This window comes from Chroicocephalus ridibundus, chromosome 5 (assembly GCF_963924245.1).
Source record: "Chroicocephalus ridibundus chromosome 5, bChrRid1.1, whole genome shotgun sequence".
In the NCBI taxonomy this organism is placed as follows: Eukaryota; Metazoa; Chordata; class Aves; order Charadriiformes; family Laridae; genus Chroicocephalus; species Chroicocephalus ridibundus.
This window is the reverse complement of record NC_086288.1, coordinates 72,240,828-72,311,874: the sequence shown is the minus strand read 5'-3', so window position 1 is coordinate 72,311,874 and position 71,047 is coordinate 72,240,828. Positions and strand designations below refer to the sequence as shown.

At 46.0% G+C, this 71,047-nt stretch overlaps 1 protein-coding gene across 2 annotated transcripts; it reads left to right on the top strand.

Annotated features, from left to right (window-relative positions):
• Positions 1–25,386: 25,386 nt before the first annotated feature.
• KDR (kinase insert domain receptor) lies at positions 25,387–58,520 on the top strand. 2 transcript variants are annotated; one of them, XM_063336192.1, is made up of 30 exons: positions 25,387–25,584; positions 27,152–27,242; positions 27,754–27,950; positions 29,121–29,245; positions 29,564–29,732; positions 30,975–31,114; positions 31,310–31,478; positions 32,868–32,979; positions 33,073–33,236; positions 34,079–34,235; positions 35,330–35,450; positions 36,044–36,152; positions 36,882–37,226; positions 38,134–38,280; positions 38,437–38,568; positions 40,223–40,329; positions 40,742–40,877; positions 41,150–41,254; positions 42,480–42,593; positions 43,833–43,921; positions 45,931–46,087; positions 47,571–47,671; positions 49,015–49,137; positions 49,280–49,391; positions 49,789–49,888; positions 50,005–50,110; positions 51,967–52,118; positions 55,577–55,673; positions 55,786–55,874; positions 56,742–58,520. In XM_063336192.1, exons 1-30 carry the CDS (start codon positions 25,533–25,535, stop codon positions 56,959–56,961), a joined length of 4,038 nt encoding a protein of 1,345 aa, XP_063192262.1. In that variant the 5' UTR covers positions 25,387–25,532; the 3' UTR covers positions 56,962–58,520. The 2 variants fall into 2 exon arrangements, with proteins under 2 accessions (XP_063192262.1, XP_063192261.1); XM_063336191.1 differs by having other exon boundaries at positions 25,387–25,617.
• Positions 58,521–71,047: the final 12,527 nt, after the last annotated feature.

The following is a 71,047-nucleotide window of genomic DNA, read 5'->3' as shown; positions in this document are numbered from 1 at the left end:
TCGCTGGTGAATTTAAAAGGGTAGCAAGGCAAAAGGCTGCTCTTCTGTTGGGGCCAAGCATTTCGTCTTCCTTCCGTTGCTCTTCTTTCTTAACCAGAGTGTAACTCTATGGACGCTGCACAACGCCGTGGGAGACAACAGACTCGCACTTGCATTGCGAAGTCCAGAATGTGTATTTCCCCTTCTCCCCTCCCCCCTCTATCTCTAAAAATTGCCCTTCCCTAATTAACAGCAGCAGAAAAATCCGCCAACCAACCCCAATGAGACATTACCCCTGTTTAACTTTTCTATTCAGCTACTTTCTTGCTGGCACGACCCCGCCAGGTAAGCACCTTGCTCTTTGCGAATGCCTGTGCCGTACTCTCCAACCTGCCTCCCGATGCTACAAGCGCAGAACGCGCAAATTCAAACAGCCGCAATATCAACCGCGTGGCCACTTTTTGGTATTAAACGCAAATTACTTAATGACAGACTGCTTTAAAGTATGTCTGCTCGGTGCTGGGGAGAGGTGGAGTGGTTCACTGCTGCTGTATATAGGGAGGATAGAGCATCTGATCCGATCTCACGGGTGAGCCTGACGTCTTAATTCTCATGAAAAGCGCCACGGGCCCTCCAGCAGGGGCGTGAGGCCAAGACCTGGGTGCTGTGGCTCGGCTGAGCGTGTGTGCAAACTTCTCACGAGTGCGAGAGTTAAGATCATCTGTCAACAGCTCCGTCCCATAATGTGCTGAGAAGCCTGGCCCAGCTCCAGGGCTAATTTTAAGCATACGAGTAGCTTCTCTCAAATCGGTGAGAGCGGCAGGGTGAGCTGCTGGCTCCGGGAGAAGGATGCTTGGGCAGTGGTACGGCTGGACCCCGAGGAGAAAGGGACACCCCGAAGTATAAGCTCAAGGGTCGGCAACCCAAGCTCAGCCGTCCCCTTTCCTACATGCACGCAGGGTTGCTGAGCTGCTTATATTGCATAGGATTTCCTGTACTGCATGATCAAATCCCATGTGACATGAGACAAGCGTATGGGATATGTCTTTTCCGGTATTTTTGCAGCAAGCAGCCATTCTTCCGGATGGTTGGGAGTCCAGGCTGGCGGGAAAAATGGCTATTGCACACCTACAGATAAACAGCACGGTACGTACCACACTTACCGTGCCTGTGCTGTGCTGTGCTGTTAAACTGGCTGTGCACGGGGCTAGACAGATGCTAGTGTGTCTGTCTAAGGGGAAAATACAGCCAGAACCATCACCAGGGTCTCTAAAAGCCTTAATATAGTGAACTTGGGCAATAGTAACGTCTTCACTTCTGCTGGGAGCTCCTAACTCTTACCAATGAAAAGACCCAAAGCGATGCCCAAATGTTTTACAACGTTATTGCCTCTTTTTGCTTGGCCTGAACGCATATGAGCCTGTAATTTTATGTAGATGCCACATAGATCACATTTTTAGCAGCCAAAGATTTTAACAGCTTTCAGCTATTGAAAGGTTTCTGGGCGATGTGCAATTATTAGAAGAGCAATTTAGTTTCAGTTTGCAGAATTTTCTAATGAAGATCATATCTTCAAAGTTGATACAGTGTGCCCGTCTTTTATCCAAATCACTCACTATCTCAGCGAAGGGCATGTCTATTAGAGAGCAGCACTTACGTGCAAAGCGCTTGTTATCTGAGCACGTTTAACTAGTTAAGTTCCATGTCTCCAATGTCAGCCAGATAAAGGCGGCTACTGTATATTTAGGAAACAGCCTGCAGAAAAATTCTTACCAAAATACAGAATCATATGGGACTCTGCTTTATTAAAAATGACTTGTTCTTTCCCAGCCTTTTCAGATTCCTATCTAATTTAGTGATGTTTTTTTGAGTTTGAGAGTGATGCCTTGCCAGATTTCTATCTATCCTTTGTTCTTCTTCTTCCTAACTCATTTCCAGAAGATGTAGCCTTTTTCCCTTTCTAGCTGAACAGCAATATGAGCGTTATAAATCAGTCCAATGTACCAGAAGGGTATTGACAAAGGACTGAATGATTTGTGCCCCATATTATGTTGAACCCGGCAACCATTGTGCTTATCAACTTGTTTAATTGAGATGACCCATTTTTACTCACGTTCCTTTCCCATGAACTAACCTGGCAAATGTGTTGGCTACATTGCAAATACCCCTTAAGAAGCACCTTGCTTTCTTCTTCCAAACACTGATATGGGGCTGGGCATCTCGCAGAACCGAAGGGTCCTCTGAGTGGCTGCATGGGTTGTGTTGGTTGCTTTTGGTTTGGTGGTTTTCTTCTTCTGAAGCGCACCCCAACCATGCCCAAAGAGGTTCGCTCGAACTCCTCTTGCTGCTTCAGATGCTATGAGTTAAAAAATCAAACCATTCCATACGGATTACAGTCAGAGAACATTGGCAGTTAAGAATCAGAACCAAATGCTTTCTTCAGAAGTGTTTTTTCTTTAATTTACAACAAGTAGAAATTCAGGAACTTCTGTTATCGACGAGGAAGCCCAGGAACAATAGCTCTTTCCTGTAAGTATCAGTAAAGTGATGACTAAACAGGCACTCAGTAGCCAGACAGTAAGCAAGGCGACACGCTTCACTGGGCATGCACTGAGGTTAAGGATGGCTGCTGAGGAAGATGGTGAAATTGGACCTTATTTATTAAAATTTTCTGCCATCTTCCAAGAAGGGGAAAATGATGACAAGGCCGACAAGACACACTGACTGCTGGTAAAGTGCAGCGAGGTTATTTGATAATGCATTATACCCTCACACGGTCCAAGCTTCTCGTGCAGCTGTATCACAGCTGCGTTTCAAATTATGGTCGGGAAAAACAACCAATGCTTTCTGCACCAGTCCTGTTCTGCACTGTCTGGAGACACTGGTTTTCTGGTTCACCCAGACCCTTTCACTGTGAGGGTGGTGAGACACTGGAACAGGTTGCCCAGAGAAGCTGTGGATGCCCCATCCCTGGAGGTGTTCAAGGCCAGGCTGGATGGGACTTTGGGAACCTGATCTAGTGGGAGGTGTCCCTGCCCAGGGCAGGGGGATGGACTAGATGATCTTTAAGGTCCCTTCCAACCTAAGCCATTCTATGATTCTATGATTCCTTGGCCTACCAGCTCACCTCCTCATCAGCCATCCCCTCAGCCCAGGCTTCAGGGATGCGGTGCCGGTTGCTCTACCAGAGGTGACCCGCACCATGAGTGCAAAAACATCAGTTGCTTTCACTTAGTAAAATGAATCCAAGATTACGAGGACTGTGCCTGGAGAATATCATCTTGCTAAGTGCTTAATGGGCCCATGCCAACTCTTGAAGGCCCCTTTCTCTCCAGGCGGGAGCAGATACGGGCTGTTACCGTGGGATGGAGACAGCACCATCCTGTCTCTTGCGAGGAAGGCAAGTCTCAAGGCCATGGGAGCTGCTCAGTGGGGATCCAGCTGGCACAAGCGGGAAAGCAGGACCTCCGGGCTGTGGTGTGGGTGGTGTTTTTCAGAAGTGACAGGAGATGAATTTGGGCAAGTCTGTGTTCATGCATGACTGGGGAATATTTTAATAGAATATGCGCTAGGGTAAGATCCTAATTAGTGTAAGTACAATTACTTCAGTCAAGATCAGCTGACTAAAATACTGTTTTGGTGTCACAAAGGATGGAATAGTTAAAATAAGAAAACCCCAAGTTTATTTCATCCCTCCAAGACTTGCATTCTCATCATGACTTTTCTCAGTTTCTGGTGATTTCAATGATGATTAAATCTCTTCTCAGATTCTGATGATCTCCTTCTGGCCCAGCCCATGCTTCTGGTTATACCCCATCCTGTGTGCACATGCGTGTGCCGGCTCCGGGCACTGCTCTGATGTTCCCAGCATGACAGCAAGCAGCTTTTGCTTAGAAAAGAAGGTAGATGAATTTGTTCAAAAGACTTGTTGAACTTGGCCCCTTATTTCCCAGAGAAATGAGTTGTAAAGGATTTATTTGTCATAAATTTTTAGCTGAGTTATTTCTGCAGATAACTTTTGGCTGCAGACCATTTGCAGAGTTTGCAATTAATATGGGAGATGCGAGATGATTTGCTGTAGGTTGCATGTGAAATTTCTGCTCCCTTGGCTGGATGAATATAACTCCTAGAATCAGGTTTCTTGCAGAAATTCTTGTGTGTATAAAATCCGTATTTACTTTCTGCAGGTTCTTTGTAGTGTATGGTTGATCCTGCCAGGGGCTTAGCATACTGTCCCTGCTCCAAAAAAACACTTATACCTGTGCTTAAATTTAAGGGAAAGATTAATTCCCCAGAAGTCAAGCCGAAGTTATTTTGAGCATGTGTAAGAGAAAAAGCAGTAAAGTTGGTTTAGGGTTATATGATCATGAAAAAATGTGTGTGCCTTCCTTGTCCTCAAAATGATGCTGCAGTGCTAGTCCTGTTCCTGCCCTGGCCCCGTGCTTGTGGCATCTCCACTCCTGCCCAGCCACACCCTGCCCCACTATTCTGCTCAACACCAAAGCCGTGGTGGCTCTGGGAGGGCTGTCCTCCCCACCTCCCGAGGCCTCTTCACCTTCTTCATCACTCCTAAAAAACTGTGCCCCAGATCCACCCCCAGTCAGCATGAGACAAGCATCCTCCTGCTTGTGTCCAAGTGGAGCAGTTTCGAGATGTTTGAGACACAACTTGATTCTCATACCAAGTTAAAGGAATCATAGAATCATAGAATGGTTTGGGTTGGAAGGGACCTTAAAGATCACCTAGTTCCAGCCCCCTGCCATGGGCAGGGACACCTCCCACTAGACCAGGCTGCTCAAAGCCCCATCCAGCCTGGCCTGGAACACCTCCAGGGATGGGGCAGCCACAGCTTCTCTGGGCAACCTGTTCCAGTGCCTCACCACTGGAAAGGGCACACCATGGTGGAAAAAGTCCTCTATTTCAGTAGCTTTTTCCAGAATTTCTTCTAATCTCGGTGCAGGATGCCACCACACAGCAGCTATTTTTTCATAGCATGAAACATGACTTTAGTTTTTCTGGAGCTGGTAGAAAAAGTTACCAAAGCAACAACCTGTTCTGAAGGTGGACATTGTTTGTCTTAAGGACAGTGATATTATAAAATGCCTAAGGGCCAAGGCACTCAAAGAGGCGAGGTTATCAATATGAAATGCCAAATGTTTACAAAACCTCAATGAGAGCTTCTGCAGCTCTCTAGAAAGAACAAGCCATACCTTTCAGAAATGCTTCTTGCTTTACAAAAGTCCTGTAGCAGAAAGGAGCCTGTGCAGATGGCAGCACTCTCCAGGGACTTGCTTCGCATCGCAAACACCGGCCTTTGCTTCCCCTTCTCTCCGTGTTATAGCATAGCTAAGGCCAAGGATAATGTTTGTCGACACTGTTGCCTTATTATATGTTTCTCATTAATGTTTGAGAATTATGGAAGAATTTTATACAAAAGGCCATCCCATAAACAGCTAACTAATCTGCCTTCTACTTGTCAGCTCTTCTAATTGAGTTGCCCACTGGCTAACCTCTTCTCTTATCCCTCAAAGGCCAAATCGGTTGGTATAAATGGAGATGATTTCAGTGACTTTGAAGAAATTACACCAGTTTATACCAGCTTCAGCTTTCTCCCACAACACTTCTCTTCAGGAAAAGAGAAAACTTGCCCCTTTCTAAAAGTGATTATGTCAAGAAGGCATCTGATGGTGGACATCATGAAACCATATAGGAACACGCTGTGCTTTAGACCCCAGTACAGAAATACCCAGGCTAGGTGTGACCAACCTGGGGATGAGGATGCCTCTGCAATCCATCTAGAAGCCCTATTCTACAGCAGCGCACACAGACCTGCTCATTGGGAAGTAGTCTAGGGCATTTTGCATCCTACTCCATCCATCGCACAGCCCCAAGTCCCTAACTGCCTCCTGCGGCTCCTAATTTCCAGAGCTGGAGGCTGAACACCTGCACAAATTTCCAGAAATCTAACTTTCTACTCCTGGGCAAAACTCCCTGCTCCAGTGATTCATCATTGAGCCATTCTTTGTGGGATTTATGGTCACACGTGGTGATGCTGTGCATTCATGGATCTGCACCCTCTTCCAGCAGGGCAGATGGCCGCAAGTCCTGCTACGACGGCTGGTGTAGGAAGAGACCATGTTGGCCCATTTTGGCTGAGTCTGGGAGACCAGAGGTCCTGTGTTGGTGTAGATAGTCCTGATGTGCAGGAACTTTCCCAACCCCTCAACAAAAGGCTTTCCATTCCTCTCTTGTCTTCATGATTCACAGGCATGCAGGGTTCTGCTGGTCTCTCCCTTTGGAGCCGCAGCCCTGGGAACTCATTATTCATCACGCTGCCACAGGGAGGTGGGAATCGGGGGCTGCCCTGCGATGGTGCGGTGGGGTGGAACGGCCCAGTAGGGGCACGGCTTCGTGCAGGCGAGATCCCCCTTTCCTGTTTGTCCCCTTTTCAAAAGAAACCTAATCCAACAGCAAATAAAACCCCTCTTGCGAAGGTCTTTAGACTTAGGACCCTGTTTAACCCTGAAGCAGAACTTTATCTTCCTTTTCCAAACGTGGTCACCTGGATGATGACTGAAAATGCTGGTGTTGCAATAGAGAAAGGCTGCCCTCGTCTTTTCTCTGTCAGCAGTCAGAGGGCTTCGGACTTCAAACTTCCAGAGTGTCAGCCTATCACCTTCTGCAAAAGCTATTTCTATTAATAAATACACAAAATTAATGACGGGGCTCCCACCATTCCACCTCCGCGTGCAACAACAGTTGTGGGTAAGCCCCATGTGAGAAATAAGTCCTCACAGCTGCTATCCTGTTAGCTTTAGCTATTTTGTTATTTTGGCTAAGTTGTCAAAACGTTCATTTCCTGATGTCTGGGAAACTGGCTGAGCAGCCCCTCCAGCGCTGGGCTCGGCTGCTTGCTGGTGAGATAGAGAGAGGCTGGATACCAGAGCGAGCCCTAATGCAAAGAAAGGACTGCTCTTTTCGTTCCTCGGCAGCAATTTTATCTTATCTGCGCACATTGCTCTTTCCAAATCAAGACCAGCCTTTTCATTATTATAAACAACTGGAGAGTGGGAAAATATTCCCCGAGGCAAGAAGCAGCACTTGGAGTAAAGCGCTGTAATGGAAGCTGCAGCACGCAGCAAAATTAATCACTCCTTAAGACATGTTCCTGCTCTCAGTGCAAAAGTGACTATCGCACCCCGTGGTACACAGGCAAATGTCAACTCTGTGAGTCCAACAAGACCCAGGACAACATGTTGAGTCGCAGCTTTTAATCGTGCAGGGTTCAGTCTCACGAGGTGCGGCAGGCGAGTGTCCCAGCCACGGTCCCATAGTGCGTGTCACCGGATGCTTCAGCCTCAAAACACTCTTCCCACCCATGGAAGGCACAGGAGAGACGTATATGCTTAAAACTGAGCACATATGCTCCAATCTCTTCAGGAGCAGCAAGGGCAGGACCTTGCCAGACCGAGCTGAAGCAAACCGTTAGTAACTGGACCTGCGTGGGGTCAGAGCACAGTTCTTGTGAGAGCTGATGTCCAAACTCAGTTCCCTCCTTTGGGGAATAAAGTTGCTTACTGAAAAACACAAGGTTTTGTCAACGAACCCTATTATGTTGCATGATCTCTCCCATCTCTTCTTCCTGCACTGTGGTGCTGCTGCTTTTTTATTAGTTGTTATGATCATCCCCATTATTATTGCTCTTACTGTGGATGGGCTTGATGCTAACCGTTACACGCGGAGTGCCTGGGTGTTTTGCAGTGCCGGCGTGTCCCTTCACGCAGTATTTTCTCCAGCGAAGCGACCGAGCCTGGCTGTGATCGGAAGAGGGTGTTTGTGAGAGCGTGGTCAAAGTGCACGGCACAGCACAGGATGACAGCCTGAGAGTCAGCCCTGCAGCTGGTGTGCTGCTTTGGAAAAGGTCTCCGTCAGCTCTTACAAATTTGCTGATGTTATTTCATTTCCATCAAACAGGCCAGGAGCCCCAGAGCTGTCTCTTTGCCCATCTGCACCTCGCCCGCCCTGCACACCTTGCTGAGAGCTTGCTGAGAAGGTTCCCTCTTCCTTTCAAAGCCTGAGGCCACTCTGAACCTATGACGAGGTGCTTGCAAGTCAGTCAAAACTCACCAAGTTCTTGAAATGTGATTGCCTCAGAGCAGGACTCTGCTTTTTAGGGGTCTGTGAACTTATTTTGATCAACAGCTTGCAAAGGGAGACAGAAAAGCAAAACTTCTTGTATGAAGTCAAGGCTGGTGGAAGCTGTTTGCAGAGCCGTCCTCCAGACTCTGTGCCCTCAGGAAGGGAAAGGCTAGCACAAAGAGGGAATTGTGAACGTGATTCAGTGACACTGCCACTTATGCCAGTTCTGGAGATGAGTTTTTTTGAAAACGGGAAGCTTTGCAGGGAACACGAAGCACTAGGCTCAGTTGAGACAGCAGCGTTACGGTGCCATTACTTGATTTACCAACTCCGACCTAACTGCTCACTGCCAACAAGGGGCTAATCTCTGCTTCCCAGTTTTTATCATGCATTCCCTACCCTCGAGCAGTTGCACGATTATGGGCTGTGTTGGTCCGTTGAGCTGATCTGATGGAAAACTGTTTCTTGGAAGTGGGTTTGGTTTCTGCCAGATGAGCTCAATGGACCAACTCTAACAGTGTCATTATGGCCGTAAAGAGAAGCAATGACAACTTATGCCTTGGGGTGTAGGAAGGGATTCTTCCCTTTCAGTGCAGCCCGGATCGTGCTGGAATAGGTGAAATATTCAGCTTCATTTTCAGAGGCCACATCTGAGCCATCAGCTGGACCAGCAGTGCTCAGATTAGCCCTAAAACCGGGACTTGGGATACCGGTGTTGAGGGTGGGAGGGATCTGTGTTTCCTCCAGGGCTGTAGCACTAATGCTGGCCCTAAGGAAGCCACAGGGATGCACGGCTGAGGCTGGGGGAGAGGCTGGGACCTTCTTTCTTTGAAGCAGTCTCAGCTCACCCGACTTGTGAAGCCACAACGTCAGGACCTAAATCTGCCACGGTCTGTGGATAAAGGAGGTGAAAGCTGCTGTGTCCAGTTCAGGTGAGTACTACTTGTAAAACACAAGTCCTAAACCAATGTTTTTCCATTAATGTCAGCACATGAATGTCGCGGTGAGTGATTCAAGCACAAGATTTTGAAAGCTGACCATCTAGAAGATTTGGCTATTACTACAGCTACATGGTCAAAAATCTGTTTACCTGCCAAAAGATGTAATTTCATACTCATTTGCAGTTCCCTTTCCATGGCAGGGGTCACGGTGGCACTTATTACATACAAGGAAGATGAGAGACCAAGCCATGGCATCAACAGCACACCTCTGAGTGGACGCAGAGGTCTTGTGCCCGTGTTGGCCGTGACTGATAGTTGAGCATTTTTTGTTAGAAACTGATGAGCATGCCTTGGTATCAGCGACATATAAGGAAGTGGAAGGGGGAGCTCCAAAACCACTTCTGTGTTCAGTGATGCTTCATCTTCCTCTAGAGGTGTCTATCACATGGCTGGAAGGTCTCTGGCTAAGTCCATGTTGTGAAAAACCTTAGGAGAAGATATATATACCTGGTGAGACGTGATGGATTTAGGTGTCCAGGTCCCTATCTATTCAGTCTTCTCCTTTCCCAAAGGCTCTTGCCCTTACCGAACCATTGCAGTTTATAGTCTTTTCACTAAATAGGCACTCATTCTGAGCTATTTTATTTTGCTGGATTGTAAACCACAAGGATTCAAAAGCTATCTCAGGAGCCAGTGAGATGTCTTAAAGCAAAAGGAGCAGCTTCTGAGAAATGGGTGACAGAAATCATGAACTTTTCCACCCATGAATCAGACCTTCATTCAAACAAAACCCACCATTTCCCTATTTTCTTAACCGTTCACATTTCTTTTAAAACCAGAGACCATGCAAAAAATTTTGGATATCTGGATATTTATTTCTGCCAAGTAAAGGTACTGAAAGAAACTTGTTAAAAAGGAATGAGATGTTTAGACATATACAGCTGCCTCTAATGTGTTTTTTGTTTTTTTTCTCAGATAGGGAGTACTTGGGCAGTAGACAAAATGAAGGAAGGATTAACTTCAAAATGTGGGGGAAAAATACCAAAGCTTTGCGCATAGTTTCTACCTGGACTGAGCATTCGGAATGTGTAGAACCCTTGAAATGAAAGGCAAGATTTCAGCTTGCTTCACCACCAAAAGAACCAAACATCAAATGAATGTAACTGGTCCAGGAAATTTAGCCGGTGCAGTTGTGTGGTGTGCTGGATTATCCGTGAAGAGCCTGATAGTTTCTGTAAGTCTAGTTCCACTTCAGAGTCTTGAGACGCTTTCACTTACATTGTGCCTTACTAATTAATTGCTCTCTGATGACTAGAAACGCAATAGACTGGCAACTCCTAATGAAAAACCAGCTGAAGGAAAATTATATGAGTCTTCCTGGGTTTCTCTTTCTTTACTTTTACTCAGAGTTGATAAGTTCAGAAATTTCACCGTAAATTATGTTTTCACTTTCCCCTTACTTTAATCTTTAGTCTTGAAAGCGCAGCGTGCTTTAGACGATAATGGAGAAATGTAATCTTCCTTGGGCTGGGATATTGAGCAGCCCCTTCTTTAAAATGCACTATAGGAAGTGGGAAGGGGTGGGACTCGGCATACAAAATAAGGGCTCTGCTTCCTGGCAGTTTATTTTCCGTCAATTTATTTTATCTAGGTCTGGGTGTGCTTGCCACTTTCACTGGAAATCCATGTTCGGCTCTGAGTTTCAGGAAAGGATGCAAGAAGTAAAAATCAAATGGAAATATCCCCCGTAATGAAGGGGGCTATCACAGCCTTTTGCTACAAGATCCCTTTTATGTGTGAAATATTTATTAGTCCTTGCCTGTTCATTATTTGAAGGGATATCTGAGCTGGTGTATCCTTAGGGAATCATGAAGGGAGCAGAGGGAATGTTTACAGTGAAAATGGTGCTTAATCTCCACGAATGACAGGAAAAGATTAAGCAAACTACAGATAAACCATCTTATCATTCAAAAGTATACACGCTGAATGCGTTGTAAAACAAATACACAGCTGCTCTTTAAATCCTTTGTGCATCAAAGGACCAGAAGCACAAAAAAGGACTTATTCACCTCAAACAGGATTTAAGTGGACTCTCCATAAGAAGCTGACATTTAAAAAAAAACTTCCACTGAACAACCACCTCAGTCTAGCATCTGAGCTGGTTTGGAAGTCCCTGTTGGACCTGGAAATCAGAGTGGCTTGTTGTGCTGCCTCCACAGCAGAGCGATGTTGGCGTCGGCACCTCCGTACCCCTCCGAAACTGTTCCTGTGCTGGCTTCACTGGGCTATTAGAGCCTTTATTTTAGGAAAGGCTGCCCACGGTAGCCCGTTTTATATATAACGCAGTAGTCAACTCACATATCCAAGAAGTGGGTGGCTTGGGTTTTATGCCCTTTCTGGTTAATGGTAATTCAAAACTGTGGTTGCCAACATTGGGTGATGACTGTCAGGCTCCAGCAGAACCTACGAAAAACCTAAATATTTAGAGAATACATCCGCTTGATTGACTAATGGCATTTTGAGAAGAGTTTCATAGATGGAAAATTTTCTGTGCCTGTAAGACTTTTGTCAATAATGTGGGGGCTCATGAGATACTTTTCTCACTAACGTGTTCAGAAGATATCTAACTGTTCAAATACTGTGTCATTTTCCCACCATAACATTCTCTCTCACAACTACAGCATTTTCCTACCTGTTAATGTAACAAACCCAGAGATTTCCAGCCTTCATAAAAGTTCATTTTGTAGAGCCTTTCCTGGCGTCCGACCCTGAGATGAAAGCTCTCCCTCACGCAGTCCATTACAATTCCTCCTTGGCTTAAAGGCTGCATTTCCAAAGTGCCATATGGCTCCCACTAAAGATGATCACGGTGACTGAGCTAAAGACAGAGGCAATTTCATCTACCCCTGGCAGAGGACAGTGTACAAAACCTTCAGTGGGGTGGGTAAAATGTGGAGTACCTGACTTGCTGTTGCGCCATGTCATCTCCCAAAATAAATCTCTTCCAGGTTAAGATTGTCCCCAAATATCATCTCCAAAATTTGAGGCAAGGATTTTCCTGTATCAGAAACTCACCTGTCTGTCACTGAGTGTTGATGTTCACTTGCGGGGAAATGAGCTCTCTGTTCCTACTGCGTAAAAAGCCCTGCCACACACTCACGGTGGAGAATTAAATCTTTCTCTACTCCCATTGATAAAAATAATGACTTCAGGTAGATGAAAGCCAAACATCAAGTGTGAAGTCTAACCTGTTCAGGAGGAGAGGCTGAGGGAGTTGGGCATGTTTAGCTTGGAGAAGAGGAGGCTGAGGGGAGACCTCATTGCCCTCTACAACTGCCTGAAAGGAGGTTGGAGAGAGGTGGGTGTTGGCCTCTTCTCCCAGGTGAATAATGACAGGACCAGAGGAAATGGTCTGAAGTTGCGGCAGGGGAGGTTCAGATTAGATATTAGGAAGAATTACTTTACTGCAAGAGTGGTCAGGCACTGGAACAGCCTGCCCAGGGAGGTGGTTGAGTCACCATCCCTGGAGGTATTTAAGAAACGTGTAGACATGGCTCTTCAGGGCATGCTTCAGTGGCAGAGATTGTAGGGTTGGTTTTTGTGTGTGTGTGTGTATGGTTGGACTCGATGATCTCAAAGGTCCTTTCCAACCATGAAGATTCTATGATTCTATGATTCATACTGGAGAAATCTAAACTCCACTGGTGGAGATAACCTCCCCATGTATTTGAACCAATAGTAAGGGAATTCCTGTCCCGAGAACCCAACTTTAAATCTTCTTCTAATAAACACAACGGATTTCTACAGACTGTGGAAACGCTTCGTGATAGATGAAAGTCAGATGAAAGTGTCCTTCTTTGCATGGGTCCTTTCTATCGTGTACCACTGACTGTTGTTTGTTAAGGAAATAAGTCTGATATCAGCTCAAGGGTGAAACTCTGCTTATTTGCTGGTGGAAGTGTCCATGTGAGGACTCCAGACACTGCAACCAGAAGATCATATCTCAGACAAAGAATTACTTGGCATTTCTTTTTTCATCACACTGAGCCAAATTCATTATCGACTTCAGAGAAATTAAGGGTTGCTCATTTGGGTAACTGTCAAAAGGATTATACAGCAGAATAAGGCTATCAGAAGTGTTGGGGATTTTTTTCTGTGTCTTTTGGCACTCTCAGGGAGAGTTAGTTTTAAGTGGCATTTTAGACATGCTAACGTTAATCAATGGAGGATGTCCATGCAGAGTTTCCCAGTCTGTATCAGTGCCAAGGAGAGCAGAACAGGACTGACAGAAGCCTAGTTCCTTTGGAAGCACAGTGGTTTCTTTTTGGAAGGCACTGGCCTTTCAGTTGGCCATGCTGTGCGATAAATAAATCCAAGAAGCTTTGGCATTTGGCACCTGCAGTACATCTGAATGAAGTAACGCTTTAACACATCGGGTTTTTGCGCAGCAGAACCAGCAGAGCTTAGTTTCCCCATGGACTTGTGTCCTCTCGGCAGTCCCTGCAGCTTGACCCCGGCTCCAATGCCTATTTCTATGCCCATGGGGGCACCTGTGCTGTGGGCAGTCGGGAGCTAGGAACAAGGTGGCTGGCAGGCTGATAGGTGTATGCCCTTTTGCTGCCTGGCTGCTGTCAGAGAGGTTACCCGTCCCCTAGAGGGACAGCAAACTGAGTCTTTCTTCTCGTCTAGCTGCCAGTTTCCACAAACATAATTATCTGTGCCATTTCTAACCCCCTTTCAACTTTAACAGCAATTGGCCAATTAATTCAAAAGCTCGTGAGAAGAGTGGGACTTACAGATGGACAAACAATGGGATGGCACAGTTTATTTCCTTAGGACAACAGGCTAAAGGTCCATAAGTATGGAAATTTCTCCCAAGAGGTTGAGCTATTTAGTTTGTTCCCCCATTTCAACTGGACATGGAAGATACAGCAAGTCAGCACCTATCAGACCACTTCCAGTCCTGCCTAGGGGACAGATCCAGCTGTGAGCAGTAGGATTCCTCAGTCAGGTTTGGTTAGAAGTTCCCCATTCCCACCTGGCCCAGAAGAGACACAGGATGATCTTTGATTTGAGAACATTCTCGATGCTCAGTTTGAATTCCTTCTGAGTTCAGTTGCTTAATTTCTAAAACCCCTTTTGTCCCCATGTAGCCGCAGGCACACAGAAGATGCTCTGAGCATCAAGAGACAGTCCTAGTCCTAGTGTCTTGGTGATAAGAGTTGGAAGGGCTGGAATTTGTAACTATTTCTACGTAAATAGCATTTTGTGGTGAAGCCCTCATTAATATGTTCTGGGGTCCCATGGCTTTCCAAAGTCACCGTGCAGCCAGTGGGTGTTGTGCTACCCCTTGGTCTTTCTTGTCCTCTTGGGGAACACAGTACCAGGGACTCACCTGGGAGGGCCTATCTCCTCTGCTCAGTCACCCTCCTGCAATGGTACAGCCTGAACGAGAGCAAACAGGCAGTAATTTCATTTGTTGTAGCACCAGACTAGCAGCCATCCCATGAGTTGGGTCAATAAACGTAAGAAAAAGTTCACGTTGAACTCTAATGGGACTGTAGAGACTTTTTTTTTCTTCCATGATGATGGCTCCTGAACACCCTCCAACTGCAGCTGTTCTCTTCTGTTTTCTCAGAAGTATCTCATAAGAGAGATGCTTATCCTGAAAAACTTACCGGGGGGAAAAAAATGGGAAAAGAGAATGTAATTTAGAATAAAGTGCAAATGACTCTTTTTTTCTGGGACTCACAGCATCATGTTCCTTGAAAGGAGAGGACAGAAGCACGTTGCAGTGGAAACGCTGCTTTGTTTTCCAATATTAAGGACGGTTTGAACCCAAGTACATTCCTGTCACACAGCTATCATACGGAGCGGTGAAAATAGTGAACCCTGGACAGGGGGAAGGTACAGGACGCGGTTGTGCTGGCAGGGCCGGTGCGGAGGTGGCAATCCCTCTCAGCAGAGGAGCCAAGGGTCAGGAAACATGTGGAGCTAAAGGGGCGGAAGAGAAAGTGGTGAGCCCGGACTCGGTTTTCCTGATGACAGGCATATCCAAGAGGAAGGCTGGAGGCTACGGAAAGCGACTTTCGCTGACTGCACCAGGCGAGCGTGGTGAACCTCCCTACTTATCTCTGCTCTCCTGGCTGGCCGGGGCCATGCTCAGAAGGTCAAATGGATTAAGGAAGGGAAGCAGAATGCAAAGTCCTTTAACAGCTTTTAATCAGGGCCCGTCATTTTTTTCCCCCCCTGCTAGCTAGAAACCATACACCTATATTTTCCCACTTGCTTCCTTTAATAACTGGATAATGTTATTATATATCAGTAGGTGTGTTATTCTCCCAGCATATTTTGACATCCATACTTTGGGTTTCCCTGAAATATTTTTGCACCGGTTCAATCAAAATATTTTCACAGCTTCACATGAAAAAAAAAATTTAAAAAATATCTAGTGACTGAAATGACGGCAAGAGGGTGGCAAACCTACAGTTAAACTGCGCGAATAAAGTAAATGCATTACAGATGAGTCAGAGGGAAAGGAAGGGGAAGACAGAGAGGATTATTAAACATAGTGAATTTTCATACATCTGTGGATGTTAGAGAGATTCATTCTTCCCTGACTCCAGTTGCTACGTTTTCTGGGTTAAAAAAAAAAAATTATTGTGATTTTTAAAAATTTAGAAGTGATGACTCCATCCTCAGATTCTCACCCTTTATAAAACAAATATTCCTGTATTTCCAAGTCATTTAAAATAAAATAAGTCTTGTTGGCAGGTACCCGTGACCCCGAGCTCGATGTCTTCCTTCCTTGAAGCGCTCAGTTACCTTTTTCTTGGCACACGGCAGTCAGCAGATGTCAAAGAATAAGGAGGCGTATAGTGCCAACGCTTTGGTGCTGGCACAGTATTTCGTGCAATAAGGGGTCTAATTTCAGGCTTATGGAGAATTCCTGCTGACTCTCGTCCTGTGGCATTTTATGGACAACAGTCCAAACCCAGATAATCTGAGATCTCTGAGATTCCTACAAGGTTTTCACCCTAAACAGCCGCTTGCTCCGCTTGTTTCTGAGTGGCGATAGCTGTGGCTTCGGGAGAAAATCCTTCCAACCAGTTTAATCCTGGAGATTCGGCATCCCTGTCGCCTTTTGCACCTGTGCAGCTTGCACCTTCTGCGTCTACCTGTAATTCCTGGACTCACAACTCCCCGCCTCACCTCTTCTCCATTGCCCAGCAGTACTCTGCTGGTCTCTGCTGGAAATGCCACCGCTGAAGCACAACCCCTGCGGAGAAAGCAACACCCCAGGGGACAGCCTGGCCGCGCTCCATTGCCTGGCCTCCTGTGTATCAGTGCTTTGTGTCCAGGGCTCGCCTGGAAAATGTGATCCCGAGGATGGAAAGGAACAGAGCTGGGCGCTCTCCCAGACTGCTCCCGCGGATGCAGGATGGGTCTCTAGGAAACCCTCCAGCCCAAGGATCTGGGCTTTCCTTCAAGCTTCCTGAGCCTTAACCAGCTCCCCCTCTGAGCCTGGGCAGGAGGAAACGAATGTCCTCCTTGCTTGCTGTGAGTGTTACAGGGAAGGGTCACCCTGTTTACTTCCACAACAGAACGGATGGGAATAGTAATGCATTTCTTGCAAGCATTGAATCAGCAATTCAGTGAAATGAAACAATTTCACAATGCTTGCCAGCTATGTTTGCTGTGTAGCTAATAAATGCTATGCTAGCAGAATTCCAGAAATATTCCTGACCTCCCACAAAGTACAGATATGTATGTATAGCTTTGGAGTCCTCAGTACAGGAAGCTCATGGACCTGTTGGAGCGGGTCCAGAGGAGGCCATGAAGATGATCTGAGGGCTGGAGCACCTCTGCCATGGGGATAGGCTGGGAGAGTTGGGGGTGTTCAGCCTGGAGAAGAGAAGGCTCCAGGGAGACCTTAGAGCCCTTTCCAGTACCTAAAGGGGGCCTACAGGAGAGATGGGGAGGGGCTGTTTATCAGGGATTGGAGCGACAAGTTGAGGGATAATGGTTTCAAACTGGAAGAGGGCAGATTTAGATTGGATATTAGGAAGAAATTCTTTACTGTGAGGGTGGTGAGGCACTGGAAGAGGTTGCCCAGAGAAGCTGTGGCTGCCCCATCCCTGGAGGTGTTCCAGGCCAGGCTGGATGGGGCTTTGAGCAGCCTGGTCTGGTGGGAGGTGTCCCTGCCCATGGCAGGGGGTTGGAACTAGATGGTCTTTAAGGTCCTTTCCAACTCTAACAATGCTGTGATTCTGTGTATATGTATATCTAATAGCCCCCATATACATGAGTGCACAGTTACTGTTTGTCTCAACACAGTGCTAACATTGCTATTATCTATGATCCTAAATTCCCCCTGGATAACACACAGGCTCTGAGTCCTTCACAAACTACTCGCTGACTGGCTCTAACTTCAGTTCAGTAAATATTCCTCTTCTCTTCTGATGGCGTTTGCACTTAATTAATGAAGAACGGTGTCCCAGTGGGCCCCTTGTGTTGCCCGTGGTTTTCAAAGGTCAGACTACATGCCCTAATATTTCCTTTTGGCCCTAATGACGACTCTATGAATTTTGTGCAGGGCGTGTTCGGGCGCCCCCCTCCAGAAAACAAAGTGGGATGTATTTTTTAACCTTTGGTTGGCGACAGCCTTCGGTGAGACAAACTCACCAAGTGTCTGGTCACTTCGTTTTCTTTCCTGTTGATGCTGTTCTGCTGGGACCTAATGCTGCGCATCAGCTACTAAACGTCCAGAGGGTTCATTTAGCTACAGCCATGGCAGAAAACAGTGAGAAGGCGGTAAGATATCTGCTATGGTGTTTCTGCTTGGATGAGAGGTGTGAGAAAATAGTCAGGTGTTAAAAAAAAAAAAAAAAAGTGCAATCAATCAGTCAACTTGCTCAAAAAGGCAAAATACGTAGAAAACAGAGTTTTAGGTTAGTGTTTCTGGTTTGGGGGTCTCTGGGTTCTCTGGCTGCAAGAACTGAGGCAATCTGCTTCCCCAGGCTGTAGAAAGGCGATTCGCACCCCTGTAAATAGAGGAATTTGATCAGCAAATAATCTGAGGCATTCTCCCTGTTCCTTTGCAAACCTGATTAATTTGTGTCCTGGAAGAGGAGTCTGAGCAGAAGCTGAACATGCCACTAGTGGGACACAGTTCTTTTCTTTAGGACATATGATGGCCAATATCTCATAACAGTAAAGCAAGGAAAAAGTTTAACATGCAAATAGGCAAATAGTTGCGATGAACTTTTATACTTTGTAAGAAAAAGGCTTTTGGGACATGGATGTCAAAAATCAACTTGTGTATTACAACTTTAAAGTGATTAATCACATTTAAGACACCATATGTGCAAATAAATCCTGACTGTAGCCTACTTGAAACAAGGCTTCCTCACTGCTGAGATAAAAGTAGTTCTTTAGAGGGACTGTGAGACCCAGGTGTGCTAGTACCCCAGAAAGTCTTTAGAAGAACAGGAGAGTGATGGAGATCCCTCCTGTGTCTGCACAAGCCCCTGCTGTGCCCTTTTCTGCGTCTTGTGGGTCCCCATGATCTTACATCCCTACATTGTGGGGACCCTACATTATGTCCCACAAGACTATTCAGTTACCATCCAGTTCTCCTGGCGGCGAAAGTATTTGCCAGGAAAATGAATTACCTGGAAGGAACAGGTTTGGTCGTTTCCCCAAATGCTGTTTAAATGGACCGGCAAGAGTTAGTTGAAAGAGAATTCACACGCTATGGACGCATAGACTGTAAACTGCCATTGGCGCTGATTTGGGAAAGTCGTTTGACGTCATTTCAAGCAATCACCACACAGTGCCGCCTGTACTTTGGCAACCATTGACACATTTCAGAAGTCCCCGTCAACTTGTGCCCTGAGATGTCTCCCAGGAGTTCCTGTCTGGAACCAGGGCTGTGTGAACAACGGTTTGGAGGTTGGTGGGGGTTTTTTCGGTTTAGTTGCTGAACACAAAAAGACTCACTCCAAGATACCTCCTAAAAAAAAAAAAAGGAAGAGGTATCAGCTCAGACTGACTGTATTAGATTTTTCCTGCTGAAAAGAAATGCTGAAATGTTGTAGGCTGGATGAAATGTTACACTTGACCTAATAAAGAAGTGCTTCATTTTTGGGTTGCTTTATTAAAGAACAGGAAACAGTATTTCTATTAATCATGAATATGCGGGCCTTGAATAAACCTGAGAAGACTATCTAATACCCACTTCTATTGTAAACCAGAATTAAATTTCATCGCTGACAGAGATCTGTCAGACCCAATCTTAAACACCTCAATTGATGCCAGTCCCAGACTCCCCAGACAACCACATTCAGTGCTTAACTGCCCTGAAAATCAGAAAATGTTCCACATTATCTGAGATAAGTCTGCTGTCCAGAAAATTAGACTGATTATTTCCTCCCTTACCCTTGGTGGCTATGAGGATAATTGATCGGGGACCTCCAGCCTTTCCCCACTGGAAGGCTGTTATCACACCCGTCTGTCCGATCTCCTCTTCTTCTAGATTGAACAGGCTCAAATCTTTCAGCTTTCCCTCGTAGACTGGGTCTTCACAATTTCCGACAACACTTGGCTCTCCTTTGAGTTACCTTTGAGTTTCAACTTCTAATCCTGTCCTATGAAGTGCTGGCAGTTTTTTCGAGTTGGTGTGACCTGTAAATTTTAGGCTGATTTCCTAGGGAAACAGGACTTACCTAATCATGTTTTATGTCTGTCCGTTGATTTTTTCTACCTACTTGACTCATAATTTTTTAACCCTTCTGCCAGTTTCAAGCAAACATAACAATGGTCAAATATCTCTAAGATACTAAGCCCATACATATTTCATTTAAAAAGCGGTAGGATGTAGGAGAGAGACCTCATTCGAGCCCTCACCGCTGGAAGGCCGCAACATGATAAAATCCTTAGCCGACACCGAGGCACCTCCATGGCAGAAAGGTGCTACAAACAACCCAAAAACCTTCACTCGGAAATCATTCCTTAGAAGATATGGGGGACAAAAACTCCCTGGGAGCTGGTGTGTGTTGCTTCTACTCCTAATACAATGACCTCTTGTAAGAATATGTTGGATAGGCTGGCTCCCTGTCAGATGAGTTCATAATTTTTATTTCTTTCATAACAAACCAGTAACATATATTTTGGGCAGACAGTTTCCCAAGCAGTTGGACTTCCACCTCAGAGCAAATTCACCTCTGGGAGGCCTGGCTTCAGGTCAGTAGAAAGCCTCAGGCACCACTCCATAGCGGATGGGCATTTCAGGTTTCTTGATGGTACCATTCTGCATCGAACAAAATCCTTCAGTATTTGCAGGGATGAGGGCCAGAATCCAGGTCTCTCCTCTAGGACACTCTTTGTGAATAGCGTGACGCTCACTCCCTTGTTCTCCTTCTCCTTCAGTCAATATTAAGGGAATTGGCCACCAAACGCAGACAAAGCGACTGAGGATACCGCCTTCCATTCCTGCAGGACGGAGGTGAAGGTGCTCTTGGGAGATACAAATGTCCTCCTCACGGGAGGGGACACAGTGAGAGCGTGCAGAGCCAGTGAGCTATTGAAGAAAAAGATTTTGCCCTTCTCCAGCGGTTTTGTCGAACTACGCTTTGAGACTTTTTTTCAGGGACTTACCAACTTTCAGCCCCCTGCCCAAAAAAAAGAAAAAAAAAAAAAAGAAAAAAAGAAAAAAGAGGGGGAAAAAAAAAGTATTGCACACGCCCGATTTCTGTGTAAGAATCTGTAGCTTGTCCCTGTCACCAGTTGCCCATCCATTAGCCTGACTGACCACATGTCCAGGGGCCCAGACACTGAATTACTCTCTGCTTCCTGCTCAGAAAGGGATGCTTCAGCGCTGCTTCCTGCTGCAAGTGGGAGAGAAATTTCCAGAGACTTCAGCCGCATAAACAAGCAAAGGCATTTTCCCCTTCCCCACAAACCCTTTGCCTCCACAAGGGGTTTGGCGAGGAAAATCATCTCGGTGGGGGAAAAAAAAATAATGAACAGAATGAAGGGTGCGTAGGAGCCTGTTGTCCTGGCGTGAGCAGTTATATGGAGCTTTAGGACATGATGGGGGCAAGCAGATGAACAGTGAAAGAAACTGAATTTTTCAAAGATATGTCCCTAAAATTCCGCGTGCCTCCAACCACAATTAGGTGCCAAGGAGTAGAAAGATGTATCCAAGGCAAGTTGGATTAATCGGAGCCTTGACAGCAAGGAACCTGCTCCACCAGTTTTGTTACCATCAGCATCCAGCTGAGCTAGAATAAAGCTGCTTTGGGGTTGCCCACACACGCTGAACTCACACCTCCTGTTCATAGCTGGACATAGCCAAGGGACATGTTCACAGATTCCAGCTAAGGTCTCAACATTTCTGGCGTACTCTGGAAACAGGGTCGTCCAAATCTCTACCTTTAGGCAACTCTGTCTGAAAATGAGTGGGTTTATGCTTTCTCATTCCTGCTTCCGTGCCTGTTCTCACCTGGGACATTTCTAACCGGTTTCGTTTCTAACCGGGAGGGTATATTTTGTCCTTTGCAATGCCACTTGCAAACCAACACATTTTCTGGGGTCTACACCTGCAACACGTGTCATGCTAAATGTGTTTCTGCTTTTGCATGTGGTTGATATGAAAGGTGATGGCGTTCGATATTAAATGGATGCCTTCGCTTTTTCTTTTTTGCAGCGGCATCTTGAACGTGTTTCTATGTCTGCCTTGGCAATGTTATCAGTGCTTGCAGCCCCAGATGTGGCATGCAGCTGTGACCACGAGCCGCTCCGGCCGCTGGCTGCCACATCCCAGACGTGTTCTGCGTGGGACATCGGCCACTTGCAAACTTACTGAGCTACATGAGCAAGGAAGCACAGAATCGGTGTCCCCACTGCCAGCCCTTATCTCCCCCCAGGTTGTTATTTGAATAATTAAGAAAAAAAAAAAAAAAAAAAAAGGCTGGCTGGGCTCCTCAGAGGCGCTGACGGAGCCAGTGAGCCCGGGAGAGTCGTGACAGGTCGGGGAGGAGAGGGGAGGGGGGGGTTGTGTGCTTCCTCTGCTGCTTCTTTGTGTCTTGTTTTTAATGAGCTTTTGGCGACCGGAGGAGCAGATGCGTAAACAAAAGCTTGTTAGCCCTGTTTGGCCAAGGCGAGACTTCGTGCCCCGTTCCGTCCCACAGAGCGTTCCCAGGGACCATCCGCAGACACACAGTTTCCCCTGCACAAGGGCTATGGCAGAAAGAGGCTGCAGGGAAGGAGGAAAATAAGCCCAGGCGCTGGAAACACGCTGATTTCAGGGTGGGAGCTGCTCTCCGAGGGGCTCAGGGAATCGATCTGATGAAACCCGGAGTGATGCACGTGGTCTGAACGCATCCCATCCGTCGGCTCCCAGCTCTCCTGCAAATCTCCAGGTCCGGTCCCTCACTGGGCTCAGTGTGGGCTCAGTGTGGCAGGAGGGATGAACGTTCATGGAGCTCCTTCCAGCCCCCCGTTTCTTTACTGGTATTGTCTGGCCAAGGCAGGGGCAGACTTCTCTGAACTGCGCCAGATTTGAAACATCTTGTCGGGATTGCCTGTCATTTAAAGCAAGTGAGGGTGCTGAGACGAAGGGTGCGATAGCCTTAGAAGCCATTTCATGTTGTTTTTGGGATCCTGGGGAGTTTCCCAGACTTAAACTGTCTCTGAGGAGGGAGGAATTCCCACCCTCTACTCACTCAATAATGTGAATATATTTGGCTTCTCTCGCCAGCTCCCCACGGTTCAGCACTGGTAGTCTCTGGTGCAAGCTGGGCTACGCTAGATACTCAGGGATGAAGGATGACACGAAGGCTGTGCGGAGACTATAGCCTCAAAGGCTGGATAAGAAAGCTGTCATGACTTGAATCACTGGGGTTTTGGTTTTGTAACCAGACATCTGTTGTCCCATGGCTGTCACGGTAGCAGTGTATTTAGATGAATCTGTCACTTGGACTTTAGGTGACCGCCTTTCTTATGTGCTCAGGTCGATTTTTCTCTCAGAGGTTCCCCATGGCATCTTCCACTGACAATCCACTTGAGAAAGCCCCATCAGAGATCAAAATAGAAAGATCAGTGTAGCAAAGCACATATGATACCACACACCCCGTGTCGGTAAAGCCACCTCACATCTTTTCTAGCTCTCCCTTTCGTTTCCAGAGACTCTTAGTTATAGTTTTTATTTGATCTTGCTAGAGGAGTATTCCCACAAACTCCATATAGATAAGTAATTTGATTCACATGAAAAGCCTTGCATCTGTAGAATGACTCTCCAGAGTAAAGTTATTCTTGCGCTTAAATGTTTACCCCATTCAAGTATCTGGAGTGTAAAGAAGTTGTCTTCTAGTTTGCTCATTGGTATCACAAATGCTCCTGGTACTACAGGGATGGCAATTCATACAGTGAAGCAGCAGTTCCCGCAGCATTATTCTAGTTAACGAGATTATACTGGCAGCCAGGCAAAGTACTGAAGGCTGTGTCCCTTTTCGGAAGCGCAGTATAAAACTGAGATCTCAATGGGATCACTCAGGGAGATAAAAACACTTTGTGCTTTTGAAATGTGCGCTTCCCTGTGGATGCCCGACATTCGCGACCTGCAAACTCCTCACTGACGGCTGCTCAGTTCCATGTGTGTACCGACCAGCCCCGAGGTTTCTGTGCTTTGGGGGTCAGTCCCCCTCCTTGCCTTGCCTTTACCTTTGCCTTGCCTTGCCTTGCCTTGCCTTCCCTTCCCTCCTCTTCCCTTCCTTTCCCTTCCTTTCCCTTCTCTTCCCTTCCTCAGGACACTGCAGGGGAGAAGGAGGCAAGGGGACACGGCAAAAGCCAAAGGGCCAGGGGAGGGCTAGCATTCATCTATCTTTGCTTAGAGATGCTTAGGGCAAACAGCGAGTATTTGCTCCCGTAAAGCCCAGGCACGAAAATAGTTTTCCACAATGAAACCAACCACCCCCCTCCAAACCGCTCACGGAATAGCAACGACTGCACATGGAAGCAGAGCCGAAGCGGTGTTGCAGTAAGCTCCAGTTGCACATCACCTGACTGAATTTCAGAAAAGTCACAAGTTAAAATCAATACAGCGGGATATTTTCTACAGATTGCATTTTTGGAAGCTCGTGTAGGAATGCAGAAAGCACTAAAGTGAGCGGCCAGCGATTTTACCGTGTTCTATGGATCCTGTAATAATTTCATGTGAATATTTTTCAACTTAGCCCTACAATTTCATTTGCTTTGTTGACTAGCTAAACGGTTTTGAGGGCAAACAGCTCTTGCGGGTCATCCAGCCCCTATCAATTTTTTTCTCTTTGTAGTCAAACCCAACAAAACCAGCATCACCCCAAATAAAGTCACCAAAACTGGCTCTTCAGCAGTGGGTGCCACTAGGAATGGGTGGGTTCTCACTAGGAATTTGTCACTACCGCACAAACCCTGTGTGCAGCCTGGTCTCAGCAAGGGTCAGTTGTTTAGTAATCACTGCCAGAGTTCCCAAAATCCCTTAGAAATACCAATGACCTGACCCGCAGTAGGATGGAGGTGGGAATAATAACGAGGGCTACCAATTTTCTGGTTTAAGAGCTGCTAAGAATAACAAGAACGCATTTTATTTGCTGACTTGCTGCCTCTTCAACCACATGAGCCTTCTTTGACTTTTCGTGGATTTTATTGGATCTCTGGGAAAAATCGGTATAGAAGTTTGCTTTCTCCCACTGCCTGTATCTTTCTGTGAGCAACAGGGGTGTCATTTCAAAGGAAATTACACTCATCCCCTGGTACAGTAAAACAGCTGGAATTGCATAGCGTGCAAAATCAAGTGGCTGCTTCATTAACTTAGTCGTTTGTGGACACGCTCACATGCAGGTTTGCAGGGAAAGGGAAAACCGTAGCATGTGGAAGTAGATATACGCATATGCAGGCACGGTTGTGTTTCTATCTACCTGATTATCTCCCCTTTTATCTATGCATCTATCTACGCAGACGTATTTAGCTCCCCCAGAGGCTTTATGGTCACGTGCATGGATAAAACATTAATTTGTGCTTATTTTTCTCAAGGGACCACCTCAGGAACTCCTCTTTCGGCAGTCCCTGGTTAATAATTGTGATTAAAAGGCACATTAGGGTCCCGGTCTCCGGGGAGGAGGGGGAGCTCTCGGGGCTCCACACCGGAGCATCCCCGCGGGGGCGTGGCCTGGGGCGGAGAGGGCGTGGCCTATGCATGGCGTAGGCGGTGCCTGGGGTGGGATGGGCGGGGCCACGGCGACAAGCCCCGCCCCCGGGGACAAGAGGGGCGGTGCTGCTGGCCGGGGTCCCGCATCCCCGCCGTGCGGCGAGCATCGGCTCGGCTCGGCTCGGCTCGGCTCGGCTCGGATAGGAGCGGTTCGGCTTGGATCGGCTCGGTTCGGCTGCTGGCCCGCCGGCGCCGTCGGGCCGAGGGTTGCCGGCGGCCGCGGGATGGAGCTCGGTGCGGCGCGGCTGCTGGCGGTCCTGCTGTGCCTGGCTCCCGGTAAGCCCTCGGAGAACCTTCGGCGAGACCCGGGTACGGCCCCTGCGGGAGCCGCCGGGGTCGGCGGTGGGTGAGCGGGTGCCGGGAAGGGCGCGGGTTTCCCTTGGGGTTGTCAGGGCTGGGGAGGAAGTGCGAGCCCCGGGTGGGATGCTGCGGGATTGCGGTCCTCCCCTCTCTCTCTCTCTCTCCCTCTCCCTCTCCTCTCCCATCCCATCCTCACCTCTCCCATCTCATCCTCTCTTCTCCCGTCCCATCCTCTCCTTTCCTCTCCTCTCCCGTCTAGTCCTCTCCTGTCCTTTCTCATCTCATCCTCTCCTCTCCTCTCCTCTCCTCTCCTCTCCTCTCCTCTCCTCTCCTCTCCTCTCCTCTCCTCTCCTCTCCTCTCCTCTCCTCTCCTCTCCTCTCCTCTCCTCTCCTCTCCTCTCCTCTCCTCTCCTCTCCTCTCCTCTCCTCTCCTCTCCTCTCCCTCTCCCTCTCCCTCTCCCTCTCCCTCTCCCTCTCCCTCTCCCTCTCCCTCTCCCTCTCCCTCTCCCTCTGCCTCTGCCTCTCCTCTCCCGTCCTCTTGCCCTCTCTCTCCTGCCTGGCCCGTCGGAGAGGGCTGCCTGACACGGCATAGCGTCCTGCTCACTTGGCTCCAGCATCAGGCGCCGTTTCCGAGAGCAAAATGTCCCTGGAGCCAAATGCGGGAAACCCGTCATCAGCGAAGAACCTGCTCGGGATGCCAGTGATTAAAGCGTGGGGAAATACTAGAGAAAACGGGAAGGTCCCGGTCTGGCAGCACTTTCTTGTTGCCCGTCGTAGCTGGCTGAGCTGTCCTGGTTGGGACTGGCTTGCCCCGATGAGGCGGGATTCCCGACAGTGATGGGAGCAGCCAGGGCAGAGGGAAAACCTCGCCCTGTGGCACTCAGAAATGTTGGGATGTTGCCTCTGAGAGAGCTCTGGCACCCAGATTGCAGCCCTCGCGAGCCCGGGCAGCTCGGGGTGGGCACCATGCAAGGCCCTGTGCGAATAAGGTCTGGCAGTAATGGATTTTTGCCTAACTGCTTAGGAGGAAAGAGATATCCTTAGAAAATCATGGGATAAAATAAATTCATGGGATCTCAAATTTGTGACAAACTGTAAAAATAGTTTCTTTACGTAATTCATTGATCAGCAGTCTCGAAGAACATAAGCATATGCAATTTATTATAAGAAAAGTTGGTAATCCCGTTCCCCAGGGAATGAGATCATCAGATGAAGGTTCACTTCGTTTCAATGTCCCACATCCTCTCGATAGACCTTGAAGTTGGCAACGCAAGAAAACAGGAACTCCACCCTGGCTGGCTGAATTGTAGTGCTCTGCAGCTAGCTCCTGACCATCTGCCTTTGCTTCCTGTTATGACAGAGTTTTTGAACTTTCTGGGATGTGTGAAAAGTCATTATTTACCCTTCACTGCTAAGTAGGTGATGTGAAAGCGTCCGCTTAAAACATGCTGCATATTCCTGTATTTAATGCTTTTCTGATTGAGTAGCATCTACTTGGTTTATTGGATTGATTTGAGTTTTTTTTTTTAACATGTTTTTGCAGGTTTATTTATTTCCCTGGATCAGCCAACCCTTAGCATCCAAAAAGATGTCCTCACAATAACTGCAAATGACACTCTAAATATTACTTGCAGGTAAGGGCAAATCTGTCCAGCCTGATTTTGACGGGGGTAATTTATGTAGTGAGGTTTTGTACAGAATCGCAGGTGATTCGGTCTATCTCCCTTCATCCCTCCTGTTTCTCCCGACTCCCTTCGTGCCTCCCCCCACCTCATTTTTCCTGGACAGACTTTAGGAACGATCTTAGAGGGCTGCAGCAAGGGAGAGCTGGGGAGCACAGGGTGGCCAGGAGGAGAAAGCGTCAGCCATGTCCGCCTGTAGCCCACTGGTGAGCCATGCTCGTCATGCTCCCTTTTGGGAGCTGTGTCACTTAGATTCGGCAGAACGCAAATCTCAAGTAGCTTCCTTATAGGTGTTAAGGTCAATTTACCTGAATTTACCCTATGGGGCTTGATGCTCCATGTGACGGGATGAAGGCCGTTCCTCTCCATAGCCGTAGAGGCTGGCAGGGTTGGGGTTGTCCACCTTGGCATCAGCACTGGTGCCCGTCACATGCTCACGCTCCTCTAACGTTTGCTTTCCCAGCGGTCAGAGGCCACTGGAATGGTCCTGGCCAAGCAACCAGAGCAGTGCCGAGAGGCGTATCTCCGTGACAGACTGCAGCGACGGCCCCTACTGCAAGACACTCACTGTCCTCAAAGTCATTGGCAATGACACAGGGGACTACAGGTGCCTTTACAGGGACAGCCAGGCAGCTACGACCATTTACGTCTACGTTCAAGGTAAGTGCTCACACAGCTCTTAGGTGGCTCTTCCCCTAGCCTCAGGAGAAAAAAGCGATACCAAGTATCTCAAAACGGTTTTGACATTGAAATTTATTAGCCCTAGTATTTTTGATCCTGTGAAACTTATTTTTCTTGTTTTCGTGTTGAGGAATTACATGCCAGTACGTGAGGAATTACAGTATGCTACTTGCCGTCAACAGAAACGCCTTTGTACCTGTAATTTTGAACTGACTGCAGCACTCGGTCTGCTCTTCTCCTCCACCCAGAACTTAGCATTCGTACATCTGCTGCGCTCTGAGCCTGTCCTCATGGACACAGAGCTATTACCGACCTCAGCAGGAGTTTCATACGAGGGAGAGATTGTTTATTTATAAAAAATAACAGATCCTATCCCTTTTGCAATTTGTACTGTCTGACACCATTAAAAAACCCCCAAAAAACCAAACCCCCAAACATGAACTTCCATACGTTTGCTGAACCGTCGTGGTAGAATCTATTGAGGTTGTAAGAGCAAAGTTTTCAACCTCAGGCCGTCACAGTGCAGCTGAGCATCCCAGGCGCTGCGAAGCCTCTAGTTAGATGCTCAGCTTCAGCGTATTCTGCACGTTCATCGCGGCAGCTGCCTTTTTGCACTCATGGCTTCCCATTCATTTTCTTATGCGCCCCGTTTCCTTTTTGTTGTTAACTTACCGCTCCCGTTTTGAAAAATGAGATGTTATTCTGTACATGGGTTAGCTTGTTTTATAAGATCATGAACTTTTTTTTTTTTTTTTTTTCTGTCTGACTTTGAAAAGGATGCTGCCATTGGGGGAGCCAATGCAGCATGTCACTACTTTTAACCGATATTTCCTGTAATACTTATGCAAGGAAAGTCACAGCAGGGTAAATCAGATTTTTGTCGGCACAAAGACTGCGGTGGCAGGAAGCTATTCTCCAAAGCGTGCACTGCTGCTGATAACTGTTTTGAGAATAATGATATTGTAAAGCTGGGGGGGGGGTGTCTGTGTGTCTGTCAAAGTATGTGCTCTCTATTTAGTGCCTTCATTTAAGTGTTTTACCAACAAAACTGATTTCAGAAGAAATAGACAGGGAAAGACAAAATTGGAAAAGTTTCCTCCCTAATCATGCGACAAATAATATCCATTTACCGATTGAATATTCTTCTAGATTACAGATCTCCGTTTGTGACTTCAGTTAGCGATCAGCTCGGCATCGTGTACATCACTAAGAATAAAACCGTGGTAGTGCCGTGCCTCGGAACCGTATCAAATCTCAACGTATCCCTACATGCGGTAAGGAAAAAGCCCATTATTGTTTTAAGAGTTAGTTGAAATCACTGTGACATAAATACATTTCTTAAACATTTCCTTCCATCCTTGGGAATTTTACAGCCTGTGATTACAAGGTGAGTGCTGTAACTGTACCCATCCACGATCCTGCGCTCTCAAAGCGTGGAGGGATTGCCTGTCAAAGGGAGATTGCCTGAGCTCGGATGTTAAAACTGGGGTCCCGCGGTTACGGAAAATGTTGGACTTGAAAATTCAGGGTTGTTTGATTTTATTTTTTTTTTTGGTAAATCTGATTGTGTATTTTATCAATATTTCAAACAGAAATATCCAGAAAAGATATTTGTTCCTGATGGTAAATCGATTTCATGGAACAATAAGAAAGGCTTCACTATACCCAGTCATTTAATCAACTACGCGGGCATGGTCTTCTGTGAAGCTAAAATAGATGATGAAAGCTACCAGTCTGTGATATACATAGTCGCAGTTGTAGGTAAGCCAAAGGTTTTTGTTTTTTTCTCTATAGCCAAAGTTATTTTGCTCACTACAACATACTGAACCAATTACACTTGGTTGGACTCGGGGTTATTCAATACTGACAATGCAGCTAATGCAAAATGGATGCTGTGATAGATATTACTTTTCTTTTAAATGCGAAGTATTGTGTTCTTTCTGGTTGATCACTGGGATAAGTGCTTCTATTTTTAGTGTTTTACAAAGATGCCAGGGATTATTTCTTTTTCCTAACAATGCAAGCCTTTTTCCTGAAATCACTCTGTTCTGTACTTTATTCACTTATCCAGGATCCAAGTCATAGTTGAAGGGAACTAGAGGCAGGCATCCATCAGCAGCAGATGGGAGGGAGTTGCTCCGAGGGGCTACCAAGGGAATGGGGGGTCTGAAGGTTGCACTAGGAGCTAGCTTGTCTTCTCTCCTTCAGACCTGTGTCCTGACTCTCACAGGGGTTTATGCTCTCCTGGTGTATTTTATCAGCTGTTCATCAAAACCCAGTAATAATGTGATGATTGTGCGGAGGCTCGAGTCTCAGCTGAAACTGCATCTCTTCCTCTTTTTGGCTGAGGACACGGTGACCACCTTATGCGGCCAGGTGGCACCAAGGCAGTCTCGCCTTGCCTGGCAGGAAAGGCATAGCAGCCCTCCAGCCCTGACTCGGTGCCGCAGGCTCTTGCTTCCCCACCAGATTCATGAGTCCTCGCTCTGGCTTGGAGCAAATTCAGAATTTCTGCAGAATTTCTGCTTTCAGAATATTCTGTTTCGGAATGTTTTAAATATTTTATTGCACAAAGTAAACCTTGGATAATTTTGCCAGTGTCGGACTGTTGTTCTTGATAAAGTTCCTGCTCGCTGCTGGGGAGGGGGATGTATCTCCTTTAGTTTCAGGTCTCACCTGAAAGGGTGAGAAGATTGTGTCTAAGCCAGAGGAACGGTGTGGGTCGCCATCTCCTGCCAGGGGGGCTCTGGTCAAGTGCATTCATGCTGCTGTGCCATGTCTGACGTGGCTCTCGGGTGTGAACTGCTCAGAGCAGGCACATCCCTTCCCTCCAGGCTCCTTTGTACCACCATCATCGTGCTGTGCTTGAGGCATCAAGGGGCCTCTTTGTAGTTGGGGTTTCGGTGGGACTTTTGGTGAATTCACTGGGAAATTTGGTGCCGAGAGCTGTAAAGAAACCTATTTTTACCCCCATGTTTTGTGTGTGCCTTCTTCTCCCTCTAGGATACCGCATTTATGACCTGACGATGAGCCCGCACTACCAAGTAGAGCTGGCAGTGGGAGAAAAGCTTGTTCTCAACTGCACCGTAAGGACGGAGCTGAACGTAGGAATCGATTTTAGATGGGACTACCCATCCATCAAGGTAATTCCATAATAACTTAAAGGTGCCAAGATCACAATGGAATTTGATGTAGGTATAATGCCGCTCCCTCCTTTATAATATTGACAAAGCAGATGGTGATGCACAAAGAAATTGCTTGTCTATACAGGTGTGCAAAAGGTGACAGGAGGAATTACAATAAAATTCCCCAAAACATCTGTCTTTTATCTATTACAGGAAAAACGTGCCACCATAAGGGATTTAAAAACCACTGCAGGAGAAGTAAAGAAGTTTGTAAGCACTCTTACCATCGACAGCGTGTCCTTAAGTGACAAAGGTCGATATACTTGCGCAGCATCCAGCGGTCGTATGAACATGAAAAACAGCAGTTACTTCATTATCCATGGTACGGCATCTTCCACTTCGGTTTTGTTGGTTGCTTCAGATTTGGGATTGATTACTGGGATGCAGAAGAAGGCGTTTCACAGAAATGAACCAAACTGCAGCTACAGTATTTCTCTTGCAGCCACTATAGGATTATTTTTATACCACAAGCTTAGCTAATAATAAGGATGCTGAAAGCTGTAGGATAGGAAAATGGGCAGCAAAGTAAACTGAGGTAAGCTTCTGGTCCTCTTCTGGGTTGACCTCCTTGAGGTCCCGTAAAGCTGAATTTGTGTAGATGACTTTGTATAAAGGTTGGCTGTTCTCACTCCAGGTGAGCTTAGGCTGGATTCTGGTGGCTCTGCGGGACAAGAGTCTGGGTGGGCGTGAATGAAGCTAGGAAAATAAAACTTTGAACTTTTACATTATGAATAGATGAATCAAATGGAGTTTTAGTTGTAAGGAAATGATGCAAAGGAAGCAACTTTGGCTAAGTGCATAGATAAGTACGAGGCCACATCCTACAGCCTGTTCTCAAGCCCCTCTTGGGCACAGCCCCAGCAGCTCCACAAGCTTACCTCGAGAAAAAAAATTGCCAGCATGAGAATGGCCCATTTTTAATCACTGACTCAGACAAAAGGGTTTATATTTTCAAGGAGACTGGTTTTCCTGAGGTCTGATTTCAGGGGCCAGAATATTAATGGCTCTTTTTCTTTTCTTTTCTTTTTTTTTTTTTAAAAACTTTCAAACTTACTACGTGGCACAGGGATTCAAGATAGAATCAATTTTTCCCTTGGGTTCTTTCTGTTTCTCTTCAGGAGCCAAAACCAGATCATGTGCTATAGTGAGTGTACCAGATATTGAGTCCACACCATCCTAAATCTTAGCCAAAAGGCTAATCGCTGCCTTAGTCGGAATGCAAGTTTGTAGCTTATAACAAGTAACGTAAATCATTTCAAAGTATTCTGTGACTGCAGCAGTCCAAATGCATACTTGAGGAGAGGCTGAAAGTCTCTAAGTTTATCACATTGTAGTTTTGAATACTGTTATTTCCTGGAATGAGTAGATCAAGCCAGTTTTATGATATTTATTTATTTACTTACTTACTTATGTATGTATATTGGTCTGGCAGTTGGTGCACCATCCTGAAAGCCGAGTCTTGTCTCTGCTTTCCAGAGCCCCCCACTGGGGAAACTGGTCCCCTCCTCCATGCGAGGGAAAGGACCGGGTTTTCATGGTGGGTCCAGAGCCCACCAGTTCTCTCCAGATCCCAGTTTGGAGCCAACTGTGCTTCGCCAGTGGCATCCTGTCACTGTCCTCTATTTGTCATCTGCTGTTAAGTGCTAACCCAAACGGAGACCACTTATGCTTTTGTCCAAGTGGAAAGGCAATTTCATTTAATTCTTTGCAGAAAGTCCTTTCATTCACCTGGAGAGGATGGAGAATGTGGTCGAGACAAGGCTAGGCGATACAGTCAAAATTCCCGTCAAGTTTAAAGGATATCCTCCACCAGAGGCAAAATGGTAAGAATCGGGACACAAGCTATTTGGAAAACTGAGCTATTCTTCGTCAAGGTAAATCTCTTAAGTATTCAAAGCGCTGTGTGCTTTCTTCAGGTATAAAAATGGAAAAGCCATCAACGCAAATCATACAGTTAGACTTGGCTACACATTAGTGATCGCTGAAGCAACTGAAAAGGACACTGGGAATTACACCGTTGTCCTTACAAACCCTACTAACAAGATGCAGAAGAGACATACCTTTACCCTGCTTGTGAATGGTAAGTGGCGCACCAAAGGGGTACCTTTCTTTCACGTGTGGGTGTCGTGTATTACCCTTCCTGTGATTAAATTCATCCCAGAGCTATGAAGGCTGGGGTGGGTGGCCGGGAGGAGAGCACTTGAACCTCAGCCCAGGGAGGGCAGAGGTGGCCCGTCTCTCCTGGCCCCAGGACGTGCCGCTCGAGAGGCTGCAGGCTTCTGGTGTTGTTGTGATGATACTTTGTGTGGGTGTTTTTTTTTGTTTTCTGTATATTATTTCTTTGCCTCTGCATCCTGCTCTTTTCCTGCCCTCCTTGCTGGCCGTGCTGCCGGAGTCCTCCCCCACCCTGCTCCATCCTGGCCCTCTCCCGCCTCGCCCATCCTTCCTGCCCCACGCGGGCTGTCCCTCCTCTTCTGCCCTGCCCCGTGCAACCCTCCTCCTCCTCCTCCTCCTCCTCTTCTTCCTCCTCTCTGCTCACCAGGAAACAGCCTAGCCCACATGCTTTGAAGACAGCAGGTCTTGGGAAGGGCAGCAGGGCTACGTGCAGTGGGATCCGGACTGGGGAATTATATGCATTTAATGGTTGGGCATGGTGGTGGGAGGCTGGGGGCTGCATTTTAAACCAGAAGGTAACGGAGGAAGATTTTATAGGAGATCCTTAAGCATTGCATCTTGAGGGCCTGGTCCTCATGGTGTTGGGCAGGTCCACCCCTTCCCAACACGCTCTTGGAGATGCTCTGCCTTGTGCTCAGGTGTGGGGCACGGCATGAATTCGTCGCTGTGGGTCTATTGCAGTGCCGTTGGAGAGCGATAGATATGTTGATGGTAGTGGGAGGTGTAACCTGCTGCTCTCTCCTCCAGTTCCCCCTCAGATAGGTGAGAACGCGCTGCTGGCCCCCGTCGACTCCTACAAGTACGGTTCGACGCAGGTGCTCACCTGCACCATCTACGCTGTCCCACCGCCCACCACCGTCCTCTGGCACTGGCAGCTGGAGGAGGAGTGCACCTTCAGCCCCCAGTGAGTGCTAAGCCATCTTCTGTGGCAGACACAGCTATTGAGGGATGGTTGGGTTGGGTTGGGGTTATTTTTTCGGTGCATCCCTTGTCCGGGCTTGTTAGCGAGTACAAACCCAATGGCCAACGAAGAAAAGATTCTTGTCCTTAATAGACAGTGTTGCAGGCAGGCTCTGCCAAGGTCATCGTTGTCGGCAGAGGCAAGGGCCACCCGCAGCGAGGAGCCGGCAGCGCCTCCGTGTTGCCATCGTGCCTTCTTGAAGGGCGTCTTGGCTTGCTCGGAGTTTCAATCTGCATGACCTCCCGTCGGATCTCCTCATGAGCTGCAGGCTCAAAACTCCATCCCAAACAGAGGAAATTTGCTGTTTATGCTAATTACGGATCCTTGCGGTGTTCTCTTTTTTTTTTTTTTTCTTACGCTAAAGTGCTGAATGTGACGGTGCTCTTTATCTGTGTGAAAGTGTATCTGGGAGGAAGTGCACTGATTGATGTTGGGGAATGATAGAGAGAGTGCCCGACTGAGATTCATGCAGCTTCCCTTATCTGGGCCTGCCATAAGCCCAGATTTCCTTTAAAAAAAAAAAAAAAGCCAGAAAAAAAAAAGCATTCTTCTTTCCTGTTGTTGTTTTTAAAATGATTTCCACTAGTTTCTTCCTTTGGTGCTTGGTTGCTTCCTACACAATGGCTACTGTCCTCAAGAAATTCTTGTAGGGAGTTCAGTGATTTCTGTGTCTCTCTGTCTTCCTTTGAACTAAATTAACTTGAATCATCCATTTATGAATGGAGGTTTGTTCCCAGAATAGCTGCTTCCCTCCGAGCATCCTGATTGAGCTGACACAGGCAGATTAATTAGGAAATTCACCTTTAGGCTTGGGGGTTCCTTATTTTACAGAGCGCAAAGGTCTCAGAAGGTTATAGAGTGCAATTTAATAGAAATATTTCCATAAACGTAGTCTTCCCTCCCAGATGCAGGCTGTAGCCAGTGATGCATCTGATTTATAGATAAATATCTGCATATTATAAAGAAAGCACAAAACCACTTTCTTGAAGGGTGAATATTTGTCGTATCTAACGTATATATCTCTACTTATACCTCAGGAAAGTCCGCTCAGGAGCCAATCCGTACGCATGCAGAAGATGGAAAGTGATCTCAGAGAGAAAGGGTGGGAATCAGGTCGAAATTAAGCACCGAGTCGTTACTATTGCTGGGAAAACAAAGGTGAGCAAGATTTTCTTTTCTGTTGGCTGGGGATGATTGGCCCTGTTCAGCAGTCCACATATCTGGAAACATTTCGCTAGAGATGGGACTCTTTTCACCTATAGCTAAACTGGGTGTGTGCTCCCAGCTGGCTGTGGAAGCTCCTACTGAAGCCAGTCAGCAGAGACACACATTTTCAAGTCCTTTAGACGCTGACCCCAAGTGAGTCTCCATTGACGAACAGAACTTAGATTCCAGCGCTTACCTTTTAGCGGTCTGAAATTAATTGAGTTAATCTTGCCAATAACTGCAATAGGGAGAAGATGGAGAGACCGAAGAGCAAAAAGAGTTGTGGGTGCAGCATTTATTAACGCAGATACCAAAGTCTGCCTTCCGGCAGGCTGCTTTTTCTTGTTTTCTTTTGCCTGATTGTTACACACTTAAGGACAAAAATGTAGACTGTGCTCCTGCCGTGCCATGGATTTGTGCTCTGGGGGGATTTTTGGTTGGGCAGGTACCTGCAGAGCACTTTGCTGAGCTGTCGGGGCGGTCAGGCTCCGGGACGCGCTTTAGCACTGATGCAATATGAAATGGCTCGATTGTTCTTTTTGTAGACTGTGAGCACCCTCGTGATTCAAGCAGCGAACGTGTCTGCTTTGTATAGATGTATGGCTACGAACAGAGCTGGGTCAAGCGAGAGAGTTATCTCCTTTCATGTGACCAGTAAGTATACCCTCTTGAGGCCAGCCATGTTAAATTGGTGTTATTTCATCTGTTTCACTAATGGCAGGTGCTTCAACATTGTTGTCTGGTTCCTGTCCTTTATAAAATCCTTTCCTTCTTTAGGAATTTAGGTTTTCCTAATGCAGCCTTTAAAGTCAGCACTGAACTTCAGCCAAGTGATTAGCTCTGCTGGCATCAGTGGAGTGGCAGTCCCCTGAAAATGGTGCAAAACGGGCACCGTTGTGCTGAAAGTGATTGCAGTCGCTGAAAAGAGCTACAGAGAAATTATGGTAGTGTCACAAAATGAGTAAAGATCTACTGTAAGAGCTAAGGCTAGAGTTTTCGAAACCAATGGCAAAGAGCTTCTGTCTCCTTGAAAATCAGTCCCTGTATTCACAAGCCGAAATATTATTTTAATCCAAGTCTAAAAATGAACTATATGATAATGCTAAGAATCATCTTAGGATGCTCTAAGTTTCTACAGGACGAGGAACTGTATTGATTACACAGGCCTGCCTTTGATCCATTTTAAATGTATTGCTTTTAATGAGATTGTACTCTGTAGATGATTGATTGATTGATTGATTGATTTTTTCCGTATTTTGTTTCCTTATTTACAATTGGATAAGGTCAGGATAAGGCTATATTTGTAAAAAGGCTTTTTCAAGTTAGCATGGGCGACAAAATGGGCAACCTAATAGGAATTCCTTTTACTTTTTTAACTTGCAGGGGGACTTGAAATTAATCTCCAGCCTCGGAATCAACTGACAGAGAAGGACAACATGTCCTTGCAATGCACGGCAGACAAATTCACCTTTGAGAAGCTATCGTGGTACAAACTCAGCGCTCACGCTTCACAGACTCCCTTTGGAGGGCTGCCCATGCCCGTTTGCAAGAACCTCAATGCTCTCCAGAAGCTGAATGCGACGGTTTCAAACACCAACGGTGAAAATGTCACCTTAGAGCTCATCCTCCGTAACATCTCCCTCCAGGATGGAGGAGACTACGTTTGCATCGCTCAGGACAAGAAGGCTAAAACACAGCACTGCCTGGTGAAGCACCTTACTGTCCAAGGTACAAGATCTCTCACTGTCCACCAAAATGGGTGGCTGCGTATGAAAATAATTGCAGTAGTGTCAGTTTTTGGTATCTTCAGGTCTTGCGTGTGTTGGCTTAATGGTGCACTCAGTTTGTTAAATAGGTTTAGACCATTTGTTGTAACACACAGGCGTGGGGCTTGTCTGGGCAGAAGGGACTTACTATTTCCTCAGTACCAGTGAGGAAACACTAAGCGAGCCACCGTGCTGAGCAAGGAGACGAGTCTGGCTTTTGCCCAAACAATGGCACATGTTTAGCTCAATAGCTTCTCAGTTTCACTTTTCCCTCTAGCTGTATGTGATGTGTATGTTCATGGCGTTAAAGCTACTGCTTCGTGTCACTGGCTCTTGAGGTTGAAGTTGTGTCTATAACTTAAAACCCTCATGAAGTGATGCCGGTATTCAGGCGCAAGGAATGCAAGGGGTTAATCAATCAGCTTTTCCCACAAATAGGGGTGACTTTGCTCTGGGGCCTCGATGTCTAAGCTGGTTAGGCAGATTCAGAAAAATACCTGTGCATGTTCATGGGCTGTCCCGAATGGATGTCTGATGGATGTCCATCAGACAGTATCAGACTTCTCGTAATGATCCTGGAAATGGAAATGCGAGGGAAGCAATTTCTCACCTATTCCTTCTTCCTTCAGCAGCCTGAGCAGTTACAAATTAAACCATCTAAGGCGGGTTATATCAATACTGCTAAAATTTTCTTGGCTATTATCATTTTTTCATGTTATGTGGAAGTTTAATTATGATCTTAACGTGACCGCTGTGGCTGTTGGTGTTATAAAAGGATTTGAGTGCGTAGAGTGTGATCAAGTGCTATTACTGCAAAAATGGATGCTTTCTTTGTGGTCAGTAATTTTGCCATATTTTCAAACCAACAGAGCCCATGGCACCCACAATTGTAGGAAATCTGGAAAATCAAACAACAAACATTGGGGAAACCATAGAAGTGTCATGCACAGCGAACGGCATTCCTCCTCCAAACATCATGTGGTTTAAAAATAATGAAACCCTTGTTGAAGATTCAGGTGAGGATTGCTCCTTTGCTATGAATTTTCTATCACTTAAGGGCTTTCTTTCCTGGGACTCTCTGCTGATTTTCACCACGAAGAGCCGCATTTTGAATTTTTAACGCAAAGTGACATAAAAATAGCGGAACTAAGAATCGTGGTTTTTTTTCCCAGGTATTGTTTTGAAAGATGGAAACAAAACACTAACCATACGTCGGGTGAGGAAAGAAGACGGAGGGCAATACACCTGCCTTGCCTGCAACGTCCTCGGATGCAGAAAAGCAGAGGCTTTTTTTTCAGTGGAAGGTTAGTGTTAGCTTCTTTCCTGATTGTGCATGAAATCTTTATAATCACTAAAAGGAAAATCTACTGGCTATCTGGATCGGAGATCTGAAAATACACCGTGAGATTTGCGAGAAATCCTGACCATTCCTATCAAGCTCCAATTGGGTGCTGTCATAGCAATCATAATCCCAGCTGTTGGTGATGCTTTCCTCTCCACAAAGTTGTTTAGTGCTTTTCAAAAAAAAAAAAGCTGTATCTGTCTTGCTTGTGGTTGTAAAGAAAACTCTGACAGTCTACATTCCATGGAAACCCATGCAACAGTCTAGGTAAACCTGCAGATATCCTTGGGCATCTCTATTGTCTTGGTAACAAAATTGTCATACTGTGTTTTTTAACAGTTGTAACTTTTTAAACTATGTAATTGTAGCATCTAAGAAAAAACAAGTGAAGTCTTTGTGCAATCTGTTGTGATTCCTGTCCCATTTTGGTGATAGGAACAGGTAGTAGGTTTAGGGTGGGGGACTCCAGCCTTAGTCCACCCAGCTCTGAAAGCAGCGTTTGTGAGACCCTTCTCTCATGTGTTCCAGTCCTATTGTGGCACACCAAAATGCAATTTGCAATGATAAACAATAAATCCTAACAAGAGGTTAGTCTGCAGTCTGAGTAGCTGGAACCACGATGGACTTTCCGCCAAGAGCTTCAATGAGAAGCCTCGAACTAAATGCTCCTTGCCCTTCATATTGGTGCATTTTCAAAATTTAGGCACTGATTCCTTCACAAACCTCTGTCTTATAAGTCAGGGTGATTGTCCGATCTGTTCCGTTAAGGTAATTAAAGCAGTATCCTGTTATTCTTATAGGTCCCATAAGGACATTAAGATGTTGGGCAATGTGCTTACGTGGGGTGGAAATTATCTGCAGCTGACATCAATGTAGATTTCAGCTGATGCGGGAAATATGGCTGGGGCACGTCTGTAAAAGTTGGAAGTCTGTGTAGGGCATACTGTTTCACTCCAGGAAATTTATAGTGCAGCTCATTGGGGTGACGCAAGGGAGTGTGCTATTGTGTAGGAAAATCTGTACGGTTCGAGGGATGAAATACAGGAGCATGATGTGGGGAATGGGAGATGAGAAAGGGAGCTACCCTTGCTCATTAAGCGATGTTCAAGTGCTATCTGCTAGAGACTATTTTACTGGAAAAAGGATGTTGTAAATAAGTCCTTATTTTCATGTGTTGTTGTAGAACCACATTTTTTCATGCCCCAGATGAAGCATGTAAAGAGACAAGAGAGAGATTGTTCTCTCAGCACTTATTTACTGTATGACGGGGCTTTTTTCAGTTTCTGGAGAAGGAGTCATTGATCTTGAGCATTCCAAAAAAATTTCTTTTTAAAATGTGAAATTTTACTTTTATTATTTTCCAAAGGTCCAGCTAATGTCCTTGGAGCAAAGCTGATGGTAAGAAATCAGGTGGTGTGTAAACCAGCACGAAACTTAGCGAAATATTCCAACATAAAACCCCAAGCGTTTTGTTTTGTTTTACTTTTGTTTTCTTGCTCCGTGTTGCACTTTTAAAACGAACCTTCAGAACAAGGACCTCCATTCTCTACTTTAATGAATGAACAAAACCAATACGCTTCCAACTATCACTTAGATATTCATTTATTTCTTCCCAGGCGCTGAAGAGAAAACAAATCTGGAGCTCATTATCCTCGTTGGCACTGCAGTGATTGCCATGTTCTTCTGGTTGCTTCTTGTAATCATCCTCCGGACCGTTAAGCGGGTAATGAAAAAATTCTCGTCCTGTCCTATCGGCACTGGTCTTGCATGACAAATGAGAGCTGACTTGAGGCCTTTTGTGTTGTTTCTTTTCATTGTTCTTAAATCAACAGACACATTTTTTCTCTCCATGCCGTAACATTCTTGACTGGAACCGGGGGCACAGAAATTTGTTTTTAATTGAACAGGCCCTTGCAAGAGGAAAAAAAAAATGTTTCAGCTGGTTTTGTTTATTAAAAAAAAAAAAAATAAGTGCAAGTAATTAACGATGATCGCACTTATGATGACATGGTGTAGGGGAATGGTAGCCTGGCATTTCTGGGAACTAGTGAAACACTGCAAAGTGAGAAAATGGCACTTTGCCTGCACATGGCCAGCAAGAAATCTGTGCAACTGCAACTAATGTCATTTTCCAGGCCAACGGAGGGGACATGAAGACTGGCTACTTGTCAATCATCATGGATCCTGATGAAGTCCCTATAGACGAGCACTGCGAACGGCTCCCGTATGATGCCAGCAAGTGGGAGTTTCCCAGAGACCGGCTAAAGCTAGGTGTGTCTTCATCGCACGGGCCGTTTAGTGATGCTGCAGCCAGCCCTGTGCTGGGGGGAGGTTCAGGTCCTGGCTTGCCGCGGGGCTGCCCTGATGCAGGACTCCCCGGGTGGACTCTGTGGTCCCGTAGGATATAGTGCATCCTCTCCCCATTATCAGCCCTCTGTTGATTTCTGGCACATAAACTCAGTTTAGAGTTGCTGTTTATTCTGCCTCTTTTGCCCACTGTGCCAGGCAAATAAATCGGAGTGTGTTCGTCTTCTCACTTCAAGGTAAACCTCTTGGGCGTGGAGCTTTTGGCCAGGTCATAGAAGCAGACGCGTTTGGGATCGACAAAACCGCTACCTGCAAAACAGTGGCAGTCAAGATGCTTAAAGGTAAAAATGGTGACTAAAACTTCACCTCGAATACACGATAGGAGGATAATTGCCAATACTATAAGCAGTAGATAGAAAAAAATCAAAATGTTTGTACCAATGGTGTATACAGGTTTAGCTTAACCGTTGGTGTCATGAAGCAATGATTAGGGAAAGCACATGCCTTTCCCTCATCGATAACGGGAGCAATGTGACTGTGGTTTCTTAGCCATCCATTTGTAGTTCTACTCAGGTTCAGAACATAAACTTGCTCCTGCAAGCAATTTGCACGTGTCCGTTTTTGCCTTATTCAGCCTGGTAGGGAGCTTTCTGCAAGTCTCAGACAATGGCTTCGGCACGCTCCAAAATGAGTCGTAGTTTTGAACAGCTTTCTCCTCACTTTAAAGCGTATTATAGTGCCTCGCATTTGCCACAGAAAAGTTGAAAGCTGCGTTTCTCAGACACAGGGTTCCTGAAGAGGACGTAGCTGGGGCTGCAAAATGGGGCTTCCAACAGCTGGGGGGCTGTATCCCACCCTCTGTACCGGAGGAAGGGTGGGAAAGCCGGGGGATTTCTGACAGCGCAGTGTGAGCAGTTGAAGACCTGTTGCAGACTCGTTGCAATGGGATGAGGGTTTAGTAATGACTATAAAAGTGGGAAACCCTGTCCCTCTAGTTTCCCAGTGCTCAGGCAGCCTGCAGAGAGCTGCCTCCTCTGCCCTTCTCTCCCCACTGCGTCGGCTCTTTCCTCCTCCCCTTCTATCCCTGCGGGATGAGGACACCAGCCACGTCTCCAGGCTTTTGGTGAGGCTGCAGGGTCAGGCATGTTTGGCCTTGGCCCTATCCCCCCCAGTCCGTGGACCCATTGGACCCTTAATGTGGACCCCAGCAACAGCAATGGGACAATAATATTTCTAACTCTTCTTGGCTGGGAGGGTCAAACAGCAGAGTGCAAACTGCTCAGAAGGTCTGGAGGAAAAAAGATGCCTGCTCATCTGGGTTGTTTGTGTCCCTGTTCGGATGTACTGCCCTTGGCAAACTTTGGAAAGTGTTTAAAAGCAGAGCAAACCCAACCCTATCATGCACGTTCCTAGCTTTCTTCAGTGTCCCGCAGCATGGCTGACCCAGGCTACCAACCAACAAGACTTCTCACTAGGTGGGCTGGAAAAATAACAGAAGAAAACACAGAGGAGGGGAAAACCTTTCTGTCTGTGATGCTCCTGATCTGTGTTGTTTTACCTCCGCAGAGGGTGCGACCCATAGTGAGCACAGAGCTCTTATGTCAGAGCTGAAGATCCTCATTCATATTGGCCATCATCTCAACGTTGTCAATTTACTTGGAGCCTGCACAAAGCCCGGAGGTGAGTAACTTCTCACTGTTACTTCTCAGAGTAACTAAGCCTATTTCTGCCATTTCTGCTGCGTAGAAAATTGAGTTGCAAAATTAAGGGCTGGAAGACATAGCCTTTTTTTAAAAAAGAAAAATTCTGATAAGGGTGAGCAGGTCCAGGGGTGGAATAAGCGCTCAGAAGCCCCGAGTTCCACATCCAGCTCCATCCCTTAGTTGTTCTATCACTTGGCTTTTCTGTACCTCAGATCCATTTTTATAGTGGACGCAACCACTTTGGGGCTGAGTCTAGTACCAGATTTAACAAAGTTGGTCTTATTCTTGTCACCGGGTACAGCATGACTGCAAGTTGTGACTTCCCTCTCCAGCTTTGCATGGGCTGTGGGTGCCTCTGTGTGTGTGTGTGTGTGTGTGTGTAGGAGGGGAGATTGCAATTTGGAGTCCAGCTCTGGGTGGATGAACCTATTTTACTTTCTAATCGGGGACAGATGTTTTCCTTAACAAATCCAGCACTGCATGCTAATTTGGAAGAAATTCAGTGCAAAGTAACTCAGTAATAATTTTTCAGGGAAGCTGACTTGTTGGCTTACTGTGGGATCAGAATTTAATTTGTAAAGTTCCATGACAGAAGTGTAGTAGTCGAGGGAAACATAATCCATAAATATTTCTTTTCTTGTTTATTCCATAGTAAAATAGGGATGGCCAGTGTCTGGAACATAGGATGGAAATTTATCATGCAGCATATGCCTATATGAAGCAATTTGAGCATGAAATACCACATTTGGACTGTATGTTAAGGCATCTATGTCTGAAACCAAGATTCCTGGTTTAAGTGTTAAGGAGTTAAACTGTCTGCGCAAAAAAGCGTGGACAGTAGTGTGTGTGCTTTATTGTAGGAGAGTGGTTAATTGCACTGAAGCTCATTGAAATATGTGTGTCGCATCCTTACAATGTCAGTGAGCATAGGCAGTTGCTGGCACTTGAAGTACAAGCACACCACTATGCATTTTCACATATGAATTAGGCCTGTGATTTTCAAAAGTATGTGCTTTCTTTTCCTTCCTTATACAGCAGAAAAGGAATAATTTCCCTTCTTTGATTAGAGTTTTTTTTTTTTATTACTGGTATTTTTAAAAACCTCTGGGTAGTAGAATGCTTTCTGAAATGTGTGTATTTCTAGCCACAGATGATCCTGTGAGATAAGATGGGATATAAATGGTCTTTCTAAGGAATTGCTTTATGTGTTGTACAGGCCCACTCATGGTGATCGTGGAATACTGCAAGTTCGGGAATCTCTCAGCTTACCTCAGGAGCAAGAGGAGCGAATTTGTCCCGTACAAGGTAAGGAGTCAAGGTTAACAGTGTAATGTTTGACTTGGTGGGTTTTTTCCACACACGATGTTTCTGTTTCTAGTGCAGACTGAAGTGGCGGTCCTTGGGGACGCTGAATATCTAGTACTTCTCATGGGAATGAGAGATGGCAAAGACATCAGAGGTCATCTAGTCTTTCCCCTGGCCCCTGCAATGTAGCTATTTTGTTATTGTTAGCTTAAAATGTGCAAAGGAACTGGGCTTCCACTATTTCCCTTGGCAGATTGTTCTACACTTGGCCGTATCTGTCAGGAAGTTTTTTCTGATTATCAGCCTGAATTTTTTCCTTTCTTAGTTAAGCTCCAGACCACCTTAAATAACTGCGCTCCCTGCGTAGTGTATATATGCATCAGATATCACAGAATCCCACAGAATCACAGAATGGTTCGGGTTGGAAGGGACCTTAAAGACCACCTAGTTCAAACCCCCCTGCCCTGGGCAGGGACACCTCCCACTAGATAGATAGATCTAGAAGGTATTCATAGGTATCTTCTGTCATGTGATTAGTCTTTCCACGATCCCCTTGGCTCATTGCTGAACCAGAATCATAGAATCATACAATGTGTTGGGTTGGAAGGGACCTTTAAAGGCCATCTAGTCCAACCCCCCCACAGTAAGCAGGGACATCTTTAACTAGATCAGGTTGCTCAGAGCCTCATCAAGCCTGGCCTTGAATGTCTCCAGGGATGGGGCCTCCACCACCTCTCTGGGCAACCAGGCTATACATATTTTTTTTGCTGTTAATCATTTCAAGTAATTGATGTATCTGATGGGTGGACGTTCAACTTTTCACCTCCCAAGGCCTTTGCGAAGGGGAGCTCCATCACAGCACCCCCTCTTTGCACCCCGATTTGAAAGGAGGGGGAGAATGGAGGCTGGCATTTCCAAACTCATTTCTGCATGCCTCTGAGAGGGGGTCTGATTTCTGGAGAAGGTTGGGAGGATCCATCCCCTCCAAAGGTCAGATTGATGAAGAGCATGGCTGCGTGTACCCAGCTCTGAGCATCACGCTCGGGACCCTACCCTTTTTCACCCAAGGCCAAGAGGAAAGCCCCTGGACTCTGCTCTGCCACGCTGGTGGACCTGAGTCTTCCTGCATCTGCTGTGTTTAGATCAGACTTTCTTCAAACCGCTTGTCGGTTCTCCAGGGGGTTATTTGTCTTTATCCTTGGAGTCGTTGTTTACTATTTTATGTTGGCAAAGGCAACTTGCTGCATCCTCTTGTGAGGTAAAAAGGATAAACAAGTATCTGAGAGGCCTTGAGGGAAGAGGCAGGGTTTCACGAGGGTGCTGACCTTTGCTTACACAAGCGGTGGGGATGGGAATCGGCAACGGAAAAAACCAGCCCTGCCAGGGGAGAAAAGTCACCAAACCGAAGCAGGAGAAAATGGAAACATGGTGGAGGAAGCCTGCGGGTCCGGCATGCTCCCTAGAGGCATTTGGTGGCAGAGGAGAAGACAGAAATAAATCAGATTTTGAGAGCTGCAGGGGTTTTGGCCAAGGTAGAGGTTTAGCAGAAGGCCCTTTGTGGCAGCGGGAGGTAAAGCCGTAGCAGTATGGGGTGGCTCAAGTGTGTCGGAGGGGGTCCGGCAGCATCCATGTGTGCTCCACAAGTGGTGGGCATCAGGGCGCTGAGAAGGTGAGCTCCTCCGTGTGCGTTTATTCCCCCACATGTGGAGGTGTTGCTGGGGGTGGCCGGGAGGACATGGGAGCAGGCTAAAGCCATGCTCTGGAGTGGCAGAGGGTGCTCGAGCTGGTGGGCCATGGGTTGGGGTTTGCCATCACTGTCACCATGCCAGCCTGGTGCCCCAACCAGAGCTGGTCAGAGCAGAGCGACCAGTCATGCCAGTGCTGGGCTGCCCTCCCTGCCTTTGCTGCTGCCCGTGGCACAGACTGTGGGGGCCGTCATTGCCTCTCCTGAAGAAGTTTCTGGTGGCTTTCTGCTTCTGATTTCTCCCACTCTCCTCTCCCATTTCTAGACCAAAAGTGCCAGGTTTCGGCAGGGGAAGGAGAACTATGTTGGTGACGTCTCCGCGGACCTGAAGCGACGGTTGGACAGCATCACGAGCAGCCAGAGCTCAGCAAGCTCTGGCTTTGTGGAGGAGCGGTCCCTGAGTGACGTGGAAGAGGAGGATGGTAGGATATGTCTTCTCCTGGTGTTGGAATAGTGGTCATTGGTGGGGGCTGATGAGGGACGCTGGGCACCGTGTGATTTCCAAAACTCCCTCAAAGCTGCGCGTGGAGTAATTCCTGGATGACCAAAGTTCCTGAGCTGTGGATTATCTAGTTCAGCATCCCAAACCCCTCATCCCAATCCCAGATAATGAATGTCCTGTCTGAAAAGGGGGTGTTTTTAGTGCATTGCCTCATGGAGATTTGTCTATTTAATGTCCCAGAGTCTCCAGGGAAAATCATGGAGCACAAGCTCTGAAGGCAGTGCAGAGATGGATGCCCCAGGATGTTAACTGAATTTCCTCAGTGTTTACCCAGAAGTTAAATATTGTGAAATGCCATCTGCTTCACTGCTTGTTAGCAGAGAGGCTGATTTGCCTTCCCTCTGCGCAGGTGGTCTGTCAGAAACAGGAAACCTGAATTATCCACTCATTCGAAGCCTCCCCTGGATATACACACCCTCTGCGTTTCGCTGATGCGTTTGCCATGTTCTCCTTTGGCAGAGACAGCAAAGTGCTCAGTGCTGCCAACATGTTTCAGAGACTGCTAATGTCAGCAAGCGGTGGGGTCAGCTGGGTCAGGAGGGAGCCTGTACCTCAACTGCCTGTACCTCAATGTCTACCAAAAACCATTTAATGCAAAGAAAACCAGTATGTTAACAGGGAGGATGATCTTGTGGTTTCAATGCGATCATAATAGGCGGTCTCAGGCAGGCACTTAATGCATTTCCGCACCATTTTGGTCCTTTGCAGACCTCTCTCGTGTAACCACTGATCCTCTGAGCTGGGATGTTGTAAGAAGTATGTAGACCCACAGCAGGCCTTGAGATGAGGGTTTTAGCCACCAGTGTTGTAGTTCTTGGTAGATGTCCTCTTAAAATCTATAGCTGAGCAAAGTCATTGAGTTGTTTATTTCAGCAGGAACTAAATGCCTAAGTATCTTGGTTGGATGCTTGAGTACATTATTCCTCCAGGTCACTAGGGGATGAGGTTACACTTCTTCTACCCTAAATTAGCAGGGCTTTTTGCCAAATTCAAGTCTTTCTCCCCATGGCATATTCTTCCCCTGTAAGGACTATGTGGGACCTCCCTCTCATTGGTTTCCAAATTCATCTGCTGAAACCACAGCGAACCTTTCCTGTGCTAGGAACTTGTGAGTTTTGGTTGGTTTTCTTTTGGTATTTTTTTTGCAAATCTTTCCACTGGTGGGAACTCTGGAAATAAGCAAAGAGGCCTCGGGTATAACCCGTCATATCAAAGTTTATTTTACGCAGGACTGGTTTGGTGTAAAATGGGTTGTTAGTGATAATTATAGAGCAAAAAAAAGGGCTCAGTTTGCTCTTCCAGTTTGACGTGGCACAAGGTTAAGATGGACTTTTACCTAAGAAGCAGTTACGGGTGAAATCAGTGACAAAGGGCATGTTTGACTGTCATCTGATTCTTTGCAGCTGGTCCTGAAGACATTTGCAAGAACCCTTTGACCATGGAGGACCTCATCTGTTATAGCTTCCAGGTGGCGAGGGGAATGGAGTTCCTGGCTTCACGCAAAGTAAGGAACTTCTCAGGAAGAGTGGCATGTTATTTATTTGGCTGTAGGAAATAGTGCTGGAGGTCCATAGAAGGAAACAGCGTGTTCATCTTTGGACTAGCAGTCATCCGCAGCAGTTTCTTCTTGCCCTAAGACATACCCGAATCATTAATACTACAGAGGGAAACAGCTTTTATTGGCACAAATGTTAGTGATCTGTATAAGGTTTATGGGTCGCCGATTCATAGAAGAATGATTAAGTAGTTGGAGGAGGGGAGCTGACTTATGAGGACGATTAAAGAAATTAGGGACAAATCCCTGGTAACCAGAGCTAAACTAGAGTAAAGGAGTTTGCTCTGAGGAGGCGGCCTGTAACTTGTGCAGCGGGATTGGAAGGGCAGCGTGAGGAGAGATGGTGCTCACCTGTGAAACTTCATGGATGACTCCTTGGCGAGTCTCTTGCCAAAGACACCCCGGCAGTCAGTAGCACCTCACCTGCATTTTGGCCTTCTAGAAGTACTTTTCTGCAGTCTGATCCTAAATGGATATAGTACATGTATCAAAGGATGTAAATTCCAGCAGGAGCAAGGAATTGCCTGCAGTTATATAGAAACAAAATGTACTTAGAAATGGGAAAAAGAAATAGAAACAGGGAACACAACACTGCTCTAGAGTGCAGGCTAGGAGTTCAAGAGCAGGCTTTGGACTCTTTTCTAAAAACATGTGTTTGTCTACATTTCACACATCCCTGTTGGTGTGTGTATGCAAAAATATGTCTTTCCAGGATCTGCAGTTCTAGTCCACACTAGAAGCAAATCTGCAGCCACTTTCAGAGCCTGGCTTTTTTACTTCAAGCTATTGAGGCTTGAGTTTTGAAGTCTTTGGGTTGTGGGCTGAGCTGTCGTTCTGCATAGGTAAAGACATGGACTTTTCTCTCTGTAGTGAAGAGCAGTTTGTGTTGGAATCGAATCGGCGTTTTAGTGTGGTATGTTTTTCAGGGAGAGAGTTGAGTACACAGATTTGAGTGAACCTAAGTAAATTGAAAGGTAATCAGATCCGAACCTCTTTTGTGTCAGCTTCTTAGGATAATTAATTAGCTAACTTCAAAGGCCCTCTCTGCATAGTGGATAAACAGACGTATGTTTGGACTTGGGAACACAAGTCTCCCTGAGCCAAATCAGTTGTGACCATCAAAAAAAGCCCTTAAAATCAGTAACTGTCAATGCTGAGGTTTCTTTTTCTTAAAAGGTTTTAAGAATTATCTGGCCTTTGAGGGTAGGAGAGCACATATGTGAAAGAGATCAGCCCCGTGGACAGAGCTGTGACGACGGGCAGCGTATGAAGTTGTTTACTTCTCTTTGCAGTGCATCCACAGGGACCTGGCTGCTCGTAATATCCTCTTGTCAGACAATAACGTGGTCAAAATCTGTGATTTCGGCTTGGCTCGAGACATCTACAAAGACCCAGATTACGTCAGGAAAGGAGATGTAAGTTTCAGATTCTCTATTTGAGAGAGAATTAATATGAAGTCAGAACTCCTTTTTTTTTTTTTTTCACCTTAAATGGGTTTGTGGAAACTCAATGTTTTGCTGAACTGTGATACCTTTTTGTTTATGGAAATGCTTTCAGGCCAGACTACCCCTAAAATGGATGGCACCAGAAACCATTTTTGATAGAGTGTATACCATTCAGAGTGATGTATGGTCCTTTGGAGTTCTGCTGTGGGAAATATTTTCATTAGGTGAGTCACTTTAATTTTGCTGAGCCGTCTTAAATTTTAAACAACAGAATCTGAAGAAAACAGTCAAAGTGTTCTTGGATCCTCTTTAGCATTTTTTTTTTTTTAGTCCTTGAAAATTTCCTGTTTATTTTCTCCATCAAAATAAAATACTCAAATTTCCTTAAAAATGCAAACGTAGGAAGATGGACTCAAAATGCTTCTTCACAGAATTTCAGTATGTGATGATGTGCCTCATTTACTCGATCAGTTGCTGTTTTCATCATAAATATAAATTGTTCGCACATCCGAATATACTGAATTACCTTATTAGCTCAGGGCATAGCCAATTATTTGTTTGAAAATCAATCCCAGAATTTCAAAGTCTAATGCATTAAACTTACCGTTGCTCTCATTTTAGGGGCATCACCGTACCCTGGAGTAAAAATTGATGAGGAATTTTGCAGAAGGCTGAAAGAAGGAACAAGAATGAGAGCACCAGACTATACAACACCAGAAATGTGAGAAACTGTTCTTCCAGCTGCCCACGTTTACCCCACAATAGCAGCAGGTGCTGGAGCAAGCAATAGGTGCTCTTTTCTTTATGCTGATCTTCTAATGGGCTTTGTTCTTCTAGGTACCAAACAATGCTGGATTGCTGGCACGGAGATCCTAAGCAGAGACCGACTTTTTCAGAGCTGGTGGAGCACCTGGGGAATTTACTGCAAGCCAACGTCCGTCAGGTACATGAAATGTATTCTCTGGTTTCTAAAACCACCAGCTGAACCCTTCCTGTCCTGCCAGCCACCACAAAATCACGTAGTTGGGTACTGTCCACTGGAGCCATCGGGGAGCCTGGTCTTCTTCCACCGCTCCCGTTACTGACTGGCAGTTGGGACAACTTGCAGAGAAGAATGACTTAGGGGTGGGAAAGATCAGACAGGTCTGTTGTGGTGACTAAAAGCCACCTTGCCCTGCTAGCGAGGGCTTCCCATGACACCACGGCTGTCGTTACTTAGCCGTCTTACTGGGGGAGTTGTTGGCGCAGGCGCCGTTCCCTGCTCTGCTGAGGATTTCTCTACAGACCGCAGAGGCATTTCGTCAGGTAGCTCCCGATGATCTTCCCGTGCCAAAGATGGATATCTTAGCATATGTGAGGGTGTGGGCTGCAATGCTTTTAATGACTCTTCTGGAAAACGAGCATGCAGGCATTTTGCTGCCTGTCAGCAGCTCCACGCAGATAACTGTGTTAAGACTTGTCCTGTGCGCAGGCGTGGTGGTAAGAGAGCCCACTGCGTCCAGGTGGGGTACACGGGCTTCCCTCCCAGATTCTCCATCTTGTGGCTCCCGCTTCATGTAGGGAGTGGAGAAGGCCAGGGCAATAAATGTGAGCACTCAGATGAAGGAGACTGCATTTGGCCACGTGCTCTCCTATTAGATGAGTTCTCCCTTTCTGATCTATTGATAATGATGGGAACTACCTGTCCTTCCAAACTATCATGTTGTCTGTGCATACCAAAACTCAGAAATGATACAATTTGTTTACTTTCCTAAAGATCAGCTTGAATCTTATGTATCACAGAATCACAGACTGGGTGAGGTTGGAAGGAGCCCCTGCAGGTCATCTGGTCCAACCCCCCTGCTCAAGCAAACCCACCTAGACCTGGTTGCCCAGGACCACGTTCAGACAGATTTTGAATATCTCCAAGGACGGAGACTCCACAACCTCCCTGGGCAACCTGTGCCAGTGCTCGGTCACCCTCACTATAAAAAAGTGTTTCCTTGTACGTTCAGAACATACTTTATGTATATTTGCCCGTAACCTAATATGGTTGGATTGCTAATGATTAAGACCCTCCTGTCATGAACTGAACTGTCATGATAACTAATAGCTAATTATGCATGTGTCATATTGTAATCCAAAAGGGATAGATGCGAAAAAATTAGAGAAAAGGTGGTATCTACTAAAGGATTTCTTATGGGCCTATAAATAGGTATGCAGTACCGAAGGATGCATAATCCATTTTTCTCTTCATACTTTAGAGCAGAAATGTAAACAAGTGGAAGAAATTTTTAAAAATGTTGTCCTTGTTATTCACATCAAATTAGATGCCAAAGTACTGATAGAAAATTTCCTTTTTTGCTATCTCCTTTTCATTCTTTTTTTCATTTACTTCTTATACTTAATTTGGTCTTTCTGATTAATATGCTGTATCTAATTCAGTCTCAATTTCAGTTTAAGGTTATTTTTTTTCTCGGGTTCATGTTCTTTGTGTCACGGGGATTCAAACGTTGCTAAAAACTACATTTTATATTTCAAAGACACCAATAAAAAGTTGAGTTTATACATTATTTTACAGAATGTCATATAAAATTCTCAATTTTTTTTATCTAAAACTACTTGGCAGTGGTTCTTATGAAGTTTCCTTCTTTTAATGTAGCTGATCCTGCAAAGGTGGTGTAATGTTCACAGTTTAATAAAACAACCGAGGTAGCGCCGTTGGAGTGATGCGTTCTCCACATACTCCTGTGTATCTGTTTATGTCTGTGTATCTCTGTAGCCCGTTTAATTTTTGTATTTTTTTGCTGTGTTCTACAGGATGGTAAAGACTACGTTGTCCTTCCTTTGTCAGTATCGCTGAATATGGAAGAGGATTCGGGTCTCTCTCTCCCAACTTCACCTGCTTCCTGTAGGGAGGAAGAGGAAGTCTGTGATCCTAAATTCCATTATGACAACACAGCAGGAATTAGGTATTTTATATGGTGGACATCCTATTGGGGCCTCTGGGCAGGTTTTGTTCATGCTGGGGGCAGGGGAACTGAAAGGAAGAGACTTCAGCTGCCTAGTCCATATTTAACCTCCTCCATAGGGATAAGAAGGAATCTGTAGACTTTTTGTAGGCAAAAACTAGTTTCTTACCTCCCCAAATGCTTGTGGTGGGTTTTTTTGCTACCCTTTCAAGAATTGGTATTTTCATTAAAATGTTAGTTTTTAAGAACCAGAACAAATACAAAGTTTTACTGATCCAATTCAGTTGTGTTCATGCTCTTGTATTGCAGCTCCCTAAAATGTTAATGGTAATAGGCCTATCATTAATAACTTTTCTGGCATTTCCCCTCCTAAAGTGAAATGCTGGTAAATAGGTCATGAATTGATAGACAAAGGGAATGTGACCTAAATAGTGTTGTCACTGTTTTTTTGTCCACTGCTTGCTTCTGGTGGGCTGCTGGGGCATCCACAATGGACTAGTAGCTGTAGATGCTGTTGGGTGTCGTGGGAGAGGTGACTTTCCCCTGAGGAGTCTGTACTTGTTGCTCTTAAGCAGGGCTTATATTGGACTTTGTGAGGACCTCGGGCACGGGATGTAAGGGAGAAAGGTATTTTCTCATCCAGTGCTGCCTAAGATCAAACTCAGCCACTTAGGTGCCAGGAGCCCTGGGTTGCTTGCCGCAATCTCAGAAGAAGGAGAAGGATAGAAAGAGATGGACCCAACCATCAGAGCAGCGATGGACTCTTGGCAGGCTTCACGTGGTTTCCACAAAGTGGCCCCCCCTCCCTCACTGCTTGTATTGTATCCACCAAAGACAAGCAAAGTTCCTAATGATTTTAGGTGCTGCAGGGTGACATTTATATGTGGTCCTGGGAAAGACTAGGTAGGCACGGTGCATTTCACCCTTCGGTTGAACTTGTGGTCCTAGAGCTGAACTTTGAACCCCACGTTTTAGTAGCGGGGTAGTCCAAAATAAAAATATTTAAAAGACACAAGAGCATGATTTAACACTGAAAACACCACGCTTATTTTCCACTTCTAAAAATTCCTATATGGCTTTTCCCGATCCCCACTTCCTGTTGTGAACAGAAGTAAAATCTCTCCGTCAACCTTTGAAAGAGACTTTGAACCTCTTTTCTCTTGTCTTACAGCATGGCAGGGTTGTGAAAGCATTTGTGAAACCATGCTAGGAGAGGCAAAGGAGGGAGCTTAAGACATGCTTAGGGGCTTTGTTTTTCTGTTCTGGTAGCTGAAAATGGTTTTGTAGGCATGAATCTTGCTATACACGTAGTGGAAAAGATTGATCTGTTCAGTAATGTCTTCTTCAATCTTCACGAAAGTACTAACTATGAGGAGAGGCTGATAAATACGATCTCTAAATCAAAGCTGGAAGAGGAAAAGCAAGCACAGGGAGAACACGGAGAATATTAAAGAATTTTTAGGTTGCAGAGGCAAATTAAAATCAGCAGGACCTCCTAACATCTGCCGTATTTGGCTTAGGAAATAAATATGCAATTTCTGATCCTTGAAAGATTGTCATTAAGAACAGTCAGGTGAGGTAAAGAAGATTTAAGGAAGTGTAAAGATAAAGCCTGTTTTTGGAAAGAAAAGAAAAAGAGTAACCCTTAAATCAGGTTAACTTGAATCCTAGGAATGATCCCGGAATAAATGATCGGATAAATAATGGTAAATGTCTACAGAAAGTGTAGTAACTGAAAATGTCCAGAGTGGATTTGTCAAGAACAAATCAACTCAAACCAATTTAAGTTTCATTTTTTAAGGAGAATATTTGGTCTGGTGGATAGCAGGGAAGAAGGATTTTTTGTTTTATGTAGGGCATTTTTTAGCCCTTTTTTATGGGACAGGCTATTACAAAATGTGAACACGTGTCAGGAAATACTGGCAGGACATCAGCAGAGCCCTCACTGCCACCGGGCAGGAGTCAGACTCCATGCATGGCCTCTCTGCCTTCACACTGTTCCTGGCCCTGCTTGCACAGTAGCTTGGCTTAACCAGGAGGATCTCGTTCATGGTAGCCCAGGTGGAAAACAGAGGCTGACTCTTCTCAGGGCCAAGCAGAAGCATGACTCCCATACCTGGGAGGCTGTTCAGATCATGAGGCTGGGATTCCCAGTCCTCACCACCCTGGTAACTGTAGTCCTGGCCATGCAGTTCTGTGCCTGTGTGGACAATCAAATGTAAGCACGGAGGGAGCTTTCAGACTAAGGCAACAAGTTGTGGAATGAACTTCTCATCATTCAAGGTCAGATAGTCCAGGAGGGTGAGTGGACTAGGTTGTCCATTAGATGTTTTTGGTCCTGGCAGGGTTGGATGTGGGGTGGATTAAATGCCATTGGAGAACAACAGGAAGAGAAGACATGGTCAGTGCAGAGATCTTGAAAGAAAGGTTTTGTTAAGTCTAGGAGGAGAAAATGGAGAGGGAACATAGTAACAGTTTTCAGTATATTAAAAGTTGCTCAGAAGAGGGTGTTAACTAATTATTCTGTGTCCCCAGCAATAGGAAAAAAATTATTTTCTGCAAATACTTGGGTTTAATATTTGAAAAACATTTTAAAGTGTGATTGAGCACCTGAGCAGGCTACACAGGCAACTTGTAAAGTCCCCACCAGTTTAAATAGATGTCTGTTGGAGACAGGCAGGACTCAGCAGAGCTGGACTCAAAGCTGGGAAATGGGTGAATGATGCTCTTAATTGCTTCTAGCTTTGTGCTTCAGGTGGATGCAGGCTTCTCTTCCAGCTCCATGGCTTTTCCTTCATTAGGCGTTAGGAACATAAATTTGTCCTGCTTAACTGGGACAACATCCATTTTATTCCATAGCCACTTAGGCAGAGAAAGCTGCGGGAAGCTGTTTTGTTTGCTGTATTAGTACCTCCATGAAAGTCAATTTTTTATTAATTTTTTTTTTTTGTCCAGTATTTTTTATGGATGTCATCCTGACCAGAGGGCTCCTTTTGGAGAAGAGCCTTCAAGAGAGATGTAGCACTCCCTGTCCCGATCCCCACGGTTTGAGGGCAGCAGTCTGCTGTTGTTGTCCTAGGTCCAGCCAGGGGTCTCAGAAGTGCGGTCCAAAGGAAGAGACACATGTCTGTGCTCCAGGCTCCTCTGTTTGTTATCCTTCTAAGCAAAGCTCGCAGGAAGTGAAGCCCTCCAGTATAACCGAGCAAAGGAGCTGTTTTCTCAAAGCCGTTTCTTAGAATTTGCTCAGGGATCAAGGTTGTCAGGAGCAGGAGGTCAGAAACATGCCACGGTTCATCCTTTTCAATAAATGGATATTTTGAGGTTTGCATAATATGTTTTGACAAAAAGGATTAACTTCTCTTGTAGAGAGATAAAAGGATTCTGATATCATTGTGCCGTTTGCAGCCAAGTGGTGGGTAGTGCACACAAAACTTCTTTTTGTTTTGTTTTCTTTTCAGTCAGTACCGACAAGGTAGCAAAAGAAAAAGCCGCCCTGTGAGTGTGAAAACATTTGAAGATGTCCCATTGGTAACCCCTGTAAAAGTTGTTCAGGAGGTGAGTTTGTTTCTTGTTTGTACGTCTTTTCCTTCTGTTGACGTCTTTTTTTGTGTGGTTAGAGTTTTTTTTAATCCTTTTCCATTTTAATGCATTTCTAACACCTTTGCAGGAAAACCAGACAGATAGTGGGATGGTTCTTGCGTCTGAGGAGCTGAAGACATTGGAAGAGAGCGATAAACAAGTGAAAATACCCTTTAGGTAAGGCTCAGGCTGCACGTGGGATTGAATATGACCTTTTGCTTGCAGGATGTCAGAAGACTGATTGGTTTGTAAAATTTTTTTAGAATCTGCCTCTTTTCTTACTGTATTTTTAAGAACACAAATTAAAATTATGCACTGTATGCCTGGCCACCTGCATTTGGGACCAGGAGAGGAGAGGTAATGCAGCTGTTGGAAGCAAAGGACTTGTATTTATCAGCTGCAAAAGCATCAACCACCCCTTGAAGGAACTGAGCTGGTGCACACAATTGAGTGTATTTGTGAAGGTCTATCCGCAATGACAAAGAGGTCTTTTTTTTTTTTTTTTTTCCTTTTTCTTTCTTTTTTCCTAAAGCTGACTCTTGAGTTTTCAGGATGTAGCTGGGTGTATTTTCAGAGCATTGTACAGGGGTGTCATTGTGCCGTTCACAGGAAGCACGGTGGCGTTCATGGAGCTGAAACCTCACGTATGCTCTCTGAGAGCTTCCCAGGAATTATTTTTTTTTTCCAGGACAACTTCAGTGCAAACAAAGGCATACTGCAGTTACGATTGCACCACAGCTGAAATGTGTGAAGCCTCTCAAAGTTTTTTTCTCCCATTTCATCTGCGGTCGCAATCCAACTCCTCATATCGCCATAAAATTAAATATCTTTTTCATACATTAGTGAAGTTAGGGCATATAAAAAGCTCTCTCCTTATAATCAAATGCGTGTTTAAAAAGGCTTGAAGCCGGTTTTGCGAAGTGCACCATTTTGCTTTGGTTGTTGCTGTGATGGAAAGCAGCTGCCGGCAGGAATCGCCCACCTGCCCTCCAGAAGACGGTCTCCACAGCTCTCTCAGCCCTGTTTCTCCTTGCCTTTCCGCAGCACGCTGGTGCCCAGCAAGAGTAACGAGTCCGTCATGTCCGAAGCCTCCAACCAGACGAGCGGCTACCAGTCCGGGTACCACTCGGACGACATGGACACCACCATCTACTCCAGCGAGGAGACCGAACTCTTGTGCACCCGGGAGGCTTCGCCCCAGCTCTGCCGGGGCCACGGGCTCGGCTACGACAGCACCACACCACTCGCCCCCCTGCCGCTCTAGGGCCAAGCTCCGGGTCCCCCCGGGTTCCTTGCCTGGGCTGCTGGTATCCAGGTTTGATGTATAGAAAGACCGCGTCCGTGAGACTGAGAAAAGACGTTTATTTTTTCCTGAAGAGGATGCAGAAGCATCTGGCAGCAAAACCGCGCCGCGCCGGGCTGCTTGCCCCGAGGGGCGCTGGTGGCTGCGGTGTGTGGGTGCTGTGCCAACCCGATGGCAGAGGCAGCGTGGTGGCCTTTGGGACCCCGGTGACATGCTGAGCGTCTGTCGGACGCAGGCAGCAGCGCAGCGTTCAACTGAACTGTTTCTAGTTGTACGAAATAACGGCACAGCCCTGCGCGTTGGTCTTTTTCTGTTGTTTTTCCCTTTGCGGCTGGACTCCAGGAAGGAAACAGCACGGCACTGGCTTCTTGTTTCTCAGAGTTATCCCTTGCTTGCACCTCCACAAACAAAAAAAGGAACCTCCAGCTCAAGGCTGTGGCACTCACCAATGGCCTGAGGCTAAATATAGGTTGGGCTAAATATAGGTGGGGGCGATGGTCTGTGTCCTTGGTGGAGAAAAAAAAAGTTGCCGTACCAGCCCTCATGAGCTGCATTTCCCTGGAAGACTTGGCCGGGGAGGTTTGTTAGTAGCGGGGAGGCAGAGCACTGAGCCGAGTGATGGGACATGGGTGCACGAGGGCACGTGATGGGGCTTTGAGCCACCTGGTGTCCCTGTCCATGGCAGAGGGGTTGGAACTAGATGTTCTTTAAGGTCCCTTCCAACCCAAACCATTCTGTGATTCCATGCATCCCCTCAGGGGGTGGTCTTGGGGTGGCTCTGCCCCCCGTCCTCCCTGGCACCCTTGTCCCATGCCAAGCACCTCCCTGCTTCTGAGCTAGCCTGAAACGGCTGCAGAAAAAGCCCCCGGGCTTTGAATCACCACTGGGGTAGCCTTTACTACAGGTAGAAAGGGCAATATAATCTACCTTAGGACCGTAGGGAGCCCTCTGGTCCTGATGGGGTATCCTAAGGGCACCCTACCTTCTCATCTCATCCCCCCAGCCCTCTGATGTAGGTCTGACTCCTTCGCTTTGCAAACTCCAAGTCTGTTTGCACCGGCAGAGGTCTTGGTTTATGTAGTCTTGGGAATCCGTGACTGGTTTCATGGCAGCTCTGATCTTCTCCGCGTGGCGAGATTGTGACTGATTGTCGGACAACTTCTTACCTGTGCTCTTGTAGTCCCAGAGCTCTAATGATAGACACCGTGCAGGCTACAAGGTTTTAAAATGTAAAGCTATTTCTACTGAGTCCTTTTTTGTATTTTTATAATGGGTTTTATTTTGTTTGTATTTACTATATTGTCAAATGCTGGGAACCATGAATATAAGGCGTATACAGTATTTATAGCCTCTTTATGTAGAAATAAATGTAATATATTAAAATATAAATATATATATTATATAATGGATATTGTACTGTTCACATTTTGTATTGGGGTTCTGTAGCATTACAAGGGTCACAAAATGTTTATTAGCTAAAAATTTTCACTTTATTAAAGGGGACTGGAGATTTAGAGGTGGGGGCTATGAGTAGATCTCTTTGCTTTCCTTGCGTGTATTTTCTTATATCCTGTCTATTGACAGGGAAGTTTGTCAAGTTCTACTTATTTCAAGTGCCAATTAATGAATCTAGTAATTTATACCACTGTACGGGTCTGTGGGTACCTATAGTAAAGAAACTTCAGTGCTTTTTAGCAGCGGGCAATAAGTGCCTTTTAGAGAAACGGTCAGAGGAATAGACTGCATGTACAGAACTGAATCTGCTCTGAAAGAGTTTATTATGTTCCGTTAGGGAACGGTTGATCTAATTGTATTGTGGCTTTTGCCTGGGGAGTAGCATTTCCCCTTCAAGCCTTATTCATCTTTTCCCACTTGTGTTTCTTCAGTCTCACGTCGTATAGCTGAAATGTTGTCCCCGCTCTTGTGTAACAGCATCTTCCTTTATTTTAAATCTGTACTTAAAGATCCCACCTTTTCACCCCGTTGTCCACTTTTTGGCCTTCTCTTCTGCCCTGTGTACGCTTTCATTCTCCGTGCCAGGGTGGCCACCGTTGGGGTATCAGGATTCAAAGCATCGTAATAGCTTGTGCATGGGAAGTTAAACCACAAACTTGATTTAATTTCAAACTTGCAGCTTGAAATGAGACCTTTGTAGGCTACTCCGTAGTGAGAGCACTTGTCTAGGAAGTGGGAGATCTGACTGCTAAACTCTTCTCAGGCTGACCATGGGACTAACAACTCCTATACACTGCGTGCATGCCCCAGCTACAAGGCTGTGGGATGTCAAGCTTCAAAGGTTTCTCCATTCCTCCCTCTGAATCTAAAGCTTTTTACAGCCAGGAATGCAGGAGCTGGGAGGTCAGGTAGGAAAATAAAGGTGAGGCTTCCTAGATCTGCTGTAAGGGCTTGTATTTTCCTGTATATATTTGACATTTATCTTGCTTCCCAGGCAAGAGTCTAGCCAGTAGAGTATGCTCAACAGACAATGCTACATTCTTTAACATCCTCCCTCCCCAATATTCTTCAATATCCTTAATGAAAGTATTCTTCTATGTATTATTGTACAATGGACATAAAATACGGACGCTGTCAGAATCCTGATGGGTTGAGCCACACGTTGGAGAGTCTTGGCACAGAGCTGGAGATGGAGATCTGTCGGTGATGTCCATCTGCCCTACATATGGAGCTCCCCGAGGTTTGGGATGTTCGATTTAGGCGTCTAAATTTTGTTGTTCTGTTTCCTCTCCAGCTTGGTGTAACACACGATATGTGCCACATACACAGTCAGATGTGTCCCTGTGTGCTTGTAGTACCTCTAAACCAGTCGTCCGCCACAATGCAGGCTCATGAAGTTGTAATATAGCCCTTTCAGCTAATGGGTTCTCATTTATAACCCTTGTCAGCCAGTGAAGCTCTCATGTGGGTCCAAATCATTTTAAAGATGCCTGGAAAATGTGGGAACTAGCACACACCTGCTTTAGGAAAGGAAATTAGCTTCTTTTTAAAAAAAAAATAATTACATATACTCAGTTTTAGCAATGTTTCTATAAATGTGTTCATATATTTGGCATCCAGCAACACAATTCTTTTCTTAGACCATGGCCATTACATCCTTTACAACACCTGGACTTCTTGTTGTATTCTGGATACAGCACGTTCAGCTAAACCCCAGTCAGGCCACATCTGTCTTGGTAGCGGTTTTAAATTCCAAAAAGGGTATTTTCAGTGAAACGACAGACGTATAGTGCACAGATTTCCATGCAGCAAAGAGTCAGCATTTGGATCAGCATCCTTATCCATGAAATGCATGGGAGATTCCAGCCTGGATTTGAGCCCAATGAGCTGCAAACGGAAGGGGCACTGGTGAGATCAGGGATCCAAACACATCACTGTGAGCAGCTGGGTAGGGGTGGGGAGGAGCAGTGATGGGGTTGACTCCTCTGGTTCAGAACTGCCAGAAGGAACTGCAATTGCCGGCAGGTTTGGATTTGGGGAATCCAGCAGAGCCGTGCCTGAAATAGGCAGTTTTGGGGCTTGAGGATGGCTCATGTTTGCTCTTATCAATGTAAACACAGCCCATCTGAAGAACACAGGGGCATTCAAACATGGTAGCTGCGTCCTTCTTCCTGCAAAAAACACCGTAAAATTTATCTCATTCTTTGCATGGGAATGTCTTCACAAATCCAGTCCTTGCCTAAGCTTTTCTTATTAACGCATCTCCAATCACAAGCAACTGCATTTCACACAATGATGATCCTCCATGTCTTCTTCTGATGCGATCATCCCCATGCACCATGCCTGGGGACTTTTGGGACAGACTGCTTGTTAATTCTAAAAGCAGTGCGTGACTAAAAAAGACTACAATCACAGAGCTGCTGAAACTGGGGACAAAAATCTCCTGCTAATTACATCCCTTTCTGATGGTTCTAAGGCTGGAAAACATAGTTGGGTAGCATGGATAGCCTCCAGATATAAAGCCGGAATTTGCTATTTTTATGTGAAACATTCCCAAACCGTGAATCATCTGAGGTTTCCCCTCATTGCTGATACTTGAGCACACACCCTGTGTTACCTCGCAGTATGGGACCTCGCAAAGCAACAGCAAGGGCAAGGAAAACAAAGTTAACGTTTGTTCTTCCTAATTGGCAAATTTATTAGGGACAGAAGTTAACCAACAAAGACCTTTTCTTTGGACTTCAGCCCTGGATTTTCATTCTGCCTGGCTGAGCGTCGCATTCTGTGTCATAATATATGTCCTCAGCTCCTCAACCCCTGACACTCGGGCTGATTACGTCCCAGAAGGTCATTGGGAAACATAGCAGGAGCTCGTACCATATGGTGCTGATAAACATCTCAGCATCAGAGATAAGGAGCTGGTCAATGTAATCTTAGGAAGCTCAGGTTTTGTTGCCATAAAACTATACAATGTAAAGCCTAATCCCTACACAGATTTAATTAGCTGTTAAACGTATCAGGTTCATGATGAAGGGTGTTCTGGTTACCTAGATGTTACTCCCTGACTGCCACCAGTTGGTTCCAATGTGAAGTATCTCTGCCTTGCAGCTTGTTAGGATGACATGTTATGGTGAATGATGGCTGCTCTGTAAGTTTGGGGGGAAAAATAAAAGAATGCAGTTTCCAGGCCCAGCTCCAGCATCAGACACAATCTCTGCTGCCAGGAAAAATGGCAGCGCAATGTGGTTTCCTGAGGCTTGGTCAAAAATTACTTTCTTAAAAGGTGGAATATATGAACTGAGATTTAATTGGGTTTTCCAGGGGGAGCTGAAGCTGTTCAGCATCCCACCGACTCCACGCTGCTCTCTCTTTCGCTATAGTCGTGCTAAGTGGCACGACCAGCAATGGTTTTGTTGGCAGAATGTATTTGTTTTCAATGTGTTTCAATGGTGGAAATGTAGCTACTTTTAGTTTTATATCTCTTGGTCTGTTTTCGCGCTACGGTCAGAGGTGTGACTGCATCACGCTGTAGATAGACACAAGGGAGTTTTCATCCTGCCAGGCCACGCAGCAGTATTGGCGAGGCTTACGCAGCCTGGGCTTCTGCTTGCCACAGCGTCGCCCATCCATATTGGGGCACACAGCAAAGCCCAGGCTGCTGGCACCAAGCAGGGGACACCTCTGTATGTGCCACAGTCACAGCTTCAGCTGCATCCACATCTAGGAATGACCACAGGGATGGAAGTTGTGTTTGGCTTCTGGAGTTTTTTCCATTTATGGCTGCCCTAACCCATGATTATACCCGTGTCATGCACCGTGATGGCAAAGATTATCCGTGATGTTTGATTTCCTTGGTTTCAGAATGTCGTTCCCACAATCTCTTCCCAGACTCGGTTGAGGCTGGAGGTTGCAGTTTGTTTTCCACCCCTTGTTCCCCGTGTACCAGACCCCGGCTCTGTGGACTCCGGTTCACCCGCAGCAGTGGCCTTGGGTTTGGGCCTGACACTCTGCCTGGACTCGGCACCGCTGCATTGGCATGGAAGCATGGGAGAGGAGCAAAAGGCTGAAAGGAAGTTTTAATAATTGTTTACGTCCTTTTCACATATGCACAAGTCATTATACCGGAGAGCCGGACTTTAGCACCGGGAACCCAGGGAGAGCAAAGGGGTTTTGCTCGCTGGAGACCATCAGGTTGCACCGTTGGACTGGAAGAGCATTGCTGCTTACTGATGGTCATCGGGAGGCTGCTTTGCAGTGCGTGCAGTTCCTGCACCTTTCATGCAGGAACAGGGCCCCTTTATCCCTAATATTTTCTAGGGCTTCACTTGCAGACTTGCACGGTGCACTGGTTATTACTCTGTTCACCACGTCCAGCCTACGTCTTAAAAGCTGATCAGGTGGGTAAGGAATTTGAACCAGCAACGGGCCCTTATGTTTCATATCCTTTGATGGATTTTCCACTTGCTTTTTGAACCCACGTAAAACCCTCAGTGTCTGCGACATCCCGCAGCAAGGACTTCTTGCATGCAGATTTTCACTTGGTGGCCCCAGCTGTTTTCCAGTACACTGACCAAGGATTTCCTACTCATTTTCTCCATGTTATTTAGGATTTTAGGGACAGCTATCCCCTCGGTCATTCCCTTTCAAGACGGAATATTCCTAGCCCGCAGTAAAATCTGTTTGCATCTCCCCAAACCTGTAAATAGGGCCCCTTGGTGAGAAGGTGACAACTGCTTGGCGTGGTTCCCAAGCAGGTCTCCGCGAGATACCCGGCTTCCGTCGGGAGGAAGGAGGGCGTGGGACGGTCAACATAGGACGGCCTACTGTCAACCCATTCGCGTGACGGATGTACCGCAACACGGGCAAATGTGGGTCCATGTCAAGATCCGACACTGCTGGCATCTTGTCGGCCTCGCTATTTTTGGCCGGCGAAATGTTTCTGAGGGTTGGGCTGGACTTGTCTCCTGTGCGTGCCCCGTTCCCAGGCTGTTTGGGCTGGCTCCCGGCTGGCTGCAGGGAGGGATAAGATGCAGAAAGCACGGATGGCTCAAGGACGGCAAACAGGGGCACCATTTACCACCCCAAACGAGCAGAACAGAGTGAAAGCAGGGCCTATCTTATCAGTTACTTACCGAGTTAAGACTCGGGGGTATAAAAACTCTCTTTAAACTCTGGGTAATACCCATAAACGCAGCCCTTAGGAGATAACTCCGCAAGTGGAACTTTTTGGATGCACTTATGTGTGGTTTTAAATTACAATCACAAAGACATCTTTATATTGTCTGATAAACTTCTTCTTAAGCTGGAAACAACAACTATTTAACATTACAGTTTAGTCAAGTACTAAAACAGCAGGGAGCACGCAGCTAAAGCGATACAATTATTAACGTATGGCTTGGTAATGCTATCAAAACAATGGCTTTAGGCATTTCAAGCCTGCTTTCAGGCTAATGTCACTAATTTTTCAGGAGGATTATTAAGTTTTATTAGCAATTTGCATCTCAGTATAATTATATGGATATTAGAGAAATCAATATTGTATAATGTAGAGTCCCTTAATGGCCATACAGTTTGTTGAGTCTGTTATGGGACCAGCTTTGAAGTCAATTTAAGGAGGAATCTTTATAATTCTGCTGGAATTGGGCTTTGCATGATGAGGTAGATGCCTTAGACGTGGCAGAGAGGGTTGCAAAATCTGTCCTCAGTCTTGTATCTTTGCATTCAAGTGACAGTTTTACGAGTAGACTACAGAAAATCATTGCTGTACGTTTAAACATCTTCCCCCCATTCTGACTCCTAGACTTCATTAAAATTCCTGACCACTACACAGCTTTCAAGCAAATTGGCATATTCTTATAAATAGGTTTATTGAAATCACCATGTCATAATGGTGCAGCGGTTTGTCACCCATTGCAAACATTCACTGATCTAAGGTGATGTAAGGTGGAGAACTGTCTGCTGCAGAAGTGCCTGTGACAGATTTCTCCTCTGAATTGATGAAATGCTTTTTATTTTTCATTATATAATGTTTTTCCTTAGGTCTCGGCATATGACAGTTGACCAGAGCTTAAATATCGTGGCTTTCTTTTGTGTAAAAACCCCAAGGCGCATCTCAGGCAGCTTTTGTTTCATGAGCTATGCTTGCAGTACCTATATTTTCCGTGCAGCTCAGCCCGGTGTTTCTTTGACACTTACTCAGACATAAAGCGGCAAGATCACCAGGAGAATCTGCCTTAACTTTCCTCAGGCTTAACCCTTACCCCATGGGGTTTTGTGCTGGCAAAGCAGCTGCCTGACCACAGAGTGAATCCAGCCAAAGGACAGAGCTGATTGAAAACAAATTGTTGGGTTTTTTTTTTCTTTGGTTTTCTCAGGTTACTCTCAACTCAAATAAGTCCCAGGGCGCGGTTTGCCGAGCCCCGCAGCTGCAAAGGGACGTGGCAGGAGGGAAAGCGGTGGGTGCTGGCAGTGGCGAAGAGGGATAGCTTCGTTCCTTCCTCCGGCTAATACCGCTTGTGACGATAAAGCCGTTGCGGCCTTTTCCAGCGGCAGCACGGTCTGTCTGCGCAGCTGTAAGCAGGTACCAGCACAGCATCGAAGGGGGAGAGCGACACACTCCTCCCTCTGGAGCATTTTTCGTAATGTCAAGAAGGGCATCTTTCCCTGTCAAGCATATACGGGTTTATCCTTCTCCCTAGCTGAGAGGATTTCAAGTAAACTTGGAGATATTCCTGCAGATACTTAAAGTCCTCAGCAAAACAGTTCTCCTCATTTCTTTTATTTGTGTTGCAGAGAAGAATGATAATACCTCGCTAGCTCCTCACATGAGTTGTACGCATCTCACAGAAGGCTAAGATTTGTAGGGAAAAGCTGTTTTCTGTCTCCTCCAGCACAGGAACTGGTGAGCATCACCTGAGAGCGACAGGGGACAAGTTCAAAACAAACACAAGAACATGGGTTTTCTCTGTGCCCACTGAACCTGTGAAATTCTTTTCCACAGGTTGCTCATATTTACATCAGTTCAGAAAACGGTGGAGCAAATTACGAGAAGACGAAAGCATCCGGAGGTCCTAAATATAAAGATGCCACCACAACCTCAAGAAATCTCTGAGCTGCAAATCGTGGGAAACTGAGATGGGATATTTGGGAGAAGTTTTCTATGTTCTTATCCTGCTCTTTTTCTCTTCCTCAGGCTTCCTCTCTTGACTGATCAAGCTCCCAGAAGGGTGCTTTGGTATGCTGGAGCACCTCTCCTATGAAGACAGGCTGAGAGAGATGGGGTTGTTCAGCCTGGAAAAGAGAAGACTCCAGGGAGACCTTAGAGCCCCTTCCAGTACCTGAAGGGGGCCTACAGGAAAGCTGGGGAGGAGCTGTTTGCAAGGGCATGTAGCGATAGGACGAGAGGCAATGGCTTTAAACTAGAGCAGGGCAGGTTTAGATTAGACATTGGGAAGAAGTTCTTTACACTGAGGGTGGTGAGACACTGGTCCAGGTTGCCCAGAGAGGTGGTGGAGGCCCCATCCCTGGAGACATTCAAGGCCAGGCTGGATGAGGCTCTGAGCAACCTGATCTAGTTGAAGATGTCCCTGCTTACTGCAGGGGGGTTGGACTAGATGGCCTTTAGAGGTCCCTTCCAACCCAACACATTCTATGATTCTATGATTCTACTGTGATATGACCTGCCCTGAAGCTTTTGTAAGACAATTTGTAAGCTCTTACACTTAACTAAAACATTGGCTTGAGACAGTCATTCTCTGCAAGAGTTACAGTTTCCAGGCTGCATGTAAAAGATCCCAGGTGTGCATTTTTCAAGCCACGCTTAAACTGCTCTGCACTGAGCCCTGTGCTAGTTCGTGAAGGCAATTCTGCTAAAATAGATCTAAGTGGTCCCGAGCCCTTGGAAAATGAGCGTGTCTCCAAAGAGAGAAGGAAGGGGCAGTGGATCAGACACCGTGGCTCACGTGAGTGGCTGCAGCCATCGGTGTGGTTGCAATGATGCTTCAACCCCACCGTGTCAGCACAGCCCATCCCCGGTGTCAGCGGCTTGTCCAAGAGCCGTGCAGCCTCTGGGTGAGAGACTTCAGGCCCCGATTCTTGGCCCTTTGGCTGCAAACAAACAATGCATTCCTGACATTGCAAGTACACGGTGAGAATATCCTCAGCTCCATCAGGCTGCTGACAAGTTGTGCAGAGGAAATCTACTACAGCCTCAGGAACTGATGGGTTTCCTACTCATTCTCAACAGATTGACTTGCGCTAAATATATATATCCTGTATTTCCACACGGTCTTGGCAAAGAGGTCAACCTGTTTACTCTTTTTTTAAGACAGAGAAAAACACAAGGTAAATGTAAAGTGGGAATTAATAAAGGAAAAACCAAATCACATTTTTCTTACCACTCCGTGCTTCTAGCCCAAAGTTCACTGAACGCTGAATCCAACCATGCTCAGCAATGCGCAGAGAGGGAAACTTCGTTGGCATCATTGGGAAGCATGTGCAGCTAGTAGTTTGATAAGGAAAAAATTCCTGGAGACTAAACCGTGGAAGGGCTAAACAACTGCTGAAAGTCCATAAGATGTAAATATGGTTTACTTCAGTGTCTTTGCATGTTGCCTTGCCTAACGTTTAAGAGATACTCAGATATTTTGTCTTTGGGAAAATCTCCAGTGACAATACGTTGCTAGGTACAGTGAACTCAGTCCTGGAGCTGCTGGGACTCCCACATCCACAGCTTCTCCGCAGGGAAATAACTGCCCGGAATATGAGCTTGACCAAAAAAGCCCTGTCAGATTTGAAGCTGAGCACCAAGCACCCGGCAGTATTGCTGCAGCTCTGTCAGGCCCTGCACAGCGCCGAGGTGAGAGATCGGGATCCAGGGACTGCACGAGCCACATGCGATGCATACGGGCAAGAGACCTTCACAGGTCTGTAACACAGCGGTTAACCTCTATGACTGCTTCCAAGCCTTCTTTCCCATCAAGTTGAAGAAACCGAGCAGACAGCCTGATAAAGCTGCGCTCCGGAAAGTCCATCTCCCTCTTTCAGCTTACACCTCGCTATCCGTGTGCCGTTCCAGCAAGCCACCGTCTCACTGTAAGCCTTTTCCCATGTAAGAGATATGATATGAGCTTGTAAACAAGCTGCTTCGGCAAATATTGCTGTAAGTCTGGGGTGGGGAAATTTCAGAAATGACTTACTTGGCTCCCCCTTTAAAAAGACTCTACCTTAAAAGTTGAAGATTAGCCCTTAGGTGTTAAATACCCAAATAGGGTTTTTTTCTCTTGCTGTCTTACTCCCTTGCTTCACATGCACGCTGACACCTTAGCATTCCAGTCATCTGCCCCTCTGTCTTTAGAGTAAGGCCGTATATTCTTCCTCAAGCTTTCCTTAACTATTGCTGGGGATAGATGGAGGTGCAGGTAAGGCTGTGATTGGCATTGTCAAAGCAGGAGCTAATCCGCCCCTGGGGACAAATGTTTACTGTTCTGCTAGGAAATCAGCGGGGAAAAATCAAGTTACAGCTGGATTTCTCTAAATTCAGCCCTCCCCAGATAAGGGCATTTTTAAATAAAATAAAACTCGCTAGGGGAAGGATATATTAATGTTACCCGAGATTGGAATAAAAGGGGAAAGCAGAGAGGTCTGTTTGCAGAGAGAGAAACCGAGTCGAGCCCCCATTGACGCAGCCTCATCAGACCTCCTTAATGCACTCAGGGCACAATCTGTTTTGCTGCAGCTCCGTGGTCTTTCCTGGGAGCGTTGTCAACCTGTGCACGAAATTTGCTTTCCTCCACCCCAAATTTGCTGACTCAGTTTTTTCCTCCAGCAAATGCGGAGGAGATTTGCTTTTCCTCCCAAATTTGTGGTTTGAGCTGGGGGCTGTGGGTGGATGGAGCATTTCTCAGGCATGGGAAATCCCTCGGCAGGAACGGCTCCTCGTCTGCCTTCTGAGCCTGGAACCAGCGAAGCTGACAAAGCTGCAGCTCCCGCTCTTGTGGTGACATTTCTTAGTGCCCACTAAGTCACAAACTCCATTTGAAGGCTTTCCCCAGCACTAGAGTGTATATAAAAGAATAAAATGGAAAACTAATGGATTAAAATGGTCAGTGGATGAAAAAGTCACCGCAGGGGCAAGAAGGAAGGACAGACAATGCGATTACATTAGAGTGATTTCCTGCCCGAGGTCTGCAAGAACCATCAGAGTGATATTATGCAAAAAGTTAAATGCCATATACACAACATGCCACAACCATTGAATACCTCTTTTTTTTAGCAAGTTCATGGAAAACTTCAGTGTTTTATCTAAAGTTTACTGGATTTTTGCCCTTATACAAGCCGTTTCCCTCTGAGGAACATCCTCCTGCAAAAGGAACTGGGTGAAACACTGTCCTCATTGAAATTCCGGAGTGTTTCACCTTTGATTTTAATCCAGCCAAGATTTTACTTGTTGCTATCTCTGCAGGATCTCACAATCTGTGCGTAGAAAAATCACCTTTCACTGGTCTCACAGTTTCTGAAGCCCATGGGACAGTATCTGTGGAAAAAAACAACGAGGCAAATTCGACAACAATAACCCAGGCTTCTCCCTACAAAACAGCAGTCCCCTCCCAGCGCAGCTAGAGGAAGCAACAAGCCAGATGAGGAAGGTAAACTTGGGATCTGAAAGGAAAGAGTCTCTGGTATTTATAAAAGTCAGAGGTTCACACGGAAACCTAGTCACAGCACTGATCCTCTCCAGTCTATTTCAGGACACGCAGTCCTTTTTCAGCTATAGTATTTGACTCATTAGTGTTGGAATATTTGTCTTCTTTTTAACTCTTTGAGTGGAAAACCTTGTGCTGATTTGAAACCATATTGACAGCTAGAATATATAAAGTAAGAGCTGAACACGGAAATCCATTGCCCGAGTGAGAACAGAGAGAAAGCTAAACCACAGCTTCAGCATGCGGTCTGTAAGCAACAGAGCCACTTGACCCATGGTGGTCTTCTGTGATCAACAAACCCATGGCATGGATAAAAAAGGAAACTGCCTGCAGCAGGCGCTGTGATGAAGCACAAAGAATGCTGATGCATACTGCATTTCAAATGCTAAAATCCTCTGAAGGAACAGCACGGGCTGCATTTGATGCCTTCTCACGAGATCATGGGGTGACTCAGGTGAGAAGGGACTGCAGAAGGTCTCTAGTCCGGCATCCTGATGAAGCAGGGTCAGATCTGAGATCAGATGAAAGTCTGCTTCACCACCCCCTGCGGGTTATTGATAAAGACGTTAAACACAAGAGGTTCCAAGATAGACCCCTGTGGTATCCCACTCATTACCAGCCTCTCGGCGGAGGATGACCCATTAACCTCCTAAACTTGATTATCAAACCACTTTTTAGCCATCTCGTTATCCACCTATCCAGACTGTAATGTCCTAACTTGAGATACCAGAATGTTGTGACCAGCAGTCTCAAAAGCCTCTCTGAAGTCAAGGTAAATGACATCCACAGCTCTCCTCTCATCCACAAATCCAGTTATTTTATCACAGAAGACAATCAAGTTGGTCAGACATGACTTACCATTGGTAAAACCGCACTGACTGCTCCCGATCACCTTCATTCCCTTATATGCCCGGAAATACCTTCCAAGATGACTTGCTTCAAGGTTTTCTCAGGGATCAAAGTCAGACTGACTAGTCTGCAGTTCCCTGGATTGTCCTTTTGGCCTTTTTTGAAGATGTGTGTAGCATTTGCTTTTCTCCAGTCCTTAGGAAGAGGCTTCTCCCAATTTCCATGACTTTTTGAAGAGGATAGACCTTGCAATGACAGCAGTCAGTTGTCTCAGCACCTTCAGATGCAGCCCATCTGGTCTCTTGGTGTGACCATCTTTTATTTGGCAAACATTTAGGTTCTCTCTATATTGGTCATTGGTACTAGCAACTTGCAGTAGCAGTAACAGTACAAAGAAATTGCCAAATAGGATGCTAGAATTGGAAAAACATACACAAAAGGATTTTCATTGTGCCAGTAGGTGAGTGATGATAGCTTTCTTTATCCTTAGAGAAGTCAAACTAAAGCAAAGGTTGATCTCATCTGTTCCTTCAAACTAAGAATGAACCCACTGCCAAGGCTTCACAATTGTGTAAACCTGCAGTGGCTCCACATTTTAACCAAAAGGCTTTTTACATGTTTTTACCTCATTTAGTGGTATGGGTAACACTGAAATACTCATCTCTATTAAACATAGTTGAGGTTGTGAAATTGTCCCTCAGTATTTCATAAAATCCACCCTCCTGCAACAGCTGAAGACATTGTCCATGCAGAATTTTTTCGATAAGTCAGCTGCTTTTGACATTCATCTCAGTGGACTGTGGCTACAACTTCTGGAGGGACCAGAGTCACTTTAATCCTTTAATGACAGAAATCCAAGAAAGTATTTAGAAGTAGTTGCTCCTCAGCCTTACGAGCTCCTCTGGGGGCTACCCCAAGGGTGTAATCTCTTATGTTTTCTAATAAATAAGTCTATATAATAGTAGGTGGGCAAATGAAGGCTCTAGCTGTGATGACATATAGATGTCATAATGCAAGGTTAAAGGATCAAACTGTAGATG

Excerpts from the sequence above, each read along its gene's own strand:
- KDR (XM_063336191.1), top strand. The coding sequence starts at position 25,533 with ATGGAGCTCGGTGCGGCGCGGCTGCTGGCGGTCCTGCTGTGCCTGGCT. Across the intron at positions 37,227-38,133 it reads GAAGCACCTTACTGTCCAAG|AGCCCATGGCACCCACAATT; the intron begins GTACAAGATCTC and ends TCAAACCAACAG. Across the intron at positions 50,111-51,966 it reads TGCAAGCCAACGTCCGTCAG|GATGGTAAAGACTACGTTGT; the intron begins GTACATGAAATG and ends TGTGTTCTACAG.